Source organism: Eucyclogobius newberryi, unplaced genomic scaffold, assembly GCF_026437365.1.
Source record: "Eucyclogobius newberryi isolate DKJ021-1_F unplaced genomic scaffold, fEucNew1.0.hap1 SCAF_142, whole genome shotgun sequence".
NCBI classification, from domain to species: Eukaryota; Metazoa; Chordata; class Actinopteri; order Gobiiformes; family Gobiidae; genus Eucyclogobius; species Eucyclogobius newberryi.
In genome coordinates, this window is record NW_027315771.1 from 183293 (window position 1) to 240261 (window position 56969).

At 43.1% G+C, this 56969-nt stretch overlaps 9 non-coding genes across 9 annotated transcripts; all 9 read right to left on the minus strand.

The window, feature by feature from the left end:
- Positions 1 to 12405: 12405 nt before the first annotated feature.
- On the minus strand, positions 12406 to 12479 carry trnan-guu (transfer RNA asparagine (anticodon GUU)). Its single transcript has one exon. It is a non-coding gene; the product is annotated as a tRNA-Asn (tRNA).
- Positions 12480 to 14825: 2346 nt separating this feature from the next.
- Positions 14826 to 14899, minus strand: trnan-guu (transfer RNA asparagine (anticodon GUU)). Its single transcript has one exon. It is a non-coding gene; the product is annotated as a tRNA-Asn (tRNA).
- Positions 14900 to 17245: 2346 nt separating this feature from the next.
- Positions 17246 to 17319, minus strand: trnan-guu (transfer RNA asparagine (anticodon GUU)). Its single transcript has one exon. It is a non-coding gene; the product is annotated as a tRNA-Asn (tRNA).
- Positions 17320 to 22084: 4765 nt separating this feature from the next.
- Positions 22085 to 22158, minus strand: trnan-guu (transfer RNA asparagine (anticodon GUU)). The gene has a single exon. It is a non-coding gene; the product is annotated as a tRNA-Asn (tRNA).
- Positions 22159 to 24504: 2346 nt separating this feature from the next.
- Positions 24505 to 24578, minus strand: trnan-guu (transfer RNA asparagine (anticodon GUU)). The gene has a single exon. It is a non-coding gene; the product is annotated as a tRNA-Asn (tRNA).
- Positions 24579 to 29343: 4765 nt separating this feature from the next.
- trnan-guu (transfer RNA asparagine (anticodon GUU)) lies at positions 29344 to 29417 on the minus strand. Its single transcript has one exon. It is a non-coding gene; the product is annotated as a tRNA-Asn (tRNA).
- A 9604-nt stretch (positions 29418 to 39021) lies between these two features.
- trnan-guu (transfer RNA asparagine (anticodon GUU)) lies at positions 39022 to 39095 on the minus strand. Its single transcript has one exon. It is a non-coding gene; the product is annotated as a tRNA-Asn (tRNA).
- A 12043-nt stretch (positions 39096 to 51138) lies between these two features.
- trnan-guu (transfer RNA asparagine (anticodon GUU)) lies at positions 51139 to 51212 on the minus strand. Its single transcript has one exon. It is a non-coding gene; the product is annotated as a tRNA-Asn (tRNA).
- A 2346-nt stretch (positions 51213 to 53558) lies between these two features.
- trnah-gug (transfer RNA histidin (anticodon GUG)) lies at positions 53559 to 53632 on the minus strand. Its single transcript has one exon. It is a non-coding gene; the product is annotated as a tRNA-His (tRNA).
- Positions 53633 to 56969: the final 3337 nt, after the last annotated feature.

Genomic DNA, 56969 nt, shown 5'->3' on the forward strand with positions numbered 1-56969 from the left:
ATCATTCCTTACCATCAAACTGAGAAACAAGGAGTGAAAAGAGTGCATTTACTCTGTTTATTCAGGGATACTGTTCAATCTATAATTTCAAAATGGCTCTTTCAGGTGATATGTTTTTCTGTACATGTAAACAACTGATTTGCTTGAAAGGCTATCATGAAGGCACTGCTGGGATTTACTAGACAGGCACTTTGACCAACTAAGCCACAGCGCCTCTAAAATGTTACTCCAACCTGTTTCAGGTAGATATTCAGCAAACAATGTTACCTCGTGGATTTTGCCTGCGATAGCTCTTCCAAAATAGCTTGTCGTCCCTGGGTGGGCTCAAACCACCAACCTCCCGGTTAACAGCCGAGCGCGCTGGCCAATTGCGCCACAGAGACATCCAGCCCAGTCGAAAAAATATTTGCGACTTGACAAGCCGCAACATCTTTTTTTTTTTAAAGCGAGCCAGCAACATTCGAAAGTTCAGCCCCTGTCCAATCAACTGTGTTTAATGGAGAGCGAGGGCATCAATCTTTCTACCTTTGAGCTAAATCCCCTGTACCAATGTAGCTATGAAAAAACTGGAAGTCTTTCAATCAATCGACTCTCGCCAATTTATTGCGCACTCAATATACTGCAGTTAATCTGGATATTGAGGAAAAATTGCAAGATAATGTTATTTGACATAATGCCGATGTATTTGCTTACTTTTTCAAGCACACTTGGCAATAAACCTCGTTCAGCAGTGCCTTTTATCAGATAGTAAAGCGCGCAGACGTTCCATTGTAAAAAACAAAAATGTTCTCTCACCATTAGCGACTCTAGTGGGACTCAACCCACAACCTTTGAAAGCCCTTGCAACTAATGCCTAGAAGTCCAATGCACTATCCATTGCGCCACAGAGCCCATACATCCTTGCGTGATGCTCATTTCCACAAACGCAAAACACGGTTTTCATCCAAAATGGGTCTACGTCAGTCATTCCTTGCCAACAAACTGAGAATCAAAAAGTGAAAAGAGTGCAGTTAATCTGTGTGTGCAGGGATACTTTTCCATCTCTTATTCCAATTTGTAACAGCAGCGCATTTTCTGTCATTGTAAATAATTTGCACGCCTGAATGGACAACTGTAACCCTCTCCATAGCCCGGTATACATTATATCTCAACAGGAACATCCATCTCCGTGACAATAAAACAGCAGAACCTTGGCCCATCTTCAAAGGACTCTTGGCCGCACACCTCCGACACCTCCACATGGCAGCAGAGCACCGGTTCATCACCCACCTCATCCCCCACAACACCCTGATCCACCTTATACCCTCTGGAAACCTGGACATCATCTTCTGACCCCGGCATCACCCCCCCATCCACGGCATCACCCCCCATCACTGAAGAAAGTTTGAAGAATGATTGTGTGTTTGATTTTCTGTAATTTTTTGTCTCTTCTCCCCCTGCCCTTGTGTATCCCATTCCCTTGCACTTGTGTGTGATGTTTGTCTGTACAATTATGTAAATATATGTAAATACTTGTAAGATGTTTTTGATAATAAAAGATAAAAAAAAATAAAATAATGGACAACTGAGTAGTAGTAGTAGGTTTGAGATGGGCCGGTAATTATTTAGCACTGTGGCATCAAGACTGCTCTTCTTTAAGAGAGGCTTAATGACCGCAGTTTTAAGGCTCTTGGGAATATTCCAGATCCAAGCGACATGTTGACTTTTTGAGTGATTGGAGCCAACAGACTGCTCACCGTAGACTTTAAAAATCTGGTAGACAATGCATAAAGGCAGCATGTAGTGGAACTCAGACTTGTGGTGATCTCTTGGACAGTTTTGTCAGCCAAAAATGCAAAATGGGTTAACTCCAGTTGTCTAGCTGGCTGCGTGCTTGTTATCTGCAAATAATGGTATTTCTAATGTTCTGAACTGAGTCTTACAAAGAAGACTGCAAACTCATTGCACCTGGAGAAATACAGAAACCATCAGACAAAGTAACATTTACCACACTGTAATTTGAAATGTTAACCCGCTTTGTCATTAGCAGGTCCAGAGTGTGCCCTTTGCCCTTGGTGGGGCCACTCAGGTGCGGAGTAAGACCAAAGCTTCTGAGGACAGCGCCAAGCTCTTTAGAAGAAGACGAGGTTGAGCGGGGCGTGAAGGAAGGAAGGAACAGTCACTCACGTACGGGAAACTCCTACCAAGCAGTGGCCAGCCTATAGCACACTGGGATTCTGTGGTAATTGAACCAAGTTTAGCAGTTCCTTTCATCAGTTAATAACACAAGCAGGCTTTCCTATTTACCAATGTAGATAACAGGGGTTACAACAGTGACTCTGGTGGGTCTCGAACTCACAGCCTTTGAATGCCTTTGCAACTTTTGTCTGATTCCCCTTTTTCACAAAAGCAAAACAGTCATCCGAAAACGGTCTACATCAATCATTCCTTACCATCAAACTGAGAAACAAGGAGTGAAAAGAGTGCATTTACTCTGTTTATTCAGGGATACTGTTCAATCTATAATTTCAAAATGGCTCTTTCAGGTGATATGTTTTTCTGTACATGTAAACAACTGATTTGCTTGAAAGGCTATCATGAAGGCACTGCTGGGATTTACTAGACAGGCACTTTGACCAACTAAGCCACAGCGCCTCTAAAATGTTACTCCAACCTGTTTCAGGTAGATATTCAGCAAACAATGTTACCTCGTGGATTTTGCCTGCGATAGCTCTTCCAAAATAGCTTGTCGTCCCTGGGTGGGCTCAAACCACCAACCTCCCGGTTAACAGCCGAGCGCGCTGGCCAATTGCGCCACAGAGACATCCAGCCTAGTCGAAAAAATATTTGCGACTTGACAAGCCGCAACATCTTTTTTTTTTTAAAGCGAGCCAACATTCGAAAGTTCAGCCCCTGTCCAATCAACTGTGTTTAATGGAGAGCGAGGGCATCAATCTTTCTACCTTTGAGCTAAATCCCCTGTACCAATGTAGCTATAAAAAAACTGGAAGTCTTTCAATCAATCGACTCTCGCCAATTTATTGCGCACTCAATATACTGCAGTTAATCTGGATATTGAGGAAAAATTGCAAGATAATGTTATTTGACATAATGCCGATGTATTTGCTTACTTTTTCAAGCACACTTGGCAATAAACCTCGTTCAGCAGTGCCTTTTATCAGATAGTAAAGCGCGCAGACGTTCCATTGTAAAAAACAAAAATGTTCTCTCACCATTAGCGACTCTAGTGGGACTCAACCCACAACCTTTGAAAGCCCTTGCAACTAATGCCTAGAAGTCCAATGCACTATCCATTGCGCCACAGAGCCCATACATCCTTGCGTGATGCTCATTTCCACAAACGCAAAACACGGTTTTCATCCAAAATGGGTCTACGTCAGTCATTCCTTGCCAACAAACTGAGAATCAAAAAGTGAAAAGAGTGCAGTTAATCTGTGTGTGCAGGGATACTTTTCCATCTCTTATTCCAATTTGTAACAGCAGCGCATATTCTGTCATTGTAAATAATTTGCACGCCTGAATGGACAACTGTAACCCTCTCCATAGCCCGGTATACATTATATCTCAACAGGAACATCCATCTCCGTGACAATAAAACAGCAGAACCTTGGCCCATCTTCAAAGGACTCTTGGCCGCACACCTCCGACACCTCCACATGGCAGCAGAGCACCGGTTCATCACCCACCTCATCCCCCACAACACCCTGATCCACCTTATACCCTCTGGAAACCTGGACATCATCTTCTGACCCCGGCATCACCCCCCCATCCACGGCATCACCCCCCATCACTGAAGAAAGTTTGAAGAATGATTGTGTGTTTGATTTTCTGTAATTTTTTGTCTCTTCTCCCCCTGCCCTTGTGTATCCCATTCCCTTGCACTTGTGTGTGATGTTTGTCTGTACAATTATGTAAATATATGTAAATACTTGTAAGATGTTTTTGATAATAAAAGATAAAAAAAATAAAATAATGGACAACTGAGTAGTAGTAGTAGGTTTGAGATGGGCCGGTAATTATTTAGCACTGTGGCATCAAGACTGCTCTTCTTTAAGAGAGGCTTAATGACCGCAGTTTTAAGGCTCTTGGGAATATTCCAGATCCAAGCGACATGTTGACTTTTTGAGTGATTGGAGCCAACAGACTGCTCACCGTAGACTTTAAAAATCTGGTAGACAATGCATAAAGGCAGCATGTAGTGGAACTCAGACTTGTGGTGATCTCTTGGACAGTTTTGTCAGCCAAAAATGCAAAATGGGTTAACTCCAGTTGTCTAGCTGGCTGCGTGCTTGTTATCTGCAAATAATGGTATTTCTAATGTTCTGAACTGAGTCTTACAAAGAAGACTGCAAACTCATTGCACCTGGAGAAATACAGAAACCATCAGACAAAGTAACATTTACCACACTGTAATTTGAAATGTTAACCCGCTTTGTCATTAGCAGGTCCAGAGTGTGCCCTTTGCCCTTGGTGGGGCCACTCAGGTGCGGAGTAAGACCAAAGCTTCTGAGGACAGCGCCAAGCTCTTTAGAAGAAGACGAGGTTGAGCGGGGCGTGAAGGAAGGAAGGAACAGTCACTCACGTACGGGAAACTCCTACCAAGCAGTGGCCAGCCTATAGCACACTGGGATTCTGTGGTAATTGAACCAAGTTTAGCAGTTCCTTTCATCAGTTAATAACACAAGCAGGCTTTCCTATTTACCAATGTAGATAACAGGGGTTACAACAGTGACTCTGGTGGGTCTCGAACTCACAGCCTTTGAATGCCTTTGCAACTTTTGTCTGATTCCCCTTTTTCACAAAAGCAAAACAGTCATCCGAAAACGGTCTACATCAATCATTCCTTACCATCAAACTGAGAAACAAGGAGTGAAAAGAGTGCATTTACTCTGTTTATTCAGGGATACTGTTCAATCTATAATTTCAAAATGGCTCTTTCAGGTGATATGTTTTTCTGTACATGTAAACAACTGATTTGCTTGAAAGGCTATCATGAAGGCACTGCTGGGATTTACTAGACAGGCACTTTGACCAACTAAGCCACAGCGCCTCTAAAATGTTACTCCAACCTGTTTCAGGTAGATATTCAGCAAACAATGTTACCTCGTGGATTTTGCCTGCGATAGCTCTTCCAAAATAGCTTGTCGTCCCTGGGTGGGCTCAAACCACCAACCTCCCGGTTAACAGCCGAGCGCGCTGGCCAATTGCGCCACAGAGACATCCAGCCCAGTCGAAAAAATATTTGCGACTTGACAAGCCGCAACATCTTTTTTTTTTTAAAGCGAGCCAGCAACATTCGAAAGTTCAGCCCCTGTCCAATCAACTGTGTTTAATGGAGAGCGAGGGCATCAATCTTTCTACCTTTGAGCTAAATCCCCTGTACCAATGTAGCTATAAAAAACTGGAAGTCTTTCAATCAATCGACTCTCGCCAATTTATTGCGCACTCAATATACTGCAGTTAATCTGGATATTGAGGAAAAATTGCAAGATAATGTTATTTGACATAATGCCGATGTATTTGCTTACTTTTTCAAGCACACTTGGCAATAAACCTCGTTCAGCAGTGCCTTTTATCAGATAGTAAAGCGCGCAGACGTTCCATTGTAAAAAACAAAAATGTTCTCTCACCATTAGCGACTCTAGTGGGACTCAACCCACAACCTTTGAAAGCCCTTGCAACTAATGCCTAGAAGTCCAATGCACTATCCATTGCGCCACAGAGCCCATACATCCTTGCGTGATGCTCATTTCCACAAACGCAAAACACGGTTTTCATCCAAAATGGGTCTACGTCAGTCATTCCTTGCCAACAAACTGAGAATCAAAAAGTGAAAAGAGTGCAGTTAATCTGTGTGTGCAGGGATACTTTTCCATCTCTTATTCCAATTTGTAACAGCAGCGCATTTTCTGTCATTGTAAATAATTTGCACGCCTGAATGGACAACTGTAACCCTCTCCATAGCCCGGTATACATTATATCTCAACAGGAACATCCATCTCCGTGACAATAAAACAGCAGAACCTTGGCCCATCTTCAAAGGACTCTTGGCCGCACACCTCCGACACCTCCACATGGCAGCAGAGCACCGGTTCATCACCCACCTCATCCCCCACAACACCCTGATCCACCTTATACCCTCTGGAAACCTGGACATCATCTTCTGACCCCGGCATCACCCCCCCATCCACGGCATCACCCCCCATCACTGAAGAAAGTTTGAAGAATGATTGTGTGTTTGATTTTCTGTAATTTTTTGTCTCTTCTCCCCCTGCCCTTGTGTATCCCATTCCCTTGCACTTGTGTGTGATGTTTGTCTGTACAATTATGTAAATATATGTAAATACTTGTAAGATGTTTTTGATAATAAAAGATAAAAAAAATAAAATAATGGACAACTGAGTAGTAGTAGTAGGTTTGAGATGGGCCGGTAATTATTTAGCACTGTGGCATCAAGACTGCTCTTCTTTAAGAGAGGCTTAATGACCGCAGTTTTAAGGCTCTTGGGAATATTCCAGATCCAAGCGACATGTTGACTTTTTGAGTGATTGGAGCCAACAGACTGCTCACCGTAGACTTTAAAAATCTGGTAGACAATGCATAAAGGCAGCATGTAGTGGAACTCAGACTTGTGGTGATCTCTTGGACAGTTTTGTCAGCCAAAAATGCAAAATGGGTTAACTCCAGTTGTCTAGCTGGCTGCGTGCTTGTTATCTGCAAATAATGGTATTTCTAATGTTCTGAACTGAGTCTTACAAAGAAGACTGCAAACTCATTGCACCTGGAGAAATACAGAAACCATCAGACAAAGTAACATTTACCACACTGTAATTTGAAATGTTAACCCGCTTTGTCATTAGCAGGTCCAGAGTGTGCCCTTTGCCCTTGGTGGGGCCACTCAGGTGCGGAGTAAGACCAAAGCTTCTGAGGACAGCGCCAAGCTCTTTAGAAGAAGACGAGGTTGAGCGGGGCGTGAAGGAAGGAAGGAACAGTCACTCACGTACGGGAAACTCCTACCAAGCAGTGGCCAGCCTATAGCACACTGGGATTCTGTGGTAATTGAACCAAGTTTAGCAGTTCCTTTCATCAGTTAATAACACAAGCAGGCTTTCCTATTTACCAATGTAGATAACAGGGGTTACAACAGTGACTCTGGTGGGTCTCGAACTCACAGCCTTTGAATGCCTTTGCAACTTTTGTCTGATTCCCCTTTTTCACAAAAGCAAAACAGTCATCCGAAAACGGTCTACATCAATCATTCCTTACCATCAAACTGAGAAACAAGGAGTGAAAAGAGTGCATTTACTCTGTTTATTCAGGGATACTGTTCAATCTATAATTTCAAAATGGCTCTTTCAGGTGATATGTTTTTCTGTACATGTAAACAACTGATTTGCTTGAAAGGCTATCATGAAGGCACTGCTGGGATTTACTAGACAGGCACTTTGACCAACTAAGCCACAGCGCCTCTAAAATGTTACTCCAACCTGTTTCAGGTAGATATTCAGCAAACAATGTTACCTCGTGGATTTTGCCTGCGATAGCTCTTCCAAAATAGCTTGTCGTCCCTGGGTGGGCTCAAACCACCAACCTCCCGGTTAACAGCCGAGCGCGTTGGCCAATTGCGCCACAGAGACATCCAGCCCAGTCGAAAAAATATTTGCGACTTGACAAGCCGCAACATCTTTTTTTTTTTAAAGCGAGCCAGCAACATTCGAAAGTTCAGCCCCTGTCCAATCAACTGTGTTTAATGGAGAGCGAGGGCATCAATCTTTCTACCTTTGAGCTAAATCCCCTGTACCAATGTAGCTATAAAAAAACTGGAAGTCTTTCAATCAATCGACTCTCGCCAATTTATTGCGCACTCAATATACTGCAGTTAATCTGGATATTGAGGAAAAATTGCAAGATAATGTTATTTGACATAATGCCGATGTATTTGCTTACTTTTTCAAGCACACTTGGCAATAAACCTCGTTCAGCAGTGCCTTTTATCAGATAGTAAAGCGCGCAGACGTTCCATTGTAAAAAACAAAAATGTTCTCTCACCATTAGCGACTCTAGTGGGACTCAACCCACAACCTTTGAAAGCCCTTGCAACTAATGCCTAGAAGTCCAATGCACTATCCATTGCGCCACAGAGCCCATACATCCTTGCGTGATGCTCATTTCCACAAACGCAAAACACGGTTTTCATCCAAAATGGGTCTACGTCAGTCATTCTTTGCCAACAAACTGAGAATCAAAAAGTGAAAAGAGTGCAGTTAATCTGTGTGTGCAGGGATACTTTTCCATCTCTTATTCCAATTTGTAACAGCAGCGCATTTTCTGTCATTGTAAATAATTTGCACGCCTGAATGGACAACTGTAACCCTCTCCATAGCCCGGTATACATTATATCTCAACAGGAACATCCATCTCCGTGACAATAAAACAGCAGAACCTTGGCCCATCTTCAAAGGACTCTTGGCCGCACACCTCCGACACCTCCACATGGCAGCAGAGCACCGGTTCATCACCCACCTCATCCCCCACAACACCCTGATCCACCTTATACCCTCTGGAAACCTGGACATCATCTTCTGACCCCGGCATCACCCCCCCATCCACGGCATCACCCCCCATCACTGAAGAAAGTTTGAAGAATGATTGTGTGTTTGATTTTCTGTAATTTTTTGTCTCTTCTCCCCCTGCCCTTGTGTATCCCATTCCCTTGCACTTGTGTGTGATGTTTGTCTGTACAATTATGTAAATATATGTAAATACTTGTAAGATGTTTTTGATAATAAAAGATAAAAAAAATAAAATAATGGACAACTGAGTAGTAGTAGTAGGTTTGAGATGGGCCGGTAATTATTTAGCACTGTGGCATCAAGACTGCTCTTCTTTAAGAGAGGCTTAATGACCGCAGTTTTAAGGCTCTTGGGAATATTCCAGATCCAAGCGACATGTTGACTTTTTGAGTGATTGGAGCCAACAGACTGCTCACCGTAGACTTTAAAAATCTGGTAGACAATGCATAAAGGCAGCATGTAGTGGAACTCAGACTTGTGGTGATCTCTTGGACAGTTTTGTCAGCCAAAAATGCAAAATGGGTTAACTCCAGTTGTCTAGCTGGCTGCGTGCTTGTTATCTGCAAATAATGGTATTTTTAATGTTCTGAACTGAGTCTTGCAAAGAAGACTGCAAACTCATTGCACCTGGAGAAATACAGAAACCATCAGACAAAGTAACATTTACCACACTGTAATTTGAAATGTTAACCCGCTTTGTCATTAGCAGGTCCAGAGTGTGCCCTTTGCCCTTGGTGGGGCCACTCAGGTGCGGAGTAAGACCAAAGCTTCTGAGGACAGCGCCAAGCTCTTTAGAAGAAGACGAGGTTGAGCGGGGCGTGAAGGAAGGAAGGAACAGTCACTCACGTACGGGAAACTCCTACCAAGCAGTGGCCAGCCTATAGCACACTGGGATTCTGTGGTAATTGAACCAAGTTTAGCAGTTCCTTTCATCAGTTAATAACACAAGCAGGCTTTCCTATTTACCAATGTAGATAACAGGGGTTACAACAGTGACTCTGGTGGGTCTCGAACTCACAGCCTTTGAATGCCTTTGCAACTTTTGTCTGATTCCCCTTTTTCACAAAAGAAAACAGTCATCCGAAAACGGTCTACATCAATCATTCCTTACCATCAAACTGAGAAACAAGGAGTGAAAAGAGTGCATTTACTCTGTTTATTCAGGGATACTGTTCAATCTATAATTGCAAAATAGCTCTTTCGGGTGATATGTTTTTCTGTACATGTAAACAACTGATTTGCTTGAAAGGCTATCATGAAAGCACTGCTGGGATTTACTAGACAGGCACTTTGACCAACTAAGCCACAGCGCCTCTAAAATGTTACTCCAACCTGTTTCAGGTAGATATTCAGCAAACAATGTTACCTCGTGGATTTTGCCTGCGATAGCTCTTCCAAAATAGCTTGTCGTCCCTGGGTGGGCTCAAACCACCAACCTCCCGGTTAACAGCCGAGCGCGCTGGCCAATTGCGCCACAGAGACATCCAGCCTAGTCAATAAAATATTTGCGACTCGACAAGCCGCAACATCTTTTTTTTTTTAAAGCGAGCCAGCAACATTTGAAAGTTCAGCCCCTGTCCAATCAACTGAGTTTAATGGAGAGCGAGGGCATCAATCTTTCTACCTTTGAGCTAAATCCCCTGTACCAATGTAGCTATAAAAAAAACTGGAAGTCTTTCAATCAATCGACTCTCGCCAATTTATTGCGCACTCAATATACTGCAGTTAATCTGGATATTGAGGAAAAATTGCAAGATAATGTTATTTGACATAATGCCGATGTATTTGCTTACTTTTTCAAGCACACTTGGCAATAAACCTCGTTCAGCAGTGCTTTTTATCAGATAGTAAAGCGCGCAGACGTTCCATTGTAAAAAACAAAAATGTTCTCTCGCCATTAGCGACTCCAGTGGGACTCAACCCACAACCTTTGAAAGCCCTTGCAACTAATGCCTAGAAGTCCAATGCGCTATCCATTGCGCCACAGAGCCCATACGTCCTTGCGTGATGCTCATTTCCACAAACGCAAAACACGGTTTTCATCCAAAATGGGTCTACGTCAGTCATTCCTTGCCAACAAACTGAGAATCAAAAAGTGAAAAGAGTGCAGTTAATCTGTGTGTGCAGGGATACTTTTCCATCTCTTATTCCAATTTGTAACAGCAGCGCATTTTCTGTCATTGTAAACAATTTGCACGCCTGAATGGACAACTGTAACCCTCTCCATAGCCCGGTATACATTATATCTCAACAGGAACATCCATCTCCGTGACAATAAAACAGCAGAACCTTGGCCCATCTTCAAAGGACTCTTGGCCGCACACCTCCGACACCTCCACATGGCAGCAGAGCACCGGTTCATCACCCACCTCGTCCCCCACAACACCCTGATCCACCTTATACCCTCTGGAAACCTGGACATCATCTTCTGACCCCGGCATCACCTCCCCCAACCACGGCATCAACCCCCATCACTGAAGAAAGTTTGGAGAATGATGGTGTGTTTGATTTTCTGTAATTTTTTGTCTCTTCTCCCCCTGCCCTTGTGTATCCCATTCCCTTGCACTTGTGTGTGATGTTTGTCTGTACAATTATGTAAATATATGTAAATACTTGTAAGATGTTTTTGATAATAAAAGATAAAAAAAAAATTAAAATAATGGACAACTGAGTAGTAGTAGTAGGTTTGAAATGGGCCGGTAATTATTTAGCACTGTGGCATCAAGACTGCTCTTCTTTAAGAGAGGCTTAATGACCGCAGTTTTAAGGCTCTTGGGAATATTCCAGATCGAAGCAACATGTTGACTTTTTGAGTGAGTGGAGCCAACAGACTGCTCACCGTAGACTTTAAAAATCTAGTAGGCAATGCATAAAGGCAGCATGTAGTGGAACTCAGACTTGTGGTGATCTCTTGGACAGTTTTGTCAGCCAAAAATGCAAAATGGGTTAACTCCAGTTGTCTAGCTGGCTGCGTGCTTGTTATCTGCAAATAATGGTATTTTTAATGTTCTGAACTGAGTCTTGCAAAGAAGACTGCAAACTCATTGCACCTGGAGAAATACAGAAACCATCAGACAAAGTAACATTTACCACACTGTAATTTGAAATGTTAACCCGCTTTGTCATTAGCAGGTCCAGAGTGTGCCCTTTGCCCTTGGTGGGGCCACTCAGGTGCTGAGTAAGACCAAAGCTTCTGAGGACAGCGCCAAGCTCTTTAGAAGAAGACGAGGTTGAGCGGGGCGTGAAGGAAGGAAGGAACAGTCACTCACGTACGGGAAACTCCTACCAAGCAGTGGCCAGCATATAGCACACTGGGATTCTGTGGTAATTGAACCAAGTTTAGCAGTTCCTTTCATCAGTTAATAACACAAGCAGGCTTTCCTATTTACCAATGTAGATAACAGGGGTTACAACAGTGACTCTGGTGGGTCTCGAACTCACAGCCTTTGAATGCCTTTGCAACTTTTGTCTGATTCCCCTTTTTCACAAAAGCAAAACAGTCATCCGAAAACGGTCTACATCAATCATTCCTTACCATCAAACTGAGAAACAAGGAGTGAAAAGAGTGCATTTACTCTGTTTATTCAGGGATACTGTTCAATCTATAATTGCAAAATAGCTCTTTCAGGTGATATGTTTTTCTGTACATGTAAACAACTGATTTGCTTGAAAGGCTATCATGAAGGCACTGCTGGGATTTACTAGACAGGCACTTTGACCAACTTAGCCACAGCGCCTCTAAAATGTTACTCCAACCTGTTTCAGGTAGATATTCAGCAAACAATGTTACCTCGTGGATTTTGCCTGCGATAGCTCTTCCAAAATAGCTTGTCGTCCCTGGGTGGGCTCGAACCACCAACCTCCCGGTTAACAGCCGAGCGCGCTGGCCAATTGCGCCACAGAGACATCCAGCCCAGTCGAAAAAATATTTGCGACTTGACAAGCCGCAACATCTTTTTTTTTTTAAAGCGAGCCAGCAACATTCGAAAGTTCAGCCCCTGTCCAATCAACTGTGTTTAATGGAGAGCGAGGGCATCAATCTTTCTACCTTTGAGCTAAATCCCCTGTACCAATGTAGCTATAAAAAAAACTGGAAGTCTTTCAATCAATCGACTCTCGCCAATTTATTGCGCACTCAATATACTGCAGTTAATCTGGATATTGAGGAAAAATTGCAAGATAATGTTATTTGACATAATGCCGATGTATTTGCTTACTTTTTCAAGCACACTTGGCAATAAACCTCGTTCAGCAGTGCCTTTTATCAGATAGTAAAGCGCGCAGACGTTCCATTGTAAAAAACAAAAATGTTCTCTCACCATTAGCGACTCTAGTGGGACTCAACCCACAACCTTTGAAAGCCCTTGCAACTAATGCCTAGAAGTCCAATGCGCTATCCATTGCGCCACAGAGCCCATACATCCTTGCGTGATGCTCATTTCCACAAACGCAAAACACGGTTTTCATCCAAAATGGGTCTACGTCAGTCATTCCTTGCCAACAAACTGAGAATCAAAAAGTGAAAAGAGTGCAGTTAATCTGTGTGTGCAGGGATACTTTTCCATCTCTTATTCCAATTTGTAACAGCAGCGCATTTTCTGTCATTGTAAATAATTTGCACGCCTGAATGGACAACTGTAACCCTCTCCATAGCCCGGTATACATTATATCTCAACAGGAACATCCATCTCCGTGACAATAAAACAGCAGAACCTTGGCCCATCTTCAAAGGACTCTTGGCCGCACACCTCCGACACCTCCACATGGCAGCAGAGCACCGGTTCATCACCCACCTCATCCCCCACAACACCCTGATCCACCTTATACCCTCTGGAAACCTGGACATCATCTTCTGACCCCGGCATCACCCCCCCATCCACGGCATCACCCCCCATCACTGAAGAAAGTTTGAAGAATGATTGTGTGTTTGATTTTCTGTAATTTTTTGTCTCTTCTCCCCCTGCCCTTGTGTATCCCATTCCCTTGCACTTGTGTGTGATGTTTGTCTGTACAATTATGTAAATATATGTAAATACTTGTAAGATGTTTTTGATAATAAAAGATAAAAAAAATAAAATAATGGACAACTGAGTAGTAGTAGTAGGTTTGAGATGGGCCGGTAATTATTTAGCACTGTGGCATCAAGACTGCTCTTCTTTAAGAGAGGCTTAATGACCGCAGTTTTAAGGCTCTTGGGAATATTCCAGATCCAAGCGACATGTTGACTTTTTGAGTGATTGGAGCCAACAGACTGCTCACCGTAGACTTTAAAAATCTGGTAGACAATGCATAAAGGCAGCATGTAGTGGAACTCAGACTTGTGGTGATCTCTTGGACAGTTTTGTCAGCCAAAAATGCAAAATGGGTTAACTCCAGTTGTCTAGCTGGCTGCGTGCTTGTTATCTGCAAATAATGGTATTTTTAATGTTCTGAACTGAGTCTTGCAAAGAAGACTGCAAACTCATTGCACCTGGAGAAATACAGAAACCATCAGACAAAGTAACATTTACCACACTGTAATTTGAAATGTTAACCCGCTTTGTCATTAGCAGGTCCAGAGTGTGCCCTTTGCCCTTGGTGGGGCCACTCAGGTGCTGAGTAAGACCAAAGCTTCTGAGGACAGCGCCAAGCTCTTTAGAAGAAGACGAGGTTGAGCGGGGCGTGAAGGAAGGAAGGAACAGTCACTCACGTACGGGAAACTCCTACCAAGCAGTGGCCAGCATATAGCACACTGGGATTCTGTGGTAATTGAACCAAGTTTAGCAGTTCCTTTCATCAGTTAATAACACAAGCAGGCTTTCCTATTTACCAATGTAGATAACAGGGGTTACAACAGTGACTCTGGTGGGTCTCGAACTCACAGCCTTTGAATGCCTTTGCAACTTTTGTCTGATTCCCCTTTTTCACAAAAGCAAAACAGTCATCCGAAAACGGTCTACATCAATCATTCCTTACCATCAAACTGAGAAACAAAGAGTGAAAAGAGTGCATTTACTCTGTTTATTCAGGGATACTGTTCAATCTATAATTGCAAAATAGCTCTTTCAGGTGATATGTTTTTCTGTACATGTAAACAACTGATTTGCTTGAAAGGCTATCATGAAGGCACTGCTGGGATTTACTAGACAGGCACTTTGACCAACTTAGCCACAGCGCCTCTAAAATGTTACTCCAACCTGTTTCAGGTAGATATTCAGCAAACAATGTTACCTCGTGGATTTTGCCTGCGATAGCTCTTCCAAAATAGCTTGTCGTCCCTGGGTGGGCTCGAACCACCAACCTCCCGGTTAACAGCCGAGCGCGCTGGCCAATTGCGCCACAGAGACATCCAGCCCAGTCGAAAAAATATTTGCGACTTGACAAGCCGCAACATCTTTTTTTTTTTAAAGCGAGCCAGCAACATTCGAAAGTTCAGCCCCTGTCCAATCAACTGTGTTTAATGGAGAGCGAGGGCATCAATCTTTCTACCTTTGAGCTAAATCCCCTGTACCAATGTAGCTATAAAAAAAACTGGAAGGCTTTCAATCAATCGACTCTCGCCAATTTATTGCGCACTCAATATACTGCAGTTAATCTGGATATTGAGGAAAAATTGCAAGATAATGTTATTTGACATAATGCCGATGTATTTGCTTACTTTTTCAAGCACACTTGGCAATAAACCTCGTTCAGCAGTGCCTTTTATCAGATAGTAAAGCGCGCAGACGTTCCATTGTAAAAAACAAAAATGTTCTCTCACCATTAGCGACTCTAGTGGGACTCAACCCACAACCTTTGAAAGCCCTTGCAACTAATGCCTAGAAGTCCAATGCGCTATCCATTGCGCCACAGAGCCCATACATCCTTGCGTGATGCTCATTTCCACAAACGCAAAACACGGTTTTCATCCAAAATGGGTCTACGTCAGTCATTCCTTGCCAACAAACTGAGAATCAAAAAGTGAAAAGAGTGCAGTTAATCTGTGTGTGCAGGGATACTTTTCCATCTCTTATTCCAATTTGTAACAGCAGCGCATTTTCTGTCATTGTAAATAATTTGCACGCCTGAATGGACAACTGTAACCCTCTCCATAGCCCGGTATACATTATATCTCAACAGGAACATCCATCTCCGTGACAATAAAACAGCAGAACCTTGGCCCATCTTCAAAGGACTCTTGGCCGCACACCTCCGACACCTCCACATGGCAGCAGAGCACCGGTTCATCACCCACCTCATCCCCCACAACACCCTGATCCACCTTATACCCTCTGGAAACCTGGACATCATCTTCTGACCCCGGCATCACCCCCCCATCCACGGCATCACCCCCCATCACTGAAGAAAGTTTGAAGAATGATTGTGTGTTTGATTTTCTGTAATTTTTTGTCTCTTCTCCCCCTGCCCTTGTGTATCCCATTCCCTTGCACTTGTGTGTGATGTTTGTCTGTACAATTATGTAAATATATGTAAATACTTGTAAGATGTTTTTGATAATAAAAGATAAAAAAAATAAAATAATGGACAACTGAGTAGTAGTAGTAGGTTTGAGATGGGCCGGTAATTATTTAGCACTGTGGCATCAAGACTGCTCTTCTTTAAGAGAGGCTTAATGACCGCAGTTTTAAGGCTCTTGGGAATATTCCAGATCCAAGCGACATGTTGACTTTTTGAGTGATTGGAGCCAACAGACTGCTCACCGTAGACTTTAAAAATCTGGTAGACAATGCATAAAGGCAGCATGTAGTGGAACTCAGACTTGTGGTGATCTCTTGGACAGTTTTGTCAGCCAAAAATGCAAAATGGGTTAACTCCAGTTGTCTAGCTGGCTGCGTGCTTGTTATCTGCAAATAATGGTATTTTTAATGTTCTGAACTGAGTCTTGCAAAGAAGACTGCAAACTCATTGCACCTGGAGAAATACAGAAACCATCAGACAAAGTAACATTTACCACACTGTAATTTGAAATGTTAACCCGCTTTGTCATTAGCAGGTCCAGAGTGTGCCCTTTGCCCTTGGTGGGGCCACTCAGGTGCTGAGTAAGACCAAAGCTTCTGAGGACAGCGCCAAGCTCTTTAGAAGAAGACGAGGTTGAGCGGGGCGTGAAGGAAGGAAGGAACAGTCACTCACGTACGGGAAACTCCTACCAAGCAGTGGCCAGCATATAGCACACTGGGATTCTGTGGTAATTGAACCAAGTTTAGCAGTTCCTTTCATCAGTTAATAACACAAGCAGGCTTTCCTATTTACCAATGTAGATAACAGGGGTTACAACAGTGACTCTGGTGGGTCTCGAACTCACAGCCTTTGAATGCCTTTGCAACTTTTGTCTGATTCCCCTTTTTCACAAAAGCAAAACAGTCATCCGAAAACGGTCTACATCAATCATTCCTTACCATCAAACTGAGAAACAAGGAGTGAAAAGAGTGCATTTACTCTGTTTATTCAGGGATACTGTTCAATCTATAATTGCAAAATAGCTCTTTCAGGTGATATGTTTTTCTGTACATGTAAACAACTGATTTGCTTGAAAGGCTATCATGAAGGCACTGCTGGGATTTACTAGACAGGCACTTTGACCAACTTAGCCACAGCGCCTCTAAAATGTTACTTCAACCTGTTTCAGGTAGATATTCAGCAAACAATGTTACCTCGTGGATTTTGCCTGCGATAGCTCTTCCAAAATAGCTTGTCGTCCCTGGGTGGGCTCGAACCACCAACCTCCCGGTTAACAGCCGAGCGCGCTGGCCAATTGCGCCACAGAGACATCCAGCCCAGTCGAAAAAATATTTGCGACTTGACAAGCCGCAACATCTTTTTTTTTTTAAAGCGAGCCAGCAACATTCGAAAGTTCAGCCCCTGTCCAATCAACTGTGTTTAATGGAGAGCGAGGGCATCAATCTTTCTACCTTTGAGCTAAATCCCCTGTACCAATGTAGCTATAAAAAAAACTGGAAGTCTTTCAATCAATCGACTCTCGCCAATTTATTGCGCACTCAATATACTGCAGTTAATCTGGATATTGAGGAAAAATTGCAAGATAATGTTATTTGACATAATGCCGATGTATTTGCTTACTTTTTCAAGCACACTTGGCAATAAACCTCGTTCAGCAGTGCCTTTTATCAGATAGTAAAGCGCGCAGACGTTCCATTGTAAAAAACAAAAATGTTCTCTCACCATTAGCGACTCTAGTGGGACTCAACCCACAACCTTTGAAAGCCCTTGCAACTAATGCCTAGAAGTCCAATGCGCTATCCATTGCGCCACAGAGCCCATACATCCTTGCGTGATGCTCATTTCCACAAACGCAAAACACGGTTTTCATCCAAAATGGGTCTACGTCAGTCATTCCTTGCCAACAAACTGAGAATCAAAAAGTGAAAAGAGTGCAGTTAATCTGTGTGTGCAGGGATACTTTTCCATCTCTTATTCCAATTTGTAACAGCAGCGCATTTTCTGTCATTGTAAATAATTTGCACGCCTGAATGGACAACTGTAACCCTCTCCATAGCCCGGTATACATTATATCTCAACAGGAACATCCATCTCCGTGACAATAAAACAGCAGAACCTTGGCCCATCTTCAAAGGACTCTTGGCCGCACACCTCCGACACCTCCACATGGCAGCAGAGCACCGGTTCATCACCCACCTCATCCCCCACAACACCCTGATGCACCTTATACCCTCTGGAAACCTGGACATCATCTTCTGATCCCGGCATCACTCCCCCATCCACGGCATCACCCCCCATCACTGAAGAAAGTTTGAAGAATGATTGTGTGTTTGATTTTCTGTAATTTTTTGTCTCTTCTCCCCCTGCCCTTGTGTATCCCATTCCCTTGCACTTGTGTGTGATGTTTGTCTGTACAATTATGTAAATATATGTAAATACTTGTAAGATGTTTTTGATAATAAAAGATAAAAAAAATAAAATAATGGACAACTGAGTAGTAGTAGTAGGTTTGAGATGGGCCGGTAATTATTTAGCACTGTGGCATCAAGACTGCTCTTCTTTAAGAGAGGCTTAATGACCGCAGTTTTAAGGCTCTTGGGAATATTCCAGATCCAAGCGACATGTTGACTTTTTGAGTGATTGGAGCCAACAGACTGCTCACCGTAGACTTTAAAAATCTGGTAGACAATGCATAAAGGCAGCATGTAGTGGAACTCAGACTTGTGGTGATCTCTTGGACAGTTTTGTCAGCCAAAAATGCAAAATGGGTTAACTCCAGTTGTCTAGCTGGCTGCGTGCTTGTTATCTGCAAATAATGGTATTTTTAATGTTCTGAACTGAGTCTTGCAAAGAAGACTGCAAACTCATTGCACCTGGAGAAATACAGAAACCATCAGACAAAGTAACATTTACCACACTGTAATTTGAAATGTTAACCCGCTTTGTCATTAGCAGGTCCAGAGTGTGCCCTTTGCCCTTGGTGGGGCCACTCAGGTGCGGAGTAAGACCAAAGCTTCTGAGGACAGCGCCAAGCTCTTTAGAAGAAGACGAGGTTGAGCGGGGCGTGAAGGAAGGAAGGAACAGTCACTCACGTACGGGAAACTCCTACCAAGCAGTGGCCAGCCTATAGCACACTGGGATTCTGTGGTAATTGAACCAAGTTTAGCAGTTCCTTTCATCAGTTAATAACACAAGCAGGCTTTCCTATTTACCAATGTAGATAACAGGGGTTACAACAGTGACTCTGGTGGGTCTCGAACTCACAGCCTTTGAATGCCTTTGCAACTTTTGTCTGATTCCCCTTTTTCACAAAAGAAAACAGTCATCCGAAAACGGTCTACATCAATCATTCCTTACCATCAAACTGAGAAACAAGGAGTGAAAAGAGTGCATTTACTCTGTTTATTCAGGGATACTGTTCAATCTCTAATTGCAAAATAGCTCTTTCGGGTGATATGTTTTTCTGTACATGTAAACAACTGATTTGCTTGAAAGGCTATCATGAAAGCACTGCTGGGATTTGCTAGACAGGCACTTTGACCAACTAAGCCACAGCGCCTCTAAAGTGTTACTCCAACCTGTTTCAGGTAGATATTCAGCAAACAATGTTACCCCGTGGATTTTGGCTGCGATAGCTCTTCCAAAATAGCTTGTCGTCCTTGGGTGGGCTCAAACCACCAACCTCCCGGTTAACAGCCGAGCGCGCTGGCCAATTGCGCCACAGAGACATCCAGCCCAGTCTAAAAAATATTTGCGACTTGACAAGCCGCAACATCTTTTTTTTTTTAAAGCGAGCCAGCAACATTCGAAAGTTCAGCCCCTGTCCAATCAACTGTGTTTAATGGAGAGCGAGGGCATCAATCTTTCTACCTTTGAGCTAAATCCCCTGTACCAATGTAGCTATAAAAAAAACTGGAAGTCTTTCAATCAATCGACTCTCGCCAATTTATTGCGCACTCAATATACTGCAGTTAATCTGGATATTGAGGAAAAATTGCAAGATAATGTTATTTGACATAATGCCGATGTATTTGCTTACTTTTTCAAGCACACTTGGCAATAAACCTCGTTCAGCAGTGCCTTTTATCAGATAGTAAAGCGCGCAGACGTTCCATTGTAAAAAACAAAAATGTTCTCTCACCATTAGCGACTCTAGTGGGACTCAACCCACAACCTTTGAAAGCCCTTGCAACTAATGCCTAGAAGTCCAATGCGCTATCCATTGCGCCACAGAGCCCATACATCCTTGCGTGATGCTCATTTCCACAAACGCAAAACACGGTTTTCATCCAAAATGGGTCTACGTCAGTCATTCCTTGCCAACAAACTGAGAATCAAAAAGTGAAAAGAGTGCAGTTAATCTGTGTGTGCAGGGATACTTTTCCATCTCTTATTCCAATTTGTAACAGCAGCGCATTTTCTGTCATTGTAAATAATTTGCACGCCTGAATGGACAACTGTAACCCTCTCCATAGCCCGGTATACATTATATCTCAACAGGAACATCCATCTCCGTGACAATAAAACAGCAGAACCTTGGCCCATCTTCAAAGGACTCTTGGCCGCACACCTCCGACACCTCCACATGGCAGCAGAGCACCGGTTCATCACCCACCTCATCCCCCACAACACCCTGATCCACCTTATACCCTCTGGAAACCTGGACATCATCTTCTGACCCCGGCATCACCCCCCCATCCACGGCATCACCCCCCATCACTGAAGAAAGTTTGAAGAATGATTGTGTGTTTGATTTTCTGTAATTTTTTGTCTCTTCTCCCCCTGCCCTTGTGTATCCCATTCCCTTGCACTTGTGTGTGATGTTTGTCTGTACAATTATGTAAATATATGTAAATACTTGTAAGATGTTTTTGATAATAAAAGATAAAAAAAATAAAATAATGGACAACTGAGTAGTAGTAGTAGGTTTGAGATGGGCCGGTAATTATTTAGCACTGTGGCATCAAGACTGCTCTTCTTTAAGAGAGGCTTAATGACCGCAGTTTTAAGGCTCTTGGGAATATTCCAGATCCAAGCGACATGTTGACTTTTTGAGTGATTGGAGCCAACAGACTGCTCACCGTAGACTTTAAAAATCTGGTAGACAATGCATAAAGGCAGCATGTAGTGGAACTCAGACTTGTGGTGATCTCTTGGACAGTTTTGTCAGCCAAAAATGCAAAATGGGTTAACTCCAGTTGTCTAGCTGGCTGCGTGCTTGTTATCTGCAAATAATGGTATTTTTAATGTTCTGAACTGAGTCTTGCAAAGAAGACTGCAAACTCATTGCACCTGGAGAAATACAGAAACCATCAGACAAAGTAACATTTACCACACTGTAATTTGAAATGTTAACCCGCTTTGTCATTAGCAGGTCCAGAGTGTGCCCTTTGCCCTTGGTGGGGCCACTCAGGTGCTGAGTAAGACCAAAGCTTCTGAGGACAGCGCCAAGCTCTTTAGAAGAAGACGAGGTTGAGCGGGGCGTGAAGGAAGGAAGGAACAGTCACTCACGTACGGGAAACTCCTACCAAGCAGTGGCCAGCATATAGCACACTGGGATTCTGTGGTAATTGAACCAAGTTTAGCAGTTCCTTTCATCAGTTAATAACACAAGCAGGCTTTCCTATTTACCAATGTAGATAACAGGGGTTACAACAGTGACTCTGGTGGGTCTCGAACTCACAGCCTTTGAATGCCTTTGCAACTTTTGTCTGATTCCCCTTTTTCACAAAAGCAAAACAGTCATCCGAAAACGGTCTACATCAATCATTCCTTACCATCAAACTGAGAAACAAGGAGTGAAAAGAGTGCATTTACTCTGTTTATTCAGGGATACTGTTCAATCTATAATTGCAAAATAGCTCTTTCAGGTGATATGTTTTTCTGTACATGTAAACAACTGATTTGCTTGAAAGGCTATCATGAAGGCACTGCTGGGATTTACTAGACAGGCACTTTGACCAACTTAGCCACAGCGCCTCTAAAATGTTACTTCAACCTGTTTCAGGTAGATATTCAGCAAACAATGTTACCTCGTGGATTTTGCCTGCGATAGCTCTTCCAAAATAGCTTGTCGTCCCTGGGTGGGCTCGAACCACCAACCTCCCGGTTAACAGCCGAGCGCGCTGGCCAATTGCGCCACAGAGACATCCAGCCCAGTCGAAAAAATATTTGCGACTTGACAAGCCGCAACATCTTTTTTTTTTTAAAGCGAGCCAGCAACATTCGAAAGTTCAGCCCCTGTCCAATCAACTGTGTTTAATGGAGAGCGAGGGCATCAATCTTTCTACCTTTGAGCTAAATCCCCTGTACCAATGTAGCTATAAAAAAAACTGGAAGTCTTTCAATCAATCGACTCTCGCCAATTTATTGCGCACTCAATATACTGCAGTTAATCTGGATATTGAGGAAAAATTGCAAGATAATGTTATTTGACATAATGCCGATGTATTTGCTTACTTTTTCAAGCACACTTGGCAATAAACCTCGTTCAGCAGTGCCTTTTATCAGATAGTAAAGCGCGCAGACGTTCCATTGTAAAAAACAAAAATGTTCTCTCACCATTAGCGACTCTAGTGGGACTCAACCCACAACCTTTGAAAGCCCTTGCAACTAATGCCTAGAAGTCCAATGCGCTATCCATTGCGCCACAGAGCCCATACATCCTTGCGTGATGCTCATTTCCACAAACGCAAAACACGGTTTTCATCCAAAATGGGTCTACGTCAGTCATTCCTTGCCAACAAACTGAGAATCAAAAAGTGAAAAGAGTGCAGTTAATCTGTGTGTGCAGGGATACTTTTCCATCTCTTATTCCAATTTGTAACAGCAGCGCATTTTCTGTCATTGTAAATAATTTGCACGCCTGAATGGACAACTGTAACCCTCTCCATAGCCCGGTATACATTATATCTCAACAGGAACATCCATCTCCGTGACAATAAAACAGCAGAACCTTGGCCCATCTTCAAAGGACTCTTGGCCGCACACCTCCGACACCTCCACATGGCAGCAGAGCACCGGTTCATCACCCACCTCATCCCCCACAACACCCTGATGCACCTTATACCCTCTGGAAACCTGGACATCATCTTCTGATCCCGGCATCACTCCCCCATCCACGGCATCACCCCCCATCACTGAAGAAAGTTTGAAGAATGATTGTGTGTTTGATTTTCTGTAATTTTTTGTCTCTTCTCCCCCTGCCCTTGTGTATCCCATTCCCTTGCACTTGTGTGTGATGTTTGTCTGTACAATTATGTAAATATATGTAAATACTTGTAAGATGTTTTTGATAATAAAAGATAAAAAAAATAAAATAATGGACAACTGAGTAGTAGTAGTAGGTTTGAGATGGGCCGGTAATTATTTAGCACTGTGGCATCAAGACTGCTCTTCTTTAAGAGAGGCTTAATGACCGCAGTTTTAAGGCTCTTGGGAATATTCCAGATCCAAGCGACATGTTGACTTTTTGAGTGATTGGAGCCAACAGACTGCTCACCGTAGACTTTAAAAATCTGGTAGACAATGCATAAAGGCAGCATGTAGTGGAACTCAGACTTGTGGTGATCTCTTGGACAGTTTTGTCAGCCAAAAATGCAAAATGGGTTAACTCCAGTTGTCTAGCTGGCTGCGTGCTTGTTATCTGCAAATAATGGTATTTTTAATGTTCTGAACTGAGTCTTGCAAAGAAGACTGCAAACTCATTGCACCTGGAGAAATACAGAAACCATCAGACAAAGTAACATTTACCACACTGTAATTTGAAATGTTAACCCGCTTTGTCATTAGCAGGTCCAGAGTGTGCCCTTTGCCCTTGGTGGGGCCACTCAGGTGCGGAGTAAGACCAAAGCTTCTGAGGACAGCGCCAAGCTCTTTAGAAGAAGACGAGGTTGAGCGGGGCGTGAAGGAAGGAAGGAACAGTCACTCACGTACGGGAAACTCCTACCAAGCAGTGGCCAGCCTATAGCACACTGGGATTCTGTGGTAATTGAACCAAGTTTAGCAGTTCCTTTCATCAGTTAATAACACAAGCAGGCTTTCCTATTTACCAATGTAGATAACAGGGGTTACAACAGTGACTCTGGTGGGTCTCGAACTCACAGCCTTTGAATGCCTTTGCAACTTTTGTCTGATTCCCCTTTTTCACAAAAGCAAAACAGTCATCCGAAAACGGTCTACATCAATCATTCCTTACCATCAAACTGAGAAACAAGGAGTGAAAAGAGTGCATTTACTCTGTTTATTCAGGGATACTGTTCAATCTATAATTGCAAAATAGCTCTTTCAGGTGATATGTTTTTCTGTACATGTAAACAACTGATTTGCTTGAAAGGCTATCATGAAGGCACTGCTGGGATTTACTAGACAGGCACTTTGACCAACTTAGCCACAGCGCCTCTAAAATGTTACTTCAACCTGTTTCAGGTAGATATTCAGCAAACAATGTTACCTCGTGGATTTTGCCTGCGATAGCTCTTCCAAAATAGCTTGTCGTCCCTGGGTGGGCTCGAACCACCAACCTCCCGGTTAACAGCCGAGCGCGCTGGCCAATTGCGCCACAGAGACATCCAGCCCAGTCGAAAAAATATTTGCGACTTGACAAGCCGCAACATCTTTTTTTTTTTAAAGCGAGCCAGCAACATTCGAAAGTTCAGCCCCTGTCCAATCAACTGTGTTTAATGGAGAGCGAGGGCATCAATCTTTCTACCTTTGAGCTAAATCCCCTGTACCAATGTAGCTATAAAAAAAACTGGAAGTCTTTCAATCAATCGACTCTCGCCAATTTATTGCGCACTCAATATACTGCAGTTAATCTGGATATTGAGGAAAAATTGCAAGATAATGTTATTTGACATAATGCCGATGTATTTGCTTACTTTTTCAAGCACACTTGGCAATAAACCTCGTTCAGCAGTGCCTTTTATCAGATAGTAAAGCGCGCAGACGTTCCATTGTAAAAAACAAAAATGTTCTCTCACCATTAGCGACTCTAGTGGGACTCAACCCACAACCTTTGAAAGCCCTTGCAACTAATGCCTAGAAGTCCAATGCGCTATCCATTGCGCCACAGAGCCCATACATCCTTGCGTGATGCTCATTTCCACAAACGCAAAACACGGTTTTCATCCAAAATGGGTCTACGTCAGTCATTCCTTGCCAACAAACTGAGAATCAAAAAGTGAAAAGAGTGCAGTTAATCTGTGTGTGCAGGGATACTTTTCCATCTCTTATTCCAATTTGTAACAGCAGCGCATTTTCTGTCATTGTAAATAATTTGCACGCCTGAATGGACAACTGTAACCCTCTCCATAGCCCGGTATACATTATATCTCAACAGGAACATCCATCTCCGTGACAATAAAACAGCAGAACCTTGGCCCATCTTCAAAGGACTCTTGGCCGCACACCTCCGACACCTCCACATGGCAGCAGAGCACCGGTTCATCACCCACCTCATCCCCCACAACACCCTGATGCACCTTATACCCTCTGGAAACCTGGACATCATCTTCTGATCCCGGCATCACTCCCCCATCCACGGCATCACCCCCCATCACTGAAGAAAGTTTGAAGAATGATTGTGTGTTTGATTTTCTGTAATTTTTTGTCTCTTCTCCCCCTGCCCTTGTGTATCCCATTCCCTTGCACTTGTGTGTGATGTTTGTCTGTACAATTATGTAAATATATGTAAATACTTGTAAGATGTTTTTGATAATAAAAGATAAAAAAAATAAAATAATGGACAACTGAGTAGTAGTAGTAGGTTTGAGATGGGCCGGTAATTATTTAGCACTGTGGCATCAAGACTGCTCTTCTTTAAGAGAGGCTTAATGACCGCAGTTTTAAGGCTCTTGGGAATATTCCAGATCCAAGCGACATGTTGACTTTTTGAGTGATTGGAGCCAACAGACTGCTCACCGTAGACTTTAAAAATCTGGTAGACAATGCATAAAGGCAGCATGTAGTGGAACTCAGACTTGTGGTGATCTCTTGGACAGTTTTGTCAGCCAAAAATGCAAAATGGGTTAACTCCAGTTGTCTAGCTGGCTGCGTGCTTGTTATCTGCAAATAATGGTATTTTTAATGTTCTGAACTGAGTCTTGCAAAGAAGACTGCAAACTCATTGCACCTGGAGAAATACAGAAACCATCAGACAAAGTAACATTTACCACACTGTAATTTGAAATGTTAACCCGCTTTGTCATTAGCAGGTCCAGAGTGTGCCCTTTGCCCTTGGTGGGGCCACTCAGGTGCGGAGTAAGACCAAAGCTTCTGAGGACAGCGCCAAGCTCTTTAGAAGAAGACGAGGTTGAGCGGGGCGTGAAGGAAGGAAGGAACAGTCACTCACGTACGGGAAACTCCTACCAAGCAGTGGCCAGCCTATAGCACACTGGGATTCTGTGGTAATTGAACCAAGTTTAGCAGTTCCTTTCATCAGTTAATAACACAAGCAGGCTTTCCTATTTACCAATGTAGATAACAGGGGTTACAACAGTGACTCTGGTGGGTCTCGAACTCACAGCCTTTGAATGCCTTTGCAACTTTTGTCTGATTCCCCTTTTTCACAAAAGAAAACAGTCATCCGAAAACGGTCTACATCAATCATTCCTTACCATCAAACTGAGAAACAAGGAGTGAAAAGAGTGCATTTACTCTGTTTATTCAGGGATACTGTTCAATCTCTAATTGCAAAATAGCTCTTTCGGGTGATATGTTTTTCTGTACATGTAAACAACTGATTTGCTTGAAAGGCTATCATGAAAGCACTGCTGGGATTTGCTAGACAGGCACTTTGACCAACTAAGCCACAGCGCCTCTAAAGTGTTACTCCAACCTGTTTCAGGTAGATATTCAGCAAACAATGTTACCCCGTGGATTTTGGCTGCGATAGCTCTTCCAAAATAGCTTGTCGTCCTTGGGTGGGCTCAAACCACCAACCTCCCGGTTAACAGCCGAGCGCGCTGGCCAATTGCGCCACAGAGACATCCAGCCCAGTCTAAAAAATATTTGCGACTTGACAAGCCGCAACATCTTTTTTTTTTTAAAGCGAGCCAGCAACATTCGAAAGTTCAGCCCCTGTCCAATCAACTGTGTTTAATGGAGAGCGAGGGCATCAATCTTTCTACCTTTGAGCTAAATCCCCTGTACCAATGTAGCTATAAAAAAAACTGGAAGTCTTTCAATCAATCGACTCTCGCCAATTTATTGCGCACTCAATATACTGCAGTTAATCTGGATATTGAGGAAAAATTGCAAGATAATGTTATTTGACATAATGCCGATGTATTTGCTTACTTTTTCAAGCACACTTGGCAATAAACCTCGTTCAGCAGTGCCTTTTATCAGATAGTAAAGCGCGCAGACGTTCCATTGTAAAAAACAAAAATGTTCTCTCACCATTAGCGACTCTAGTGGGACTCAACCCACAACCTTTGAAAGCCCTTGCAACTAATGCCTAGAAGTCCAATGCGCTATCCATTGCGCCACAGAGCCCATACATCCTTGCGTGATGCTCATTTCCACAAACGCAAAACACGGTTTTCATCCAAAATGGGTCTACGTCAGTCATTCCTTGCCAACAAACTGAGAATCAAAAAGTGAAAAGAGTGCAGTTAATCTGTGTGTGCAGGGATACTTTTCCATCTCTTATTCCAATTTGTAACAGCAGCGCATTTTCTGTCATTGTAAATAATTTGCACGCCTGAATGGACAACTGTAACCCTCTCCATAGCCCGGTATACATTATATCTCAACAGGAACATCCATCTCCGTGACAATAAAACAGCAGAACCTTGGCCCATCTTCAAAGGACTCTTGGCCGCACACCTCCGACACCTCCACATGGCAGCAGAGCACCGGTTCATCACCCACCTCATCCCCCACAACACCCTGATCCACCTTATACCCTCTGGAAACCTGGACATCATCTTCTGACCCCGGCATCACCCCCCCATCCACGGCATCACCCCCCATCACTGAAGAAAGTTTGAAGAATGATTGTGTGTTTGATTTTCTGTAATTTTTTGTCTCTTCTCCCCCTGCCCTTGTGTATCCCATTCCCTTGCACTTGTGTGTGATGTTTGTCTGTACAATTATGTAAATATATGTAAATACTTGTAAGATGTTTTTGATAATAAAAGATAAAAAAAATAAAATAATGGACAACTGAGTAGTAGTAGTAGGTTTGAGATGGGCCGGTAATTATTTAGCACTGTGGCATCAAGACTGCTCTTCTTTAAGAGAGGCTTAATGACCGCAGTTTTAAGGCTCTTGGGAATATTCCAGATCCAAGCGACATGTTGACTTTTTGAGTGATTGGAGCCAACAGACTGCTCACCGTAGACTTTAAAAATCTGGTAGACAATGCATAAAGGCAGCATGTAGTGGAACTCAGACTTGTGGTGATCTCTTGGACAGTTTTGTCAGCCAAAAATGCAAAATGGGTTAACTCCAGTTGTCTAGCTGGCTGCGTGCTTGTTATCTGCAAATAATGGTATTTTTAATGTTCTGAACTGAGTCTTGCAAAGAAGACTGCAAACTCATTGCACCTGGAGAAATACAGAAACCATCAGACAAAGTAACATTTACCACACTGTAATTTGAAATGTTAACCCGCTTTGTCATTAGCAGGTCCAGAGTGTGCCCTTTGCCCTTGGTGGGGCCACTCAGGTGCTGAGTAAGACCAAAGCTTCTGAGGACAGCGCCAAGCTCTTTAGAAGAAGACGAGGTTGAGCGGGGCGTGAAGGAAGGAAGGAACAGTCACTCACGTACGGGAAACTCCTACCAAGCAGTGGCCAGCATATAGCACACTGGGATTCTGTGGTAATTGAACCAAGTTTAGCAGTTCCTTTCATCAGTTAATAACACAAGCAGGCTTTCCTATTTACCAATGTAGATAACAGGGGTTACAACAGTGACTCTGGTGGGTCTCGAACTCACAGCCTTTGAATGCCTTTGCAACTTTTGTCTGATTCCCCTTTTTCACAAAAGCAAAACAGTCATCCGAAAACGGTCTACATCAATCATTCCTTACCATCAAACTGAGAAACAAGGAGTGAAAAGAGTGCATTTACTCTGTTTATTCAGGGATACTGTTCAATCTATAATTGCAAAATAGCTCTTTCAGGTGATATGTTTTTCTGTACATGTAAACAACTGATTTGCTTGAAAGGCTATCATGAAGGCACTGCTGGGATTTACTAGACAGGCACTTTGACCAACTTAGCCACAGCGCCTCTAAAATGTTACTTCAACCTGTTTCAGGTAGATATTCAGCAAACAATGTTACCTCGTGGATTTTGCCTGCGATAGCTCTTCCAAAATAGCTTGTCGTCCCTGGGTGGGCTCGAACCACCAACCTCCCGGTTAACAGCCGAGCGCGCTGGCCAATTGCGCCACAGAGACATCCAGCCCAGTCGAAAAAATATTTGCGACTTGACAAGCCGCAACATCTTTTTTTTTTTAAAGCGAGCCAGCAACATTCGAAAGTTCAGCCCCTGTCCAATCAACTGTGTTTAATGGAGAGCGAGGGCATCAATCTTTCTACCTTTGAGCTAAATCCCCTGTACCAATGTAGCTATAAAAAAAACTGGAAGTCTTTCAATCAATCGACTCTCGCCAATTTATTGCGCACTCAATATACTGCAGTTAATCTGGATATTGAGGAAAAATTGCAAGATAATGTTATTTGACATAATGCCGATGTATTTGCTTACTTTTTCAAGCACACTTGGCAATAAACCTCGTTCAGCAGTGCCTTTTATCAGATAGTAAAGCGCGCAGACGTTCCATTGTAAAAAACAAAAATGTTCTCTCACCATTAGCGACTCTAGTGGGACTCAACCCACAACCTTTGAAAGCCCTTGCAACTAATGCCTAGAAGTCCAATGCGCTATCCATTGCGCCACAGAGCCCATACATCCTTGCGTGATGCTCATTTCCACAAACGCAAAACACGGTTTTCATCCAAAATGGGTCTACGTCAGTCATTCCTTGCCAACAAACTGAGAATCAAAAAGTGAAAAGAGTGCAGTTAATCTGTGTGTGCAGGGATACTTTTCCATCTCTTATTCCAATTTGTAACAGCAGCGCATTTTCTGTCATTGTAAATAATTTGCACGCCTGAATGGACAACTGTAACCCTCTCCATAGCCCGGTATACATTATATCTCAACAGGAACATCCATCTCCGTGACAATAAAACAGCAGAACCTTGGCCCATCTTCAAAGGACTCTTGGCCGCACACCTCCGACACCTCCACATGGCAGCAGAGCACCGGTTCATCACCCACCTCATCCCCCACAACACCCTGATGCACCTTATACCCTCTGGAAACCTGGACATCATCTTCTGATCCCGGCATCACTCCCCCATCCACGGCATCACCCCCCATCACTGAAGAAAGTTTGAAGAATGATTGTGTGTTTGATTTTCTGTAATTTTTTGTCTCTTCTCCCCCTGCCCTTGTGTATCCCATTCCCTTGCACTTGTGTGTGATGTTTGTCTGTACAATTATGTAAATATATGTAAATACTTGTAAGATGTTTTTGATAATAAAAGATAAAAAAAATAAAATAATGGACAACTGAGTAGTAGTAGTAGGTTTGAGATGGGCCGGTAATTATTTAGCACTGTGGCATCAAGACTGCTCTTCTTTAAGAGAGGCTTAATGACCGCAGTTTTAAGGCTCTTGGGAATATTCCAGATCCAAGCGACATGTTGACTTTTTGAGTGATTGGAGCCAACAGACTGCTCACCGTAGACTTTAAAAATCTGGTAGACAATGCATAAAGGCAGCATGTAGTGGAACTCAGACTTGTGGTGATCTCTTGGACAGTTTTGTCAGCCAAAAATGCAAAATGGGTTAACTCCAGTTGTCTAGCTGGCTGCGTGCTTGTTATCTGCAAATAATGGTATTTTTAATGTTCTGAACTGAGTCTTGCAAAGAAGACTGCAAACTCATTGCACCTGGAGAAATACAGAAACCATCAGACAAAGTAACATTTACCACACTGTAATTTGAAATGTTAACCCGCTTTGTCATTAGCAGGTCCAGAGTGTGCCCTTTGCCCTTGGTGGGGCCACTCAGGTGCGGAGTAAGACCAAAGCTTCTGAGGACAGCGCCAAGCTCTTTAGAAGAAGACGAGGTTGAGCGGGGCGTGAAGGAAGGAAGGAACAGTCACTCACGTACGGGAAACTCCTACCAAGCAGTGGCCAGCCTATAGCACACTGGGATTCTGTGGTAATTGAACCAAGTTTAGCAGTTCCTTTCATCAGTTAATAACACAAGCAGGCTTTCCTATTTACCAATGTAGATAACAGGGGTTACAACAGTGACTCTGGTGGGTCTCGAACTCACAGCCTTTGAATGCCTTTGCAACTTTTGTCTGATTCCCCTTTTTCACAAAAGAAAACAGTCATCCGAAAACGGTCTACATCAATCATTCCTTACCATCAAACTGAGAAACAAGGAGTGAAAAGAGTGCATTTACTCTGTTTATTCAGGGATACTGTTCAATCTCTAATTGCAAAATAGCTCTTTCGGGTGATATGTTTTTCTGTACATGTAAACAACTGATTTGCTTGAAAGGCTATCATGAAAGCACTGCTGGGATTTGCTAGACAGGCACTTTGACCAACTAAGCCACAGCGCCTCTAAAGTGTTACTCCAACCTGTTTCAGGTAGATATTCAGCAAACAATGTTACCCCGTGGATTTTGGCTGCGATAGCTCTTCCAAAATAGCTTGTCGTCCTTGGGTGGGCTCAAACCACCAACCTCCCGGTTAACAGCCGAGCGCGCTGGCCAATTGCGCCACAGAGACATCCAGCCCAGTCTAAAAAATATTTGCGACTTGACAAGCCGCAACATCTTTTTTTTTTTAAAGCGAGCCAGCAACATTCGAAAGTTCAGCCCCTGTCCAATCAACTGTGTTTAATGGAGAGCGAGGGCATCAATCTTTCTACCTTTGAGCTAAATCCCCTGTACCAATGTAGCTATAAAAAAAACTGGAAGTCTTTCAATCAATCGACTCTCGCCAATTTATTGCGCACTCAATATACTGCAGTTAATCTGGATATTGAGGAAAAATTGCAAGATAATGTTATTTGACATAATGCCGATGTATTTGCTTACTTTTTCAAGCACACTTGGCAATAAACCTCGTTCAGCAGTGCCTTTTATCAGATAGTAAAGCGCGCAGACGTTCCATTGTAAAAAACAAAAATGTTCTCTCACCATTAGCGACTCTAGTGGGACTCAACCCACAACCTTTGAAAGCCCTTGCAACTAATGCCTAGAAGTCCAATGCGCTATCCATTGCGCCACAGAGCCCATACATCCTTGCGTGATGCTCATTTCCACAAACGCAAAACACGGTTTTCATCCAAAATGGGTCTACGTCAGTCATTCCTTGCCAACAAACTGAGAATCAAAAAGTGAAAAGAGTGCAGTTAATCTGTGTGTGCAGGGATACTTTTCCATCTCTTATTCCAATTTGTAACAGCAGCGCATTTTCTGTCATTGTAAATAATTTGCACGCCTGAATGGACAACTGTAACCCTCTCCATAGCCCGGTATACATTATATCTCAACAGGAACATCCATCTCCGTGACAATAAAACAGCAGAACCTTGGCCCATCTTCAAAGGACTCTTGGCCGCACACCTCCGACACCTCCACATGGCAGCAGAGCACCGGTTCATCACCCACCTCATCCCCCACAACACCCTGATCCACCTTATACCCTCTGGAAACCTGGACATCATCTTCTGACCCCGGCATCACCCCCCCATCCACGGCATCACCCCCCATCACTGAAGAAAGTTTGAAGAATGATTGTGTGTTTGATTTTCTGTAATTTTTTGTCTCTTCTCCCCCTGCCCTTGTGTATCCCATTCCCTTGCACTTGTGTGTGATGTTTGTCTGTACAATTATGTAAATATATGTAAATACTTGTAAGATGTTTTTGATAATAAAAGATAAAAAAAATAAAATAATGGACAACTGAGTAGTAGTAGTAGGTTTGAGATGGGCCGGTAATTATTTAGCACTGTGGCATCAAGACTGCTCTTCTTTAAGAGAGGCTTAATGACCGCAGTTTTAAGGCTCTTGGGAATATTCCAGATCCAAGCGACATGTTGACTTTTTGAGTGATTGGAGCCAACAGACTGCTCACCGTAGACTTTAAAAATCTGGTAGACAATGCATAAAGGCAGCATGTAGTGGAACTCAGACTTGTGGTGATCTCTTGGACAGTTTTGTCAGCCAAAAATGCAAAATGGGTTAACTCCAGTTGTCTAGCTGGCTGCGTGCTTGTTATCTGCAAATAATGGTATTTTTAATGTTCTGAACTGAGTCTTGCAAAGAAGACTGCAAACTCATTGCACCTGGAGAAATACAGAAACCATCAGACAAAGTAACATTTACCACACTGTAATTTGAAATGTTAACCCGCTTTGTCATTAGCAGGTCCAGAGTGTGCCCTTTGCCCTTGGTGGGGCCACTCAGGTGCTGAGTAAGACCAAAGCTTCTGAGGACAGCGCCAAGCTCTTTAGAAGAAGACGAGGTTGAGCGGGGCGTGAAGGAAGGAAGGAACAGTCACTCACGTACGGGAAACTCCTACCAAGCAGTGGCCAGCATATAGCACACTGGGATTCTGTGGTAATTGAACCAAGTTTAGCAGTTCCTTTCATCAGTTAATAACACAAGCAGGCTTTCCTATTTACCAATGTAGATAACAGGGGTTACAACAGTGACTCTGGTGGGTCTCGAACTCACAGCCTTTGAATGCCTTTGCAACTTTTGTCTGATTCCCCTTTTTCACAAAAGCAAAACAGTCATCCGAAAACGGTCTACATCAATCATTCCTTACCATCAAACTGAGAAACAAGGAGTGAAAAGAGTGCATTTACTCTGTTTATTCAGGGATACTGTTCAATCTCTAATTGCAAAATAGCTCTTTCGGGTGATATGTTTTTCTGTACATGTAAACAACTGATTTGCTTGAAAGGCTATCATGAAAGCACTGCTGGGATTTGCTAGACAGGCACTTTGACCAACTAAGCCACAGCGCCTCTAAAGTGTTACTCCAACCTGTTTCAGGTAGATATTCAGCAAACAATGTTACCCCGTGGATTTTGGCTGCGATAGCTCTTCCAAAATAGCTTGTCGTCCTTGGGTGGGCTCAAACCACCAACCTCCCGGTTAACAGCCGAGCGCGCTGGCCAATTGCGCCACAGAGACATCCAGCCCAGTCGAAAAAATATTTGCGACTTGACAAGCCGCAACATCTTTTTTTTTTTAAAGCGAGCCAGCAACATTCGAAAGTTCAGCCCCTGTCCAATCAACTGTGTTTAATGGAGAGCGAGGGCATCAATCTTTCTACCTTTGAGCTAAATCCCCTGTACCAATGTAGCTATAAAAAAAACTGGAAGTCTTTCAATCAATCGACTCTCGCCAATTTATTGCGCACTCAATATACTGCAGTTAATCTGGATATTGAGGAAAAATTGCAAGATAATGTTATTTGACATAATGCCGATGTATTTGCTTACTTTTTCAAGCACACTTGGCAATAAACCTCGTTCAGCAGTGCCTTTTATCAGATAGTAAAGCGCGCAGACGTTCCATTGTAAAAAACAAAAATGTTCTCTCACCATTAGCGACTCTAGTGGGACTCAACCCACAACCTTTGAAAGCCCTTGCAACTAATGCCTAGAAGTCCAATGCGCTATCCATTGCGCCACAGAGCCCATACATCCTTGCGTGATGCTCATTTCCACAAACGCAAAACACGGTTTTCATCCAAAATGGGTCTACGTCAGTCATTCCTTGCCAACAAACTGAGAATCAAAAAGTGAAAAGAGTGCAGTTAATCTGTGTGTGCAGGGATACTTTTCCATCTCTTATTCCAATTTGTAACAGCAGCGCATTTTCTGTCATTGTAAATAATTTGCACGCCTGAATGGACAACTGTAACCCTCTCCATAGCCCGGTATACATTATATCTCAACAGGAACATCCATCTCCGTGACAATAAAACAGCAGAACCTTGGCCCATCTTCAAAGGACTCTTGGCCGCACACCTCCGACACCTCCACATGGCAGCAGAGCACCGGTTCATCACCCACCTCATCCCCCACAACACCCTGATGCACCTTATACCCTCTGGAAACCTGGACATCATCTTCTGACCCCGGCATCACTCCCCCATCCACGGCATCACCCCCCATCACTGAAGAAAGTTTGAAGAATGATTGTGTGTTTGATTTTCTGTAATTTTTTGTCTCTTCTCCCCCTGCCCTTGTGTATCCCATTCCCTTGCACTTGTGTGTGATGTTTGTCTGTACAATTATGTAAATATATGTAAATACTTGTAAGATGTTTTTGATAATAAAAGATAAAAAAAATAAAATAATGGACAACTGAGTAGTAGTAGTAGGTTTGAGATGGGCCGGTAATTATTTAGCACTGTGGCATCAAGACTGCTCTTCTTTAAGAGAGGCTTAATGACCGCAGTTTTAAGGCTCTTGGGAATATTCCAGATCCAAGCGACATGTTGACTTTTTGAGTGATTGGAGCCAACAGACTGCTCACCGTAGACTTTAAAAATCTGGTAGACAATGCATAAAGGCAGCATGTAGTGGAACTCAGACTTGTGGTGATCTCTTGGACAGTTTTGTCAGCCAAAAATGCAAAATGGGTTAACTCCAGTTGTCTAGCTGGCTGCGTGCTTGTTATCTGCAAATAATGGTATTTTTAATGTTCTGAACTGAGTCTTGCAAAGAAGACTGCAAACTCATTGCACCTGGAGAAATACAGAAACCATCAGACAAAGTAACATTTACCACACTGTAATTTGAAATGTTAACCCGCTTTGTCATTAGCAGGTCCAGAGTGTGCCCTTTGCCCTTGGTGGGGCCACTCAGGTGCGGAGTAAGACCAAAGCTTCTGAGGACAGCGCCAAGCTCTTTAGAAGAAGACGAGGTTGAGCGGGGCGTGAAGGAAGGAAGGAACAGTCACTCACGTACGGGAAACTCCTACCAAGCAGTGGCCAGCCTATAGCACACTGGGATTCTGTGGTAATTGAACCAAGTTTAGCAGTTCCTTTCATCAGTTAATAACACAAGCAGGCTTTCCTATTTACCAATGTAGATAACAGGGGTTACAACAGTGACTCTGGTGGGTCTCAAACTCACAGCCTTTGAATGCCTTTGCAACTTTTGTCTGATTCCCCTTTTTCACAAAAGAAAACAGTCATCCGAAAACGGTCTACATCAATCATTCCTTACCATCAAACTGAGAAACAAGGAGTGAAAAGAGTGCATTTACTCTGTTTATTCAGGGATACTGTTCAATCTCTAATTGCAAAATAGCTCTTTCGGGTGATATGTTTTTCTGTACATGTAAACAACTGATTTGCTTGAAAGGCTATCATGAAAGCACTGCTGGGATTTGCTAGACAGGCACTTTGACCAACTAAGCCACAGCGCCTCTAAAGTGTTACTCCAACCTGTTTCAGGTAGATATTCAGCAAACAATGTTACCCCGTGGATTTTGGCTGCGATAGCTCTTCCAAAATAGCTTGTCGTCCTTGGGTGGGCTCAAACCACCAACCTCCCGGTTAACAGCCGAGCGCGCTGGCCAATTGCGCCACAGAGACATCCAGCCCAGTCGAAAAAATATTTGCGACTTGACAAGCCGCAACATCTTTTTTTTTTTAAAGCGAGCCAGCAACATTCGAAAGTTCAGCCCCTGTCCAATCAACTGTGTTTAATGGAGAGCGAGGGCATCAATCTTTCTACCTTTGAGCTAAATCCCCTGTACCAATGTAGCTATAAAAAAAACTGGAAGTCTTTCAATCAATCGACTCTCGCCAATTTATTGCGCACTCAATATACTGCAGTTAATCTGGATATTGAGGAAAAATTGCAAGATAATGTTATTTGACATAATGCCGATGTATTTGCTTACTTTTTCAAGCACACTTGGCAATAAACCTCGTTCAGCAGTGCCTTTTATCAGATAGTAAAGCGCGCAGACGTTCCATTGTAAAAAACAAAAATGTTCTCTCACCATTAGCGACTCTAGTGGGACTCAACCCACAACCTTTGAAAGCCCTTGCAACTAATGCCTAGAAGTCCAATGCGCTATCCATTGCGCCACAGAGCCCATACATCCTTGCGTGATGCTCATTTCCACAAACGCAAAACACGGTTTTCATCCAAAATGGGTCTACGTCAGTCATTCCTTGCCAACAAACTGAGAATCAAAAAGTGAAAAGAGTGCAGTTAATCTGTGTGTGCAGGGATACTTTTCCATCTCTTATTCCAATTTGTAACAGCAGCGCATTTTCTGTCATTGTAAATAATTTGCACGCCTGAATGGACAACTGTAACCCTCTCCATAGCCCGGTATACATTATATCTCAACAGGAACATCCATCTCCGTGACAATAAAACAGCAGAACCTTGGCCCATCTTCAAAGGACTCTTGGCCGCACACCTCCGACACCTCCACATGGCAGCAGAGCACCGGTTCATCACCCACCTCATCCCCCACAACACCCTGATCCACCTTATACCCTCTGGAAACCTGGACATCATCTTCTGACCCCGGCATCACCCCCCCATCCACGGCATCACCCCCCATCACTGAAGAAAGTTTGAAGAATGATTGTGTGTTTGATTTTCTGTAATTTTTTGTCTCTTCTCCCCCTGCCCTTGTGTATCCCATTCCCTTGCACTTGTGTGTGATGTTTGTCTGTACAATTATGTAAATATATGTAAATACTTGTAAGATGTTTTTGATAATAAAAGATAAAAAAAATAAAATAATGGACAACTGAGTAGTAGTAGTAGGTTTGAGATGGGCCGGTAATTATTTAGCACTGTGGCATCAAGACTGCTCTTCTTTAAGAGAGGCTTAATGACCGCAGTTTTAAGGCTCTTGGGAATATTCCAGATCCAAGCGACATGTTGACTTTTTGAGTGATTGGAGCCAACAGACTGCTCACCGTAGACTTTAAAAATCTGGTAGACAATGCATAAAGGCAGCATGTAGTGGAACTCAGACTTGTGGTGATCTCTTGGACAGTTTTGTCAGCCAAAAATGCAAAATGGGTTAACTCCAGTTGTCTAGCTGGCTGCGTGCTTGTTATCTGCAAATAATGGTATTTTTAATGTTCTGAACTGAGTCTTGCAAAGAAGACTGCAAACTCATTGCACCTGGAGAAATACAGAAACCATCAGACAAAGTAACATTTACCACACTGTAATTTGAAATGTTAACCCGCTTTGTCATTAGCAGGTCCAGAGTGTGCCCTTTGCCCTTGGTGGGGCCACTCAGGTGCTGAGTAAGACCAAAGCTTCTGAGGACAGCGCCAAGCTCTTTAGAAGAAGACGAGGTTGAGCGGGGCGTGAAGGAAGGAAGGAACAGTCACTCACGTACGGGAAACTCCTACCAAGCAGTGGCCAGCATATAGCACACTGGGATTCTGTGGTAATTGAACCAAGTTTAGCAGTTCCTTTCATCAGTTAATAACACAAGCAGGCTTTCCTATTTACCAATGTAGATAACAGGGGTTACAACAGTGACTCTGGTGGGTCTCGAACTCACAGCCTTTGAATGCCTTTGCAACTTTTGTCTGATTCCCCTTTTTCACAAAAGCAAAACAGTCATCCGAAAACGGTCTACATCAATCATTCCTTACCATCAAACTGAGAAACAAGGAGTGAAAAGAGTGCATTTACTCTGTTTATTCAGGGATACTGTTCAATCTATAATTGCAAAATAGCTCTTTCAGGTGATATGTTTTTCTGTACATGTAAACAACTGATTTGCTTGAAAGGCTATCATGAAGGCACTGCTGGGATTTACTAGACAGGCACTTTGACCAACTTAGCCACAGCGCCTCTAAAATGTTACTCCAACCTGTTTCAGGTAGATATTCAGCAAACAATGTTACCTCGTGGATTTTGCCTGCGATAGCTCTTCCAAAATAGCTTGTCGTCCCTGGGTGGGCTCGAACCACCAACCTCCCGGTTAACAGCCGAGCGCGCTGGCCAATTGCGCCACAGAGACATCCAGCCCAGTCGAAAAAATATTTGCGACTTGACAAGCCGCAACATCTTTTTTTTTTTTAAAGCGAGCCAGCAACATTCGAAAGTTCAGCCCCTGTCCAATCAACTGTGTTTAATGGAGAGCGAGGGCATCAATCTTTCTACCTTTGAGCTAAATCCCCTGTACCAATGTAGCTATAAAAAAAACTGGAAGTCTTTCAATCAATCGACTCTCGCCAATTTATTGCGCACTCAATATACTGCAGTTAATCTGGATATTGAGGAAAAATTGCAAGATAATGTTATTTGACATAATGCCGATGTATTTGCTTACTTTTTCAAGCACACTTGGCAATAAACCTCGTTCAGCAGTGCCTTTTATCAGATAGTAAAGCGCGCAGACGTTCCATTGTAAAAAACAAAAATGTTCTCTCACCATTAGCGACTCTAGTGGGACTCAACCTACAACCTTTGAAAGCCCTTGCAACTAATGCCTAGAAGTCCAATGCGCTATCCATTGCGCCACAGAGCCCATACATCCTTGCGTGATGCTCATTTCCACAAACGCAAAACACGGTTTTCATCCAAAATGGGTCTACGTCAGTCATTCCTTGCCAACAAACTGAGAATCAAAAAGTGAAAAGAGTGCAGTTAATATGTGTGTGCAGGGATACTTTTCCATCTCTTATTCCAATTTGTAACAGCAGCGCATTTTCTGTCATTGTAAATAATTTGCACGCCTGAATGGACAACTGTAACCCTCTCCATAGCCCGGTATACATTATATCTCAACAGGAACATCCATCTCCGTGACAATAAAACAGCAGAACCTTGGCCCATCTTCAAAGGACTCTTGGCCGCACACCTCCGACACCTCCACATGGCAGCAGAGCACCGGTTCATCACCCACCTCATCCCCCACAACACCCTGATCCACCTTATACCCTCTGGAAACCTGGACATCATCTTCTGACCCCGGCATCAACCCCCATCCACGGCATCACCCCCCATCACTGAAGAAAGTTTGAAGAATGATTGTGTGTTTGATTTTCTGTATTTTTTTGTCTCTTCTCCCCCTGCCCTTGTGTATCCCATTCCCTTGCACTTGTGTGTGATGTTTGTCTGTACAATTATGTAAATATATGTAAATACTTGTAAGATGTTTTTGATAATAAAAGATAAAAAAAAATAAAATAATGGACAACTGAGTAGTAGTAGTAGGTTTGAGATGGGCCGGTAATTATTTAGCACTGTGGCATCAAGACTGCTCTTCTTTAAGAGAGGCTTAATGACCGCAGTTTTAAGGCTCTTGGGAATATTCCAGATCCAAGCGACATGTTGACTTTTTGAGTGATTGGAGCCAACAGACTGCTCACCGTAGACTTTAAAAATCTGGTAGACAATGCATAAAGGCAGCATGTAGTGGAACTCAGACTTGTGGTGATCTCTTGGACAGATTTGTCAGCCAAAAATGCAAAATGGGTTAACTCCAGTTGTCTAGCTGGCTGCGTGCTTGTTATCTGCAAATAATGGTATTTTTAATGTTCTGAACTGAGTCTTGCAAAGAAGACTGCAAACTCATTGCACCTGGAGAAATACAGAAACCATCAGACAAAGTAACATTTACCACACTGTAATTTGAAATGTTAACCCGCTTTGTCATTAGCAGGTCCAGAGTGTGCCCTTTGCCCTTGGTGGGGCCACTCAGGTGCGGAGTAAGACCAAAGCTTCTGAGGACAGCGCCAAGCTCTTTAGAAGAAGACGAGGTTGAGCGGGGCGTGAAGGAAGGAAGGAACAGTCACTCACGTACGGGAAACTCCTACCAAGCAGTGGCCAGCCTATAGCACACTGGGATTCTGTGGTAATTGAACCAAGTTTAGCAGTTCCTTTCATCAGTTAATAACACAAGCAGGCTTTCCTATTTACCAATGTAGATAACAGGGGTTACAACAGTGACTCTGGTGGGTCTCGAACTCACAGCCTTTGAATGCCTTTGCAACTTTTGTCTGATTCCCCTTTTTCACAAAAGAAAACAGTCATCCGAAAACGGTCTACATCAATCATTCCTTACCATCAAACTGAGAAACAAGGAGTGAAAAGAGTGCATTTACTCTGTTTATTCAGGGATACTGTTCAATCTCTAATTGCAAAATAGCTCTTTCGGGTGATATGTTTTTCTGTACATGTAAACAACTGATTTGCTTGAAAGGCTATCATGAAAGCACTGCTGGGATTTACTAGACAGGCACTTTGACCAACTAAGCCACAGCGCCTCTAAAGTGTTACTCCAACCTGTTTCAGGTAGATATTCAGCAAACAACGTTACCCCGTGGATTTTGGCTGCGATAGCTCTTCCAAAATAGCTTCTCGTCCCTGGGTGGGCTCAAACCACCAACCTCCCGGTCAACAGCCGAGCGCGCTGGCCAATTGCACCACAGAGACATCCAGCCTAGGCAATAAAATATTTGCGACTCGACAAGCCGCAACATCTTTTTTTTTTTAAAGCGAGCCAGCAACATTCGAAAGTTCAGCCCCTGTCCAATCAACTGTGTTTAATGGAGAGCGAGGGCATCAATCTTTCTACCTTTGAGCTAAATCCCCTGTACCAATGTAGCTATAAAAAAAACTGGAAGTCTTTCAATCAATCGACTCTCGCCAATTTATTGCGCACTCAATATACTGCAGTTAATCTGGATATTGAGGAAAAATTGCAAGATAATCTTATTTGACATAATGCCGATGTATTTGCTTACTTTTTCAAGCACACTTGGCAATAAACCTCGTTCAGCAGTGCCTTTTATCAGATAGTAAAGCGCGCAGACGTTCCATTGTAAAAAACAAAAATGTTCTCTCACCATTAGCGACCCTAGTGGGACTCAACCCACAACCTTTGAAAGCCTTGCAACTAATGCTAGAAGTCAATGCGCTATCCATTGCGCCACCACAGAGCCATACATCTTGAGGGATGCTGATTTCATCAATGCGAAAACGGTTTATGATGAAGAATGGGTGATTCATATTCGTTTATGTCATTCCTTTGCCAACAAACTTGAGAATCAAAAAGTGAAAAGAGTGCAGTTAATCTGTGTGTGCAGGGATACTTTTCCATCTCTTATTCCAATTTGTAACAGCAGCGCATTTTCTGTCATTGTAAATAATTTGCACGCCTGAATGGACAACTGTAACCCTCTCCATAGCCCGGTATACATTATATCTCAACAGGAACATCCATCTCCGTGACAATAAAACAGCAGAACCTTGGCCCATCTTCAAAGGACTCTTGGCCGCACACCTCCGACACCTCCACATGGCAGCAGAGCACCGGTTCATCACCCACCTCATCCCCCACAACACCCTGATCCACCTTATACCCTCTGGAAACCTGGACATCATCTTCTGACCCCGGCATCACCCCCCCATCCACGGCATCACCCCCCATCACTGAAGAAAGTTTGAAGAATGATTGTGTGTTTGACTTTCTGTAATTTTTTGTCTCTTCTCCCCCTGCCCTTGTGTATCCCATTCCCTTGCACTTGTGTGTGATGTTTGTCTGTACAATTATGTAAATATATGTAAATACTTGTAAGATGTTTTTGATAATAAAAGATAAAAAAAAAAAAAAATAATGGACAACTGAGTAGTAGTAGTAGGTTTGAGATGGGCCGGTAATTATTTAGCACTGTGGCATCAAGACTGCTCTTCTTTAAGAGAGGCTTAATGACCGCAGTTTTAAGGCTCTTGGGAATATTCCAGATCCAAGCGACATGTTGACTTTTTGAGTGATTGGAGCCAACAGACTGCTCACCGTAGACTTTAAAAATCTGGTAGACAATGCATAAAGGCAGCATGTAGTGGAACTCAGACTTGTGGTGATCTCTTGGACAGTTTTGTCAGCCAAAAATGCAAAATGGGTTAACTCCAGTTGTCTAGCTGGCTGCGTGCTTGTTATCTGCAAATAATGGTATTTCTAATGTTCTGAACTGAGTCTTGCAAAGAAGACTGCAAACTCATTGCACCTGGAGAAATACAGAAACCATCAGACAAAGTAACATTTACCACACTGTAATTTGAAATGTTAACCCGCTTTGTCATTAGCAGGTCCAGAGTGTGCCCTTTGCCCTTGGTGGGGCCACTCAGGTGCGGAGTAAGACCAAAGCTTCTGAGGACAGCGCCAAGCTCTTTAGAAGAAGACGAGGTTGAGCGGGGCGTGAAGGAAGGAAGGAACAGTCACTCACGTACGGGAAACTCCTACCAAGCAGTGGCCAGCATATAGCACACTGGGATTCTGTGGTAATTGAACCAAGTTTAGCAGTTCCTTTCATCAGTTAATAACACAAGCAGGCTTTCCTATTTACCAATGTAGATAACAGGGGTTACAACAGTGACTCTGGTGGGTCTCGAACTCACAGCCTTTGAATGCCTTTGCAACTTTTGTCTGATTCCCCTTTTTCACAAAAGCAAAACAGTCATCCGAAAACGGTCTACATCAATCATTCCTTACCATCAAACTGAGAAACAAGGAGTGAAAAGAGTGCATTTACTCTGTTTATTCAGGGATACTGTTCAATCTATAATTGCAAAATAGCTCTTTCAGGTGATATGTTTTTCTGTACATGTAAACAACTGATTTGCTTGAAAGGCTATCATGAAGGCACTGCTGGGATTTACTAGACAGGCACTTTGACCAACTAAGCCACAGCGCCTCTAAAATGTTACTCCAACCTGTTTCAGGTAGATATTCAGCAAACAATGTTACCTCGTGGATTTTGCCTGCGATAGCTCTTCCAAAATAGCTTTTCGTCCCTGGGTGGGCTCGAACCACCAACCTCCCGGTTAACAGCCGAGCGCGCTGGCCAATTGCACCACAGAGACATCCAGCCCAGTCAAAAAATATTTGCGATTTGACAAGCTGCAACATCTTTTTTTTTTAAAGCGAGCCAGCAACATTCGAAAGTTCAGCCCCTGTCCAATCAACTGTGTTTAATGGAGAGCGAGGGCATCAATCTTTCTACCTTTGAGCTAAATCCCCTGTACCAATGTAGCTATAAAAAAAACTGGAAGTCTTTCAATCAATCGACTCTCGCCAATTTATTGCGCACTCAATATACTGCAGTTAATCTGGATATTGAGGAAAAATTGCAAGATAATGTTATTTGACATAATGCCGATGTATTTGCTTACTTTTTCAAGCACACTTGGCAATAAACCTCGTTCAGCAGTGCCTTTTATCAGATAGTAAAGCGCGCAGACGTTCCATTGTAAAAAACAAAAATGTTCTCTCACCATTAGCGACTCTAGTGGGACTCAACCCACAACCTTTGAAAGCCCTTGCAACTAATGCCTAGAAGTCCAATGCGCTATCCATTGCGCCACAGAGCCCATACATCCTTGCGTGATGCTCATTTCCACAAACGCAAAACACGGTTTTCATCCAAAATGGGTCTACGTCAGTCATTCCTTGCCAACAAACTGAGAATCAAAAAGTGAAAAGAGTGCAGTTAATCTGTGTGTGCAGGGATACTTTTCCATCTCTTATTCCAATTTGTAACAGCAGCGCATTTTCTGTCATTGTAAATAATTTGCACGCCTGAATGGACAACTGTAACCCTCTCCATAGCCCGGTATACATTATATCTCAACAGGAACATCCATCTCCGTGACAATAAAACAGCAGAACCTTGGCCCATCTTCAAAGGACTCTTGGCCGCACACCTCCGACACCTCCACATGGCAGCAGAGCACCGGTTCATCACCCACCTCATCCCCCACAACACCCTGATCCACCTTATACCCTCTGGAAACCTGGACATCATCTTCTGACCCCGGCATCACCCCCCCATCCACGGCATCACCCCCCATCACTGAAGAAAGTTTGAAGAATGATTGTGTGTTTGACTTTCTGTAATTTTTTGTCTCTTCTCCCCCTGCCCTTGTGTATCCCATTCCCTTGCACTTGTGTGTGATGTTTGTCTGTACAATTATGTAAATATATGTAAATACTTGTAAGATGTTTTTGATAATAAAAGATAAAAAAAAAAATAAATAATGGACAACTGAGTAGTAGTAGTAGGTTTGAGATGGGCCGGTAATTATTTAGCACTGTGGCATCAAGACTGCTCTTCTTTAAGAGAGGCTTAATGACCGCAGTTTTAAGGCTCTTGGGAATATTCCAGATCCAAGCGACATGTTGACTTTTTGAGTGATTGGAGCCAACAGACTGCTCACCGTAGACTTTAAAAATCTGGTAGACAATGCATAAAGGCAGCATGTAGTGGAACTCAGACTTGTGGTGATCTCTTGGACAGTTTTGTCAGCCAAAAATGCAAAATGGGTTAACTCCAGTTGCCTAGCTGGCTGCGTGCTTGTTATCTGCAAATAATGGTATTTCTAATGTTCTGAACTGAGTCTTGCAAAGAAGACTGCAAACTCATTGCACCTGGAGAAATACAGAAACCATCAGACAAAGTAACATTTACCACACTGTAATTTGAAATGTTAACCCGCTTTGTCATTAGCAGGTCCAGAGTGTGCCCTTTGCCCTTGGTGGGGCCACTCAGGTGCGGAGTAAGACCAAAGCTTCTGAGGACAGCGCCAAGCTCTTTAGAAGAAGACGAGGTTGAGCGGGGCGTGAAGGAAGGAAGGAACAGTCACTCACGTACGGGAAACTCCTACCAAGCAGTGGCCAGCATATAGCACACTGGGATTCTGTGGTAATTGAACCAAGTTTAGCAGTTCCTTTCATCAGTTAATAACACAAGCAGGCTTTCCTATTTACCAATGTAGATAACAGGGGTTACAACAGTGACTCTGGTGGGTCTCGAACTCACAGCCTTTGAATGCCTTTGCAACTTTTGTCTGATTCCCCTTTTTCACAAAAGAAAACAGTCATCCGAAAACGGTCTACATCAATCATTCCTTACCATCAAACTGAGAAACAAGGAGTGAAAAGAGTGCATTTACTCTGTTTATTCAGGGATACTGTTCAATCTATAATTGCAAAATAGCTCTTTCGGGTGATATGTTTTTCTGTACATGTAAACAACTGATTTGCTTGAAAGGCTATCATGAAAGCACTTCTGGGATTTACTAGACAGGCACTTTGACCAACTAAGCCACAGCGCCTCTAAAATGTTACTCCAACCTGTTTCAGGTAGATATTCAGCAAACAATGTTACCTCGTGGATTTTGCCTGCGATAGCTCTTCCAAAATAGCTTGTCGTCCCTGGGTGGGCTCGAACCACCAACCTCCCGGTTAACAGCCGAGCGCGCTGGCCAATTGCAGCACAGAGACATCCAGCCCAGTTGAAAAAATATTTGCGACTCGACAAGCCGCAACATCTTTTTTTTTTAAAGCGAGCCAGCAACATTCGAAAGTTCAGCCCCTGTCCAATCAACTGTGTTTAATGGAGAGCGAGGGCATCAATCTTTCTACCTTTGAGCTAAATCCCCTGTACCAATGTAGCTATAAAAAAAAACTGGAAGTCTTTCAATCAATCGACTCTCGCCAATTTATTGCGCACTCAATATACTGCAGTTAATCTGGATATTGAGGAAAAATTGCAAGATAATGTTATTTGACATAATGCCGATGTATTTGCTTACTTTTTCAAGCACACTTGGCAATAAACCTCGTTCAGCAGTGCTTTTTATCAGATAGTAAAGCGCGCAGACGTTCCATTGTAAAAAACAAAAATGTTCTCTCAATATTAGCGACTCTAGTGGGACTCAACCCACAACCTTTGAAAGCCCTTGCAACTAATGCCTAGAAGTCCAACGCGCTATCCATTGCGCCACAGAGCCCATACATCCTTGCGTGATGCTCATTTCCACAAACGCAAAACACGGTTTTCATCCAAAATGGGTCTACGTCAGTCATTCCTTGCCAACAAACTGAGAATCAAAAAGTGAAAAGAGTGCAGTTAATCTGTGTGTGCAGGGATACTTTTCCATCTCTTATTCCAATTTGTAACAGCAGCGCATTTTCTGTCATTGTAAACAATTTGCACGCCTGAATGGACAACTGTAACCCTCTCCATAGCCCGGTATACATTATATCTCAACAGGAACATCCATCTCCGTGACAATAAAACAGCAGAACCTTGGCCCATCTTCAAAGGACTCTTGGCCGCACACCTCCGACACCTCCACATGGCAGCAGAGCACCGGTTCATCACCCACCTCGTCCCCCACAACACCCTGATCCACCTTATACCCTCTGGAATCCTGGACATCATCTTCTGACCCCGGCATCACCCCCCCCAACCACGGCATCAACCCCCATCACTGAAGAAAGTTTGGAGAATGATGGTGTGTTTGATTTTCTGTAATTTTTTGTCTCTTCTCCCCCTGCCCTTGTGTATCCCATTCCCTTGCACTTGTGTGTGATGTTTGTCTGTACAATTATGTAAATATATGTAAATACTTGTAAGATGTTTTTGATAATAAAAGAAAAAAAAAAAATTAAAATAATGGACAACTGAGTAGTAGTAGTAGGTTTGAAATGGGCCGGTAATTATTTAGCACTGTGGCATCAAGACTGCTCTTCTTTAAGAGAGGCTTAATGACCGCAGTTTTAAGGCTCTTGGGAATATTCCAGATCCAAGCAACATGTTGACTTTTTGAGTGATTGGAGCCAACAGACTGCTCACCGTAGACTTTAAAAATCTAGTAGGCAATGCATAAAGGCAGCATGTAGTGGAACTCAGACTTGTGGCGATCTCTTGGACAGTTTTGTCAGCCAAAAATGCAAAATGGGTTAACTCCAGTTGTCTAGCTGGCTGCGTGCTTGTTATCTGCAAATAATGGTATTTTTAATGTTCTGAACTGAGTCTTGCAAAGAAGACTGGAAACTCATTGCACCTGGAGAAATACAGAAACCATCAGACAAAGTAACATTTACCACACTGTAATTTGAAATGTTAACCCGCTTTGTCATTAGCAGGTCCAGAGTGTGCCCTTTGCCCTTGGTGGGGCCACTCAGGTGCTGAGTAAGACCAAAGCTTCTGAGGACAGCGCCAAGCTCTTTAGAAGAAGACGAGGTTGAGCGGGGCGTGAAGGAAGGAAGGAACAGTCACTCACGTACGGGAAACTCCTACCAAGCAGTGGCCAGCCTATAGCACACTGGGATTCTGTGGTAATTGAACCAAGTTTAGCAGTTCCTTTCATCAGTTAATAACACAAGCAGGCTTTCCTATTTACCAATGTAGATAACAGGGGTTACAACAGTGACTCTGGTGGGTCTCGAACTCACAGCCTTTGAATGCCTTTGCAACTTTTGTCTGATTCCCCTTTTTCACAAAAGCAAAACAGTCATCCGAAAACGGTCTACATCAATCATTCCTTACCATCAAACTGAGAAACAAGGAGTGAAAAGAGTGCATTTACTCTGTTTATTCAGGGATACTGTTCAATCTATAATTGCAAAATAGCTCTTTGGGGTGATATGTTTTTCTGTACATGTAAACAACTGATTTGCTTGAAAGGCTATCATGAAGGCACTGCTGGGATTTACTAGACAGGCACTTTGACCAACTAAGCCACAGCGCCTCTAAAATGTTACTCCAACCTGTTTCAGGTAGATATTCAGCAAACAATGTTACCTCGTGGATTTTGCCTGCGATAGCTCTTCCAAAATAGCTTGTCGTCCCTGGGTGGGCTCGAACCACCAACCTCCCGGTTAACAGCCGAGCGCGCTGGCCAATTGCACCACAGAGACATCCAGCCCAGTTGAAAAAATATTTGCGACTCGACAAGCCGCAACATCTTTTTTTTTTAAAGCGAGCCAGCAACATTCGAAAGTTCAGCCCCTGTCCAATCAACTGTGTTTAATGGAGAGCGAGGGCATCAATCTTTCTACCTTTGAGCTAAATCCCCTGTACCAATGTAGCTATAAAAAAAAACTGTAAGTCTTTCAATCAATCGACTCTCGCCAATTTATTGCGCACTCAATATACTGCAGTTAATCTGGATATTGAGGAAAAATTGCAAGATAATGTTATTTGACATAATGCCGATGTATTTGCTTACTTTTTCAAGCACACTTGGCAATAAACCTCGTTCAGCAGTGCTTTTTATCAGATAGTAAAGCGCGCAGACGTTCCATTGTAAAAAACAAAAATGTTCTCTCACCATTAGCGACTCTAGTGGGACTCAACCCACAACCTTTGAAAGCCCTTGCAACTAATGCCTAGAAGTCCAATGCGCTATCCATTGCGCCACAGAGCCCATACATCCTTGCGTGATGCTCATTTCCACAAACGCAAAACACGGTTTTCATCCAAAATGGGTCTACGTCAGTCATTCCTTGCCAACAAACTGAGAATCAAAAAGTGAAAAGAGTGCAGTTAATCTGTGTGTGCAGGGATACTTTTCCATCTCTTATTCCAATTTGTAACAGCAGCGCATTTTCTGTCATTGTAAACAATTTGCACGCCTGAATGGACAACTGTAACCCTCTCCATAGCCCGGTATACATTATATCTCAACAGGAACATCCATCTCCGTGACAATAAAACAGCAGAACCTTGGCCCATCTTCAAAGGACTCTTGGCCGCACACCTCCGACACCTCCACATGGCAGCAGAGCACCGGTTCATCACCCACCTCGTCCCCCACAACACCCTGATCCACCTTATACCCTCTGGAAACCTGGACATCATCTTCTGACCCCGGCATCACCCCCCCATCCACGGCATCAACCCCCATCACTGAAGAAAGTTTGAAGAATGATTGTGTGTTTGATTTTCTGTAATTTTTTGTCTCTTCTCCCCCTGCCCTTGTGTATCCCATTCCCTTGCACTTGTGTGTGATGTTTGTCTGTACAATTATGTAAATATATGTAAATACTTGTAAGATGTTTTTGATAATAAAAGATAAAAAAAAAAATTAAAATAATGGACAACTGAGTAGTAGTAGTAGGTTTGAAATGGGCCGGTAATTATTTAGCACTGTGGCATCAAGACTGCTCTTCTTTAAGAGAGGCTTAATGACCGCAGTTTTAAGGCTCTTGGGAATATTCCAGATCCAAGCAACATGTTGACTTTTTGAGTGAGTGGAGCCAACAGACTGCTCACCGTAGACTTTAAAAATCTAGTAGGCAATGCATAAAGGCAGCATGTAGTGGAACTCAGACTTGTGGTGATCTCTTGGACAGTTTTGTCAGCCAAAAATGCAAAATGGGTTAACTCCAGTTGTCTAGCTGGCTGCGTGCTTGTTATCTGCAAATAATGGTATTTTTAATGTTCTGAACTGAGTCTTGCAAAGAAGACTGCAAACTCATTGCACCTGGAGAAATACAGAAACCATCAGACAAAGTAACATTTACCACACTGTAATTTGAAATGTTAACCCGCTTTGTCATTAGCAGGTCCAGAGTGTGCCCTTTGCCCTTGGTGGGGCCACTCAGGTGCTGAGTAAGACCAAAGCTTCTGAGGACAGCGCCAAGCTCTTTAGAAGAAGACGAGGTTGAGCGGGGCGTGAAGGAAGGAAGGAACAGTCACTCACGTACGGGAAACTCCTACCAAGCAGTGGCCAGCATATAGCACACTGGGATTCTGTGGTAATTGAACCAAGTTTAGCAGTTCCTTTCATCAGTTAATAACACAAGCAGGCTTTCCTATTTACCAATGTAGATAACAGGGGTTACAACAGTGACTCTGGTGGGTCTCGAACTCACAGCCTTTGAATGCCTTTGCAACTTTTGTCTGATTCCCCTTTTTCACAAAAGCAAAACAGTCATCCGAAAACGGTCTACATCAATCATTCCTTACCATCAAACTGAGAAACAAGGAGTGAAAAGAGTGCATTTACTCTGTTTATTCAGGGATACTGTTCAATCTATAATTGCAAAATAGCTCTTTCAGGTGATATGTTTTTCTGTACATGTAAACAACTGATTTGCTTGAAAGGCTATCATGAAGGCACTGCTGGGATTTACTAGACAGGCACTTTGACCAACTAAGCCACAGCGCCTCTAAAATGTTACTCCAACCTGTTTCAGGTAGATATTCAGCAAACAATGTTACCTCGTGGATTTTGCCTGCGATAGCTCTTCCAAAATAGCTTGTCGTCCCTGGGTGGGCTCGAACCACCAACCTCCCGGTTAACAGCCGAGCGCGCTGGCCAATTGCGCCACAGAGACATCCAGCCCAGTCAAAAAAATTATTTGCGACTTGACAAGCTGCAACATCTTTTTTTTTTTAAAGCGAGCCAGCAACATTCGAAAGTTCAGCCCCTGTCCAATCAACTGTGTTTAATGGAGAGCGAGGGCATCAATCTTTCTACCTTTGAGCTAAATCCCCTGTACCAATGTAGCTATAAAAAAAACTGGAAGTCTTTCAATCAATCGACTCTCGCCAATTTATTGCGCACTCAATATACTGCAGTTAATCTGGATATTGAGGAAAAATTGCAAGATAATGTTATTTGACATAATGCCGATGTATTTGCTTACTTTTTCAAGCACACTTGGCAATAAACCTCGTTCAGCAGTGCCTTTTATCAGATAGTAAAGCGCGCAGACGTTCCATTGTAAAAAACAAAAATGTTCTCTCACCATTAGCGACTCTAGTGGGACTCAACCCACAACCTTTGAAAGCCCTTGCAACTAATGCCTAGAAGTCCAATGCGCTATCCATTGCGCCACAGAGCCCATACATCCTTGCGTGATGCTCATTTCCACAAACGCAAAACACGGTTTTCATCCAAAATGGGTCTACGTCAGTCATTCCTTGCCAACAAACTGAGAATCAAAAAGTGAAAAGAGTGCAGTTAATCTGTGTGTGCAGGGATACTTTTCCATCTCTTATTCCAATTTGTAACAGCAGCGCATTTTCTGTCATTGTAAATAATTTGCACGCCTGAATGGACAACTGTAACCCTCTCCATAGCCCGGTATACATTATATCTCAACAGGAACATCCATCTCCGTGACAATAAAACAGCAGAACCTTGGCCCATCTTCAAAGGACTCTTGGCCGCACACCTCCGACACCTCCACATGGCAGCAGAGCACCGGTTCATCACCCACCTCATCCCCCACAACACCCTGATCCACCTTATACCCTCTGGAAACCTGGACATCATCTTCTGACCCCGGCATCACCCCCCCATCCACGGCATCACCCCCCATCACTGAAGAAAGTTTGAAGAATGATTGTGTGTTTGATTTTCTGTAATATTTTGTCTCTTCTCCCCCTGCCCTTGTGTATCCCATTCCCTTGCACTTGTGTGTGATGTTTGTCTGTACAATTATGTAAATATATGTAAATACTTGTAAGATGTTTTTGATAATAAAAGATAAAAAAAATAAAATAATGGACAACTGAGTAGTAGTAGTAGGTTTGAGATGGGCCGGTAATTATTTAGCACTGTGGCATCAAGACTGCTCTTCTTTAAGAGAGGCTTAATGACCGCAGTTTTAAGGCTCTTGGGAATATTCCAGATCCAAGCGACATGTTGACTTTTTGAGTGATTGGAGCCAACAGACTGCTCACCGTAGACTTTAAAAATCTAGTAGGCAATGCATAAAGGCAGCATGTAGTGGAACTCAGACTTGTGGCGATCTCTTGGACAGTTTTGTCAGCCAAAAATGCAAAATGGGTTAACTCCAGTTGTCTAGCTGGCTGCGTGCTTGTTATCTGCAAATAATGGTATTTTTAATGTTCTGAACTGAGTCTTGCAAAGAAGACTGGAAACTCATTGCACCTGGAGAAATACAGAAACCATCAGACAAAGTAACATTTACCACACTGTAATTTGAAATGTTAACCCGCTTTGTCATTAGCAGGTCCAGAGTGTGCCCTTTGCCCTTGGTGGGGCCACTCAGGTGCTGAGTAAGACCAAAGCTTCTGAGGACAGCGCCAAGCTCTTTAGAAGAAGACGAGGTTGAGCGGGGCGTGAAGGAAGGAAGGAACAGTCACTCACGTACGGGAAACTCCTACCAAGCAGTGGCCAGCCTATAGCACACTGGGATTCTGTGGTAATTGAACCAAGTTTAGCAGTTCCTTTCATCAGTTAATAACACAAGCAGGCTTTCCTATTTACCAATGTAGATAACAGGGGTTACAACAGTGACTCTGGTGGGTCTCGAACTCACAGCCTTTGAATGCCTTTGCAACTTTTGTCTGATTCCCCTTTTTCACAAAAGAAAACAGTCATCCGAAAACGGTCTACATCAATCATTCCTTACCATCAAACTGAGAAACAAGGAGTGAAAAGAGTGCATTTACTCTGTTTATTCAGGGATACTGTTCAATCTATAATTGCAAAATAGCTCTTTGGGGTGATATGTTTTTCTGTACATGTAAACAACTGATTTGCTTGAAAGGCTATCATGAAGGCACTGCTGGGATTTACTAGACAGGCACTTTGACCAACTAAGCCACAGCGCCTCTAAAATGTTACTCCAACCTGTTTCAGGTAGATATTCAGCAAACAATGTTACCTCGTGGATTTTGCCTGCGATAGCTCTTCCAAAATAGCTTGTCGTCCCTGGGTGGGCTCGAACCACCAACCTCCCGGTTCACAGCCGAGCGCGCTGGCCAATTGCACCACAGAGACATCCAGCCCAGTTGAAAAAATATTTGCGACTCGACAAGCCGCAACATCTTTTTTTTTTAAAGCGAGCCAGCAACATTCGAAAGTTCAGCCCCTGTCCAATCAACTGTGTTTAATGGAGAGCGAGGGCATCAATCTTTCTACCTTTGAGCTAAATCCCCTGTACCAATGTAGCTATAAAAAAAAACTGGAAGTCTTTCAATCAATCGACTCTCGCCAATTTATTGCGCACTCAATATACTGCAGTTAATCTGGATATTGAGGAAAAATTGCAAGATAATGTTATTTGACATAATGCCGATGTATTTGCTTACTTTTTCAAGCACACTTGGCAATAAACCTCGTTCAGCAGTGCTTTTTATCAGATAGTAAAGCGCGCAGACGTTCCATTGTAAAAAACAAAAATGTTCTCTCACCATTAGCGACTCTAGTTGGACTCAACCCACAACCTTTGAAAGCCCTTGCAACTAATGCCTAGAAGTCCAATGCGCTAGCCATTGCGCCACAGAGCCCATACATCCTTGCGTGATGCTCATTTCCACAAACGCAAAACACGGTTTTCATCCAAAATGGGTCTACGTCAGTCATTCCTTGCCAACAAACTGAGAATCAAAAAGTGAAAAGAGTGCAGTTAATCTGTGTGTGCAGGGATACTTTTCCATCTCTTATTCCAATTTGTAACAGCAGCGCATTTTCTGTCATTGTAAACAATTTGCACGCCTGAATGGACAACTGTAACCCTCTCCATAGCCCGGTATACATTATATCTCAACAGGAACATCCATCTCCGTGACAATAAAACAGCAGAACCTTGGCCCATCTTCAAAGGACTCTTGGCCGCACACCTCCGACACCTCCACATGGCAGCAGAGCACCGGTTCATCACCCACCTCGTCCCCCACAACACCCTGATCCACCTTATACCCTCTGGAAACCTGGACATCATCTTCTGACCCCGGCATCACCCCCCCCAACCACGGCATCAACCCCCATCACTGAAGAAAGTTTGGAGAATGATGGTGTGTTTGATTTTCTGTAATTTTTTGTCTCTTCTCCCCCTGCCCTTGTGTATCCCATTCCCTTGCACTTGTGTGTGATGTTTGTCTGTACAATTATGTAAATATATGTAAATACTTGTAAGATGTTTTTGATAATAAAAGATAAAAAAAAAAATTAAAATAATGGACAACTGAGTAGTAGTAGTAGGTTTGAAATGGGCCGGTAATTATTTAGCACTGTGGCATCAAGACTGCTCTTCTTTAAGAGAGGCTTAATGACCGCAGTTTTAAGGCTCTTGGGAATATTCCAGATCCAAGCAACATGTTGACTTTTTGAGTGAGTGGAGCCAACAGACTGCTCACCGTAGACTTTAAAAATCTAGTAGGCAATGCATAAAGGCAGCATGTAGTGGAACTCAGACTTGTGGTGATCTCTTGGACAGTTTTGTCAGCCAAAAATGCAAAATGGGTTAACTCCAGTTGTCTAGCTGGCTGCGTGCTTGTTATCTGCAAATAATGGTATTTTTAATGTTCTGAACTGAGTCTTGCAAAGAAGACTGCAAACTCATTGCACCTGGAGAAATACAGAAACCATCAGACAAAGTAACATTTACCACACTGTAATTTGAAATGTTAACCCGCTTTGTCATTAGCAGGTCCAGAGTGTGCCCTTTGCCCTTGGTGGGGCCACTCAGGTGCTGAGTAAGACCAAAGCTTCTGAGGACAGCGCCAAGCTCTTTAGAAGAAGACGATGTTGAGCGGGGCGTGAAGGAAGGAAGGAACAGTCACTCACGTACGGGAAACTCCTACCAAGCAGTGGCCAGCATATAGCACACTGGGATTCTGTGGTAATTGAACCAAGTTTAGCAGTTCCTTTCATCAGTTAATAACACAAGCAGGCTTTCCTATTTACCAATGTAGATAACAGGGGTTACAACAGTGACTCTGGTGGGTCTCGAACTCACAGCCTTTGAATGCCTTTGCAACTTTTGTCTGATTCCCCTTTTTCACAAAAGCAAAACAGTCATCCGAAAACGGTCTACATCAATCATTCCTTACCATCAAACTGAGAAACAAGGAGTGAAAAGAGTGCATTTACTCTGTTTATTCAGGGATACTGTTCAATCTATAATTGCAAAATAGCTCTTTCAGGTGATATGTTTTTCTGTACATGTAAACAACTGATTTGCTTGAAAGGCTATCATGAAGGCACTGCTGGGATTTACTAGACAGGCACTTTGACCAACTAAGCCACAGCGCCTCTAAAATGTTACTCCAACCTGTTTCAGGTAGATATTCAGCAAACAATGTTACCTTGTGGATTTTGCCTGCGATAGCTCTTCCAAAACAGCTTGTCGTCCCTGGGTGGTCTCGAACCACCAACCCCCCGGTTAACAGCCGAGCGCGCTGGCCAATTGCGCCACAGAGACATCCAGCCCAGTCGAAAAAATATTTGCGACTTGACAAGCCGCAACATCTTTTTTTTTTTAAAGCGAGCCAGCAACATTCGAAAGTTCAGCCCCTGTCCAATCAACTGTGTTTAATGGAGAGCGAGGGCATCAATCTTTCTACCTTTGAGCTAAATCCCCTGTACCAATGTAGCTATAAAAAAAACTGGAAGTCTTTCAATCAATCGACTCTCGCCAATTTATTGCGCACTCAATATACTGCAGTTAATCTGGATATTGAGGAAAAATTGCAAGATAATGTTATTTGACATAATGCCGATGTATTTGCTTACTTTTTCAAGCACACTTGGCAATAAACCTCGTTCAGCAGTGCCTTTTATCAGATAGTAAAGCGCGCAGACGTTCCATTGTAAAAAACAAAAATGTTCTCTCACCATTAGCGACTCTAGTGGGACTCAACCCACAACCTTTGAAAGCCCTTGCAACTAATGCCTAGAAGTCCAATGCGCTATCCATTGCGCCACAGAGCCCATACATCCTTGCGTGATGCTCATTTCCACAAACGCAAAACACGGTTTTCATCCAAAATGGGTCTACGTCAGTCATTCCTTGCCAACAAACTGAGAATCAAAAAGTGAAAAGAGTGCAGTTAATCTGTGTGTGCAGGGATACTTTTCCATCTCTTATTCCAATTTGTAACAGCAGCGCATTTTCTGTCATTGTAAATAATTTGCACGCCTGAATGGACAACTGTAACCCTCTCCATAGCCCGGTATACATTATATCTCAACAGGAACATCCATCTCCGTGACAATAAAACAGCAGAACCTTGGCCCATCTTCAAAGGACTCTTGGCCGCACACCTCCGACACCTCCACATGGCAGCAGAGCACCGGTTCATCACCCACCTCATCCCCCACAACACCCTGATCC